This window comes from Maylandia zebra, linkage group LG7 (assembly GCF_041146795.1).
Source record: "Maylandia zebra isolate NMK-2024a linkage group LG7, Mzebra_GT3a, whole genome shotgun sequence".
Lineage (NCBI taxonomy): Eukaryota > Metazoa > Chordata > Actinopteri > Cichliformes > Cichlidae > Maylandia > Maylandia zebra.
In genome coordinates this window covers 35,323,782-35,384,729 of record NC_135173.1, presented here as the reverse complement: position 1 = coordinate 35,384,729, position 60,948 = coordinate 35,323,782, and the positions used below count along the sequence as shown (strand labels likewise).

Genomic DNA, 60,948 nt, shown 5'->3' with positions numbered 1-60,948 from the left:
AACAGCCATTCAATGTGATAGCCATATCGGAGACCTGGATAACTCCTGGAAAAGAAGAAGACTTTAAAATAAATGGATATGAATTCCTTCATGTAGACAGGATCAACAAGAAAGGAGGTGGGGTGGCACTTTACATTGATAAAAACCTAAAGTACAAAAGAATGGGAAGAATGACAACTGTTATTGATGGAGTGATGGAATGTTTATCAGTGGAAATAATTATAGAAAAAAGGAAAAACCTAATTGTCAGTTGTATATATAGAACACCAGGATCTAAGATTGAGATATTTAAGGATAATATGGAGGACTTATTTACAAATATAAATCAGAAAAGAATGTTTATTTGTGGGGACTTTAATATTGACTTATTGAATCCAAATCATAATAAGAGTACAGAAGAATTTATTGATTCCATGTACAGCATCGGTTTATTTCCACTGATAACAAGACCGACCAGAATAACATCTCATTGTGCAACTCTATTAGATAATATATTTACAAATATAATAGAAGGAAAGATAAAAAGTGGGCTGTTAATCAATGATATAAGTGACCATTTACCAGTCTTTGCATCGTATAATTGCCATTATAAAGTGAACAACGATGGACATAAGATTATTTACAAAAGAATAAGAACAGAGAAGACCTTAAATTGTCTTAGAAATGAACTTTTAAAGCAAGATTGGAATATTGTATATGAACAAACAGAAGTTAATAAAGCTTACGAAGGATTTTTAAGAACATTTAACACATTACTTGATAAAAACTGCCCAGTAATTGAAATCAATAGGAAACACAACTATGCAGGAAGACCATGGATGACAAAAGGACTACAAAATGCCAGCAAAAAAAAGAATACCTTATATCGAGAATTCATAAAAAAGAGAACAATAGAAACTGAAATGAAGTATAAAACTTACAAAAATAAATTAACTAATATAATGAGATCCTGTAAAAGAGAGTATTACATTAAAAGGTTAGAACACAATAAAGATAACACAAGAGATATATGGAATGTATTAAACAGAATAATCAAAAATGAATCAAGGAATAATGATTACCCTGGATACTTTATAGAAGGGACAAGAAGTATTAATAACATGGAAGAGATAGTAAATGGCTTTAATGAATTCTTCGTAAACATAGGGCCAAAACTGGCAGAAGAAATAAAGGTTGATGGAATAGAAAGGGACACTGGTGAAAATATTGAAAGGAATAGTAGCTCAATGTTTTTAAGAGCAGTGGAAGAGAAAGAGATTTATGACATGGTTAGAGGACTTAAGAACAAAACCAGTACAGACTGGAATGATATTGATATGGTAACGGTAAAGACAGTTATTGATGGTATTGTAAAACCATTAAAATATATATTCAACTTGTCGTTTCAAAAAGGAGTTTTTCCACAAAAAATGAAAGTTGCTAAAGTTATTCCCATTTACAAAACCTGTGAAAGACATCATTTTACAAACTATAGACCAGTGTCAATACTCTCCCAGTTCTCTAAGATACTGGAAAAACTCTTCATAAAAAGATTTGATAGTTTTGTGGAAAAATATGAATTAATGACAGATAGTCAGTATGGGTTCAGAAACAACAGATCAACAGCTTTGGCACTGATAGATTTAATGGAAAAGATAACGGAATGTATGGATAATAAGAGGTATGCGCTCGGAGTTTTCTTAGATCTAAAGAAGGCGTTTGATACTGTTAATCATGAAATTCTATTAAAAAAACTGGAAAAGTACGGGTTTAGGGGAGTGGTTTTGGAATGGTTAAAAAGCTATGTAGGGAATAGGCAACAATATGTACAAATAAATGAATATAAATCTAATTTGATGGATATAGCTTGTGGAGTACCTCAAGGTTCAGTACTGGGTCCAAAAATGTTTATTATGTACTTAAATGATATCTGCAGAGTATTGGAGATTTTAAAGTTTGTAATATTTGCAGATGACACAAATATACTGTGTGCAGGTGGGGAATTGCCACAGGTTTTGGAAATGATCACACAGGAATTAACGATATTAAAGAAGTGGTTTGATATAAATAAATTATCATTGAATCTCGATAAAACCAAATTTATGTTGTTTGGAAACCAAAAGAAAAACATCGAAGTAGAAATATGTGTTGACAATGTATATTTAGAAAGAGTAAATGAAATAAAATTTCTTGGGGTGATCATTGACCACAAGCTCTGTTGGAAGCCACACATTACTTATGTTTGGGGGAAATTGGCACGGGGCATTACCGTCCTGGGGAAAGCAAAGCATATGTTGGATCAGAAAGCACTGCACATTTTATACTGTGCTTTACTACTGCCATATATGAGCTACTGTGTAGAGGTGTGGGGAAACACATACAAAAGTAACACACAAACAATAACTATAATACAGAAAAGGGCCATTAGATTAATAAATAATGTGGGGTACAGGGACCATACAAATGCACTCTTTGTCAAAATGCAAGCTATTAAATTCCAAGACTTAGTGAAGCTTAAAACAGCGCAAATAATGTATAAAGTAAGAAATAAATTGCTTCCCAAAGAAATCTGTAAATTGTTCATAGAAAGAGAAGGTGGGTATAACTTAAGAGGGAAATGGAATTTAAAGATACAAAGTGCTAGAACAACTTTAAGAACTATGTCAATCTCAATTTCAGGAGTTAAATTATGGAACAGTCTAACAGAAGAAATAAAAGACAGTCAAAACATAAAACAGTTTAAAGTAAAATATAAAAACCTAATTTTAAATAAGTATAAGAATGAAGAAAATGGGGTTAACCCAGGATGGTAATGTTGCTGGTAATGGTGTTGCGGTTCTTTTTTGGTTGTTTTTTTGTTTTGTTTTGGTTGTTGTTTTTCCATAACTTGTGTATCTGCAAATATACACATTCTGTATTTTTCATATGAAAGAAACTATACTGTGGTGGGGCTTGCTAATTTCTTGTTTTTTATTTATGTATGTTATGTTTTGTTTTACTTCATATGTTTATATGTTTCATATGTTGTTTGTTTAATTTAAGACAAAAAAAAAATTAAATGAATGAGAGGTAAAACTTGAGGGGGTAGGGACAAATAAGTAAATACTTCAGCCTACTCCTTTTCAAACAAATAATGGAATGATATTTTGTAATGATTGTGAAGGCACATGTTTGAAATGTTTGAAATAAAAATGAACTGAACTGAACTGAACTGAAAAGCTTTCTACCACAAATTTGGTCACATAAATATTGTTTACAGTAATGGTATAAAGCTAGCTCATAGAGTTATGTTGTAATATTAATATATGAGCTCAGAAGAAGATTTTTTATTAAGATATGAAATTGCAAAAAGCACAAAAGTTGGTTGACAGGAAATGAGGGGAAAGACACAGGAAATGACATGGTGCAAGGATCAAGAACTCCTTAAGAGTCACAAATTTGAGATACTCTACCTTGATTTGAAATTCATATTTCCTGGTTTCTTTCTGGAATAAGATTTTACATTTTATAAAGGTTTTTTAAAAATAGGGTTGACCACTCAAAACCTATACATTCAATACAGCACCTTATTTACCTCACCTGCCCGGCCAGTTTAGAATCCCCAGGCTACCTAACAGGGATGTCTTTGGACTTCAGCCGGAACAAGAAGAACATAAACGTCACACAGAAAGACACCGACCAGCAGATCTGAACCCAAAACCTTGTTACTGTGAGGCGACGGTGTATGTTCTGCTATTGCAGCATCTGAAACAACCGTGTCCACGGTCTCATTTCCATCTAGGTGACCCAGTCTCTCTGCCTTTGTTTCCTTCCTGGTGTCGGTAAAGCCATCCCCCGTCTTCCTCAATAACTTCAAACACATTAAAAAACCTTTTGGGCTTTTGAGAAGAAGCCAAGTCACTTGTCACAGAGTAACTGTTACCACAGCACCGGACATCAAATATAAATGCACTTTGTTTTTGTTTAAATCTGGTCATCCAGTGGCCTTTAAAAAGTGTCCCTTGATGTCTAAATTAAATTGATAAAATTAATGAACTCAAGTGGCCTTTTCAGACTGATACCATTTTGAATTCCACCTAATTTCAACACAAGTTCATTATAACCTACTGAGCGACCCAATCATTGATTCAAAAGTGCAAATGCAAGTCTTTTTTTTTATGAAGTCAGGGGTTATTATGAAGTAGTAGTGGTTTTATCTTTGCAAAAAGAAACAGCAGGACGGACGGTCTTAGCAGCACCTTTACCTTTGTCCCACTTGATCAACACCACCACACACACAGTTGGAATGTCTTAGAGGTAGATTCAACACATTATTATAAATGTATTAAAAGGTCAAAGTGTAAGCATTCATTTTCACATGCTTTCATGTGAAAATGAAGTTCACAGGACTCTGTGCAGCCCTAAACTAAGTGCACCCTTACAGCTTCAACAGGATTGAAGAAGGTAAGTGGCAGCCCGGTTCCACTTAGCAAATGCACTTGATTAAATATTTTTCACTAAATGTACCTGTATATTGTTCACATGTTTGAAATAAATTAACAAAACAAATGAACAAAACAAACAAATTATCATTAGGAAGTGTGACCAACAGAAATTTGGGCAGTTTGTTGGTCTGCACAAATATTGCCTGTTTGGAAGGATTGTCAGGAGAAAGCCTCTTCCCGTTACAAACCACATGGCAGGACATCTTAGGACTAAACAAATTGCAAGACTTCTGGAACAATGTCATTTAGCCAGACAAGACCACATGTGTGGTCATAATGCACAGTGATACACTTGGTGAAAACCAAAAACAGCATATAAAAACACCTTATACCAAGTGTCAAACACGGTGGTGGAGGGGTTATAATTTGGGCTTGTTTTGCGGCCACAGGACCTGAGCACCTTGTGGTCATTAAGTTAAGCATGAACTCATGAGTTACTCATGAGCAACACTGAACACATGAACACTGATGTTTTCCTGTCTCAAACATAAGGTCGGCTGCTCCACAAGTAAAGCCTGGTAACAGGACCATGATCTCAAGCACACTATCAAATCTACAACAGAATGACTGAAAAATAGAAAAATACTAGTGTTGCAATGGCCTGGTCAGAATCCAGACCTAAACGGGAGTGAAATGGTGTGGGGGACATAAAGAGAGCTGTGGGTAAACTAATGTCTGCAAACTGCAATAAACTGAAGCAATGTAAAGAAGAGTGGGCTAAAATCTTCCTATAACAACATCAGAGACTGAGAAAGCTGATAAATCATGATCTGAAGTAAGTGCTGCTTTAAGTGACTCTACAAGATGCTGAATCATGGGGTATAGTATTTCACACTATGCCTTAGAGCTGTGAAAACCCAAGATAGAGGCTTTATAGAGCCAGACTTTGAGACTTCAAAATGCAGAGCCCAAAACCAATAGATGGACTTCACGGATGCTACGTCTATCATTAATTCAGTGGACGGGCCTCATGGAACATGTAGTGAAAGGCACCTAGATCCACATTGACTTTTATATTTGATGGAAGTATTTGTTGGCTTTTTGTTTGCCATGGTTCCTAATTTAACGTATCACACACTGTCAGCTGTCACAGTTAACTTGATCACAGCATGAACCAAATGAGGTGCGTTAACTTCCTGTAAAGTGCAGCATTCATACAGTACTACGACGTAAACACCATCATTTTGTATTATATACAAACTGGAAGAAAGTTGGTTTATTTATTTTTATTTTATTTATTATTAGCCTGTTTGTTTGTCCATTTTCACCAACCAGTTTGAAGTCTATTGATAGTTCTTTATTTCTGTATATGTTTAATAACCTTCCACCATTAATCATTTAATCTTTGGTGTTCAAAAGGCACCGCATCTAAGAGCCACAAACATGATGCAGTCATGAAGACGTTATTCTTGGTTAATCGCGATTGCATCAGTATCATTCTGCAGAATAAACACTCACTTCCTGTCAGTTTTTTAGCCCTTCCCCTGCCATAAACGTAGAACTGACTATGACGTTTAAATAGCCTTAGTTTTGCATAAATGTATGCATTGCTCATGTTTGCGCAATATCATATGGTCCCGGTAAGTTCCAGATGGCTTACGAGTTGCTACATGAAATTACTGAAGCTTTTTCATGCATAAAAAGATCATGTATGAATTCATGTTTCCTAAAATAAAATTTGGCTCTGAGTCAGTAGTCTCCTTATTGGATGAGGGTTAAAGTTTAAATTCATTTTAATTAAAGGTCTTTGGTGGAATAGTACCAAGAAAACGAGTAAATTTCCACCACAAAGCATTTCCTCTAACTGAGCACAGACAGGGAAGGGGAAGTTTTCTACACCCTGCCTTGTGTGTGCCTTCTCAGATACACTTTAAGGCACTGATGTCAGTGTTTCTTTCTTTAGGAGCTTCTATGTATCCTCTAGGGGGAGTAGTGGCAGCTCTGGCACATACCCTCCCATTGCCAGTAATGATAGTTATTTATCGAAGCTTTTCCTGTTGTTTGTCATATTTCTACTTGTCTCCTCCCTTTCTTTTGTTTCCTTTAATCTTGCTCCTTCCTCTTTTTTATGCTGATTTTATATTGTTATTGTTTACGCCTAAAAGCAGTTCTCCATCGCTTACTCTCCCTTTCTGTTTGTCTTCCTCTTTTCTCTCTCCAGCCCTTCCTCCATCTCCCCTTTGTCCTCTAAGTGGGCCAGAGGTCTGCTTGTCTGAAGTTTGTTTGGGAACACCATAGGGGACAGATTGCCCACTCCTTAAACATCAAAACGGTGACTAGAGGCGATCGTATATCAGCTCAGTCCACCAAGATTGAACACACAACTTTTGTCACATTTGTCTGTAGGTCAGTCATGAGGCTTCACAGCTGCTGGTTTGCTGCTGGCTTTAAGTTTGATTTGACTCCAGCAGTCGGTCATTTAATAGAGAGATTCATTCAATGCTGAATACAGGAAACTGTTGTGTCCTCTCTCTATCACCATTGTTTTTATGGTCCCTCTTTCATGAAAAATGTTTTAAATATTCATGTAAAAAATATTTGGTCTTATCTAAAAAGGAAGTCTTAAGCCTGAGGTGAAAACAAGTAAACATAAAACAAAATACAGGAAGTCTTGCTGTTTTTTATGTGGTGTAAGAATAACCACAGAAATCTGCTGAGGCCCTTTGTTTGCAGTTGAAATTGCATTTTAAGTCAGTTCTGAGAACATGTTGGCAAAACCCCCAATTCCAAGTCTGCATCGTGGGTTTGAGCAAACATGTCCAGAAAATGTCACAGTTATGTAATGGTTATGCAGTGTTGTGTAATACTATGCACAATACACTTTAAAAAACAACAAAAAGTCGCTAAAAAAGACGTGAAAGCGCTACTCTCAACAAGCAGCGGGTGCTGTAACGCAGTCAGTTCTTCTTTTACTCTTTTACTCTTATGCTGTTTTGTGGATCACAAGGTTTAAAACTACTTATAAACACACACACACAAAGTAACTCCACCAGAGTGCCTATTTTGGGTCACTTTTGCCGGTCCAAGCCCAGGTAAAGGAGCAGGGTTGGAATTGTGACATTAAAAAAAACAATAATTGCTAAAAGAAATTTAATTTGTAGTTCTAAATAAACTCTAAATGCTTTTAGGACGTTTTTTACTCACTTTATGTCTCTTCCACGATGTTATTTCTCTCTCCAACAACATAGGTTACAGTTAGATTAGCATGACCAATTATGCAAATTAGGCGATGACGTCATTTAGCGACTTCTAGCGACTTTTAGGACAACCAACAGCGATTTTCCTTACTGAGGAGTTGGCAACACTGCCCTCTCTTGGTGTGGCTGGTTAGGTGAGGCTGGCTGCAGTAATCGCTGCCAGTCTGCCGTAGCCATACGAGAGGTGAGTTGTATTGTTGCACACACAATGTAGCTAAGTAGTACAGACACGTAAAAGATGTTTGATTAACTGATGGGCACCGAGTGTAATAAGGGCGTAGTGGACACATGTCCACAACACCCGTTTTATGTACTTTTCATTTGTTTATTATTGTGTAAAACTGTATGCTAAAGCAGAATGCTAATGGGATGTTCTGCCATAGTGTGCTGTTTGGAGTGGTGTGTGGCGAGCCTTTGCACTGATAAAACATTCAGCTTCCAGTTTCCATTCAGCAAATAATGTGGCAACGATCGATCAGAGACTCCTTGTCTTCTTAAAAACACAACACAACGCAGAGTCGAGGAGTCTGTTTGGGCCGAACTGTTGCAGTGGGGTGACGCAGAAACCGGTTACACATGCATGTGAGAAAGGTGTCTACTTCCGGCCGAAGCATTTTACAATAGTTACGGGTCAGAATATCTGTTAAGATGTTAAGAATAATAAGTATCGCCAACCATATCCCAGAATTCATAGCACAGCCCAGCCAATTCCAGTTTCCAACAATGGCAGCCACTACTAAGTTTTAATATTACTCTTATTACTCTTTCTGGGTCACAAAATAAACTTTTAACATATTTTCCAGCGAGAATGTAGCTGTGTAAACTTCAAATATCTGCTTGGTTCCTCCTTGGTTTTCACACAGCTGAATAAACGTTAAACAGAAAACTGATTAAATAGAAGTGTGAGATGGTCGAGAATTTACGCCAGTGTCCTGTTATATTTTAGATAGCAGGGAGCAGGCGGCCGAGTTTATTAAACTCCACCGAGACAGCGGTGACGCTAATCAGAAAGCTAGACCGTCCAGTTTCACAGCCATTTACTTCCGGCCTACCCGACCTTCTGAGGACCCGGCCCAAGTAGACCGCGAATGACGGGTCCAGAAGGCTTAGAACCAAACGCAGATTCAATGCACATGGTTAAACTATTCATAAGAATTTGTTTAAAGAGATGGAATGGAGAACGTGGCTAGAGCTAGGAGTGTCAGCAGAGAGCAGGAACCAGAGGAAAAGCTATCGAGAGACTGATCACCTGGGTCGTGATGGGAACAGTCCAATGGGAATTCTGCATCAATCAGTCAGCGTAATGCCTAAAAGTTTATTCAGATGTAAATATATAAAAATTTTAAAATGAACAATATGAAAAAAAATCATCAGTGTTTTTAATGACACTGCATTTCATTCATGTGTCTCTATTGGACAGTGTTGTAGAAGTTACAGAAGATAGGAATCAGTTCCACCTTGGCCTGACGTTTGATCACGTTTGGTTGTACTGGCTTTGAGCCTGTTTGTGATACGCTACATCCACATGATACAGCTACTCTAGCTTTTTTTGAAGTGTCGTGAAATATTTTTGCTTAAATGTTCTGCAGAACGAATGCAGCGCACATACAGTACAGATATTATCTGAAACAGCATTACACAGTGTTACACCTACTTTACAGTTTCACCACAGTGCAACGTCTCTCAGTATTGTTGAGATGTTTTCTATTATTATGTCCAGTATCAAATTTCTGCTGTACTCAAATCTTTCTATTCTCTCTTTTTCTTCTGTGTGAGGGATTCCTGCATTAATCATGCAGCTTAGAAACTTCATATGCACACCGTGAAAACACCTCCAAATAAATTCAGTGAAAGGTTGTCAAGATAAGGTTGTCTAAAACATTTATGAATGAACTTGTATAGAAAGTGTTTCTAGGAAACATTATCTAACACTTCTACATTCTTAAAAAAAAAAGTATGCTTGGTTTAACTTTCAAATAACCAACGAACCAGTCCATCAGCTCAAAGCTATTGTACATTACTGCATTTTTGTCATAATTAGTGGTAAAATTGAATGATGATGAGATGCTCCCCACTCATATAATTACAAATATGGGAAAATATGCTCACTTTACTTTTGCTATCAATGGCTTGGCTCTATTAACAGGTTGTACCACATACGACATGGGCAAGAGTATGAGGCAACAACTCTTAACTGATATCAGCACAAAACCTGTACAACAGGAGCTTCATGTCACTGGTTTCCATTAATGTTTAATTCTTGTCAGACAGAAACAGAAAAAAAAAACAGCACATGTTATAGTATAGTGACTCTGAACTTTTTAATATAATAACATACTGTTGTTCCAAATGCTTGGTACACTGTTCACTGATACAGCAGGACGACCAGATGAAGAAACACTGTCAGACTTTAACAAATGCTAAGCAGTTAAATCATTTCATGTATAAGAGTCTATATTTAGTGGTTGATGTGATAATCGCAGGTAGATATTCTCAGAATCTGCAGCACAATCCACAGACACCAGCATTGCAGCAGCCGCAGCAAAAGCGACACTTAATGCCACGCTTCTGTCTGTGGTACGGCATCTGTGTGAAAGAGGAGAAGAGCAGAGAGTTTATCTTCAGCTGCAAGTCACTTCATTGTTTCTAATTTTATGTAAAGCTGTGAGTGCACAGTCTATTTTAAACATCTTCCTGTATTTGAGAGATCTCACAATTACTGTCTTCATTCATTCATTTATTGAATGAAACTCACCACCCATGAGTCAGCTGATATCTCCTGATGTTCAGCAGCTGGACTGTCATTGCTCACAGCCTCTTGTAGCTCTTGCAGTTCTCGTATCTGTAGAGAAAGAAAACAGATCTTAGCATCTTCACAACAAATTCATGCAGAAGAAGCACATTACATGAATTTAACACAGTCTGTAACCTCAGCAAATGTGGCAGAGCTCTGCTGAATGCAAATACACATGAGTGCAACGGCCACTGCAACTGCAACGCTGAACGTCTTCATCTTCAGGAGGTTTGAGTGGTTTAAGGTGGTCAGATCCTTTGACTCTCTCGTTGACTCTTGTCAGCTCCTTTGTGATGGTTGACTGAGGGAAAAGGTGCTGGTATTTATACTCATTTGCTCCACTGCTGCCTCGTCACTTAGAGTACAGAAACTATGAACAGGCTTGCATCAATAGGACAGGGAAAACCCATATAGTTAAACATCCGAAGAAAAGGTCAAAGTTCATGCCGACTGAGAAAAGTACAGATTTTCTCGTTCCTCAGGAATTTCCCATTCCCAGAATTTCATAGCACAGGAAAATAAGGAGTTTTGCAAAGTATTGCAAAACTCCTTATTTTTGCAATAAGGAGTTTCTGCTCCTCAGAACCGCAAACCGTGGAGTTTGCGGTTCTGAGGATTCCTGCTCCAACAACCACTCAGTATTAACAAACTGTATGTCACAGACAATGTGTGAGATTATACTGTTTTAGTAACATTGTGTCCTCAGTTACTGCATCAACTACATGCTTGTATTACACAGTTTATCACAATAAACTTTATGGTCATTTAGATATAATTTGGAATTTTGTTGTCATTTTAAATGACGTATTTTCCTTTGTTACATTTGTAAAACTGACTGCTATGCACCGTCCATCCATCAATTCATCCATCAAAGCTGCCATAAAACCTAATTTTTGGATTAACCCTCCGAAGTCTGAATCCCAGCTGTGCACATCAACATCACTGATTTGCACAAATACAGTTTATAATGAAGACATGTTAAATATTAAGCACTGAAAACAGTTTGGTTGTTGTTTGGAACGTCATTTAATGTGTTGAAATCTCCCAATTCTTTGAATCTTTGGGCTGAAGGAGGGACAATACTCGGTGTATAAATGCTCAATCAACAATCATTTATTTCCATACAATTCAACAGTCAGAGCATTACAACGTCCGGACGGGAGAGATGCTACCAGAGGGTCAGGCACATGTCTCAAAATGGTGACGGGTTGCTCAGCTTTTTATAGTCTCTAGTGGCCCCCAGCTAGTCGTAAAAGCCAAAACATCACATTTTTTCTCTGTTACAGCGCCTAAGTTATGACCTCGGCAGTTGTTTCTCTGCTTTCTGTAAGGTGGGGGTGTGGAATGTGGTCTGTCTATCTCCCCTGTCTTTAGACACAGAGTCTCCTGCTTACAACCTTCTCTTCATGATTCAACAATTAAGCATGTCAAGAAAACAGTGTAACACATTCCCAGCAGATCAAGGATACAGAGTGATGCACATTTATCTAATGAACTAATATGTGAATATGTTCTGTTAACTCAAAAGTATAATGAGAACTAAACTACATACAGCTCACACACTCTATATTAAAGGGTATAATGTGATCTACAGCAGTATTCTAATTCAACTACTTTGATTATATATATAAGGTAACATATAATAACAGAATAATCTAATAAATGCATGTTGTTTTGTTGCCATAGTGATGCCTCCAGGGGAAAATTAGGGAGCAGAGCAAGAATAAGACTGTGGATATATGTTTTGATAGCTTTGGGTTCTCTTTGTTTTTGCCTAACAATCATAAAGAAATGTATTATATTTTGTGTGTGTCCTCATTATTGAGCTTTAGTCCTGCATAAAGGCCAAGATGAATCTCTTAGAGTAGAACTTTACAGTAACTATTAGAATAAAAAAAAAAAACACACACATTGACTGCTTTAATTTTTAAGATTCACTTCTGTCTTAAGTATTTTTTGTCTCTATATAAAAGATATCAAAATCTGTGCATACAACTTGATGTAAAAAGAATCTATGTACATTCTGCAGTCTATGATGCTAGAATGGCATCACAGCATTTAAACATGTTTTGAATGAAAACATCAGTATATGAAAACAAAACTGAAGAGACACTGCAACCGTATGAAGGAAGACGACTATTTAGTGAAATTTCTACATTTCCCTGAGGATTAACTGCTCTGTCATTTACCAAGAACTAAAGTAAGCTCAAATTTCATTTTATAGACTTAAGATCATTTACTTAAATATAAAGCCTGATTTTCCTGCCTGCTAGGACAGTATTTATGTACTTTACATTGTGCAAGTCTAGACTATATTTTACATCATAGAGAGGATGATGTGGATCTATTATTCAGGAAAACAAATGAAGACTTAACTATTTGTCAGCTGTTGTAATATTTGACAAATTATACATAAATTAGAAAATGTTCTTAATCATATCTTAGAGTGACAGAAGCTCTGCTGTTAATCTTAGTATCTGCCGTTTTTACATGCTTACATGAACACACACAGTTACTGTCCCTCCATTTAGAAAGACAGGCATCAGAGTGAGCATCATTCAACACAGATGCTCTCACAACACAAATCCTGACGTCGGTTTGCAATAAATGTAATTTAAAAAATTTACATTCATGTATGCTATATGCATTTTGTCCATTCCAAAGTTGTGAGTCTATACCAGCTAAAATGCTGTCTTTAGTTATTAACATTTGAAATGATGAAGGCACTTGAAAGTAACACAACATTAGCTGCCTTTCCAGAAAAAGACAAAAACCTTTCAGAAGTACGTAAGGTTTTGTGAGGTTTTCCTCCCAGGCTTCTAGACTTCTGATTGGCCAATATTTCTACACAGTTAGGATTTGGCATGTTCCTGACTTTGTTTTTAGGGTTTACATGTGGAAGGAGATATTTTTTCAAAACTGCACATGTGGACGGGAATTTTTTTTAAACGAAAAAGGAAAATTTCCGTTTACAAAAATGCCCGTGTACGTGTGGACGTAGCCTAAAGTTATCACAAAAAAAGCAAATTCGCTGAACATTCTGAGTTTTTTAGTGATCATTGTTGTTTTCTGTTCCTTGTAGTCAAAATGAATGGAAGCGGAGATGGATCACAAAATAACCGTAATGGTAAGCACATGTACTCAGTCGTAAAATTGATGAAAAACTGATTTTCAGCAGATATTTATGAATGCTAATTAAAAGATAAAATGATCTTGCAGGCCGACAGGTTAACCCAGAAATGTTTCCAAGAGGAGATCAGGAGCCAGCTTATGAACCTGTTGGTGGATTCTGGGGTTTACTGGAAAGACTTTATGTTACTCTCTATGATATCTTTTTTTGGAGGCTGACTGAGCTACTAGATGAATTAGAGGATCGATATGATGTCTTATATATTGACTTTCACAATGTCAATGACGGCAATGTCAACAATGTAAACAATCACAATATTAATGTGAGAGACAATAATGCCAATGTTGACAACAATGAACTGCATGATGATCATAACGCTATTGTTGTTGTCGGCATTGAAAATGACGATTCTGATGAGGCATTTGAAGACTGTGAGGATGTTCACCCGTACATCCCAGAAGAGGATCCTCAGCCAGGTGTATCCAGGAAGAGGTCTAGAGAGATGGATGTGGAAGATGTGGAACCAAACAAAAGAATCAGATGGAGCAAGGAGTTTTCTGATGATGACTCTGACTCTATCTCTGCCTGTGACACTGATAGCGAGGGCTGTCCTCATCTTGGTAATATTGCTGATGAGGTACCGCTGCCTGTTGGATCCACGAAAAGGTCCAGAAAGGAAGATGGAGATGAAGAAAAGCCTAATAGCAAAAAATCCAGGCTCGCAAACTCTGATTCGGGGACCAGCTCAATTGTGTATGATCACTCTGAGAGCAGTAATGATGAACTTTTTGAAGATGCCCATGAAGAGCCTGACAACCATGAAACTGGAGGCACGAGGAAAAGGTCCCGAGAGGATTTGGAGGAAGAAGAGGAATACTTGCGCGTTTGCAAATTTCGGAGGTGTTCAAATGAGTCCACCAGCACCAGTGATGACAACTAACACTATTTCAACTGGATTTTTCTGTATCCTTTTAGTAGGCTGATGGCCTGCTCAGGTGACCCTGAATCCTCCCGTGGTTTTGCTGCAATAAGCTGGGCATACACTGTGCAATTTTTTCAGTCGTGTTATTCAGCTCCTGTTCAAACTGTACGATTGACTCGTAGGGGTTAGAAGTTCGTAGGTCACGATGCAGGGTCTCATACTATACGGCCCGCTGCTCTGTGCAACCTGAGTGCTCACACTGTGTGTCCATAGCATGAAGGTTATAACACAAAAGTTTACACTATTTTCACGGTTGTTGTGAGGCCACATCGAAAAGGCTCAGATGAGCTTGGCAGTTCTACAAGTTGTGCCTCCATCCCTTGTGTCCGGATCACACGCTGCACTGCTGTGCTGTTCTGTCTTTTCGCTTTCATCTCTGTGTTTGCGCGTGCGCAGTGTGAGACGCTGCGTTGACACCCTCACGACGGCCGACAGGATTTCAAACAGGTTTGATTTTCTTACGACCAAACGACTGATGATCGGGAGCTGGTCGTGAGGTGTTAATCACTTCTCGTTACCCCACGTATACGATGTACGACACACGATTAAGGCCAAACTCGGGTCGATCCCCAAAACGGTCGCACGACTGAAAAATCGGCTCAAAATGGGCCAAAAAATCGCACATTGTATGTCCAGCATTAGGCGTAGGCTGCCGGGGGATTCCCATGATGCACTGGGTGTTTCTTCTTCACCCACTATGTGTTAATAGACCTCTCTGCACTGAATTGTACTTGTTGTTAACCTCTGGCTCTCTTCCACAGAATGTCTTTATCCTGTTTTCCTTCCCCCTCCCCAACCGGTCGCAGCAGATGGCCGCCCCTCCCTGAGCCTGGTTCTGCTGCAGGTTTCTTCCTGTTAAAAGGGAGTTTTTCCTTCTCACTGTCGCCAAAGTGCTTGCTCATAGGGGGTCATTTGATTGTTGGGTTTTTCTTTGTAAGTATACCTTACAATATAAAGCACCTTGAGGTGACTGTTACTGTGATTTGGCACTCTATAAAAAAAAATGAATTGAATTTAAAATTGAATGGATGTCACTGTGTAGATTCCCTCCATACACAGCAAATCCAGCATGTCCAAATTAACACTGTCGGATTTGATTTCAACACTATTAAAGTGTCTATATGGGTCCACACCAGAGAGTGTTAATTTAACACTTTTTGGAGAGTTGGTACGTTAACTCTGATTTAGTGTTAAACACCAAATCTGTCTGGAGTTGATAATTTAACACTTGGTGTTAAGAGTTTATATATTAACTCTCAAAGAGTATTTTAGTTTAACTACGTAAGAGTTATCTTCTAATTCATTCTAAAAAGTGGGAATTTTACTGTTCTGAACTTCTAGAAATTTCCTTTGGAAATAAACATTTACTAAAAAGATGCAATGGTTTTTGAAAAACATTTATTCTGAACTGTGCGCCACAATTTCAAAACATTTTCTGAAAGATGTAACAGTGTACATGTTCTCACTTTCATTAGAATTTTGTTTATCAAAAGGTCTGACATGGTAAATGCAAATAACAGCATTCTCATCACTTATTTCTTCAATACAATATGCATGTCCTTCATTCATCCCTTTGTGGAACTTCAACGCACTTCTGCTCTCCCCCATATTCCATCTTCACAAGCATATCCTGTGCGGAGATTGAATAAAAATTAGTTGACACTAATTAATGGCACAAATAATCCAGTAAACAATTGCAGCACAGTAAAAAAAAAAAAAAGTAATCCTCTTTGAGCTATTACTTGTGCAAAGTATTTTCCCAAAAGACAAGGACACAGGCAACAGGTAATACTGAACTAAATGTAAAACCTCAACCTTTTTCATTTTTACCTAAACCGTGTGCACAAAACTCTGGAGGGATCTAAATGCTAAGGTACAACAACAACAACAACAATCTTTATTTATAGAGCACATTTAAAAGCCAAGGGCATGCCAAAGTGCTTTACATAAAAGAATAAAACAATAAAACAATTAACACTATAACATCAGAGTCATATAAGTGTGGAATTATGTTCACAGGTAAAAACCACTAATAAGAGTAAACTATAGCACATAGCTATAGCAAAGTAAAGCGGTACCATCAAACACAGTGATAGAGAACATAGACAACGCAAGACAACGCAAGACAAACAGAAAAATTAATAGAATAACTCACTGCAAACAAGGCCAGGATTTAACTGGTAGAAAAAGCAAGTTCAAACAGATATGTTTTAAGCCGTGATTTAAAAGATTGAATAGAATCAGACGCCCGGATGCCAATCGGGAGATTGTTCCACAGCTCAGGTGCAGCTAGAGCAAACGCTCGATCACCTCTAGACTTCAAACGAGATCTGGGCTGAACCAACAATAACTGTGAGGATGATCTTAAAGCCCTCGCAGGAGCATATGAGTTTAAGAGTTCCTTAAGATAGCTTGGTCCTGTGTTATTAGTAATTTTAAAAGTAAGCAACAGAATTTTAAATTGAATACGAAATTTCACAGGCAACCAGTGCAGATCAGCGAGGACGGGAGTGATGTGAGCAAACTTCTTAGTTTTAGTTAGAATGCGTGCAGCGGCATTCTGGACTGTCTGTAATCTATGTAGAAGGGTAGAGTGGAGACCAAAATAAAGTGAATTACAATAATCTAGCCTTGACGTTACAAAGGCATGGATGAGCTTTTCCAGGTCATTGTGCGGGATATAGTGTTTGGCCTTAGAAATAAGGCGAAGTTGGTAAAAACTGGATCTGACGACAGCAGACACTTGTTTATCAAGTTTAAATGAGCTGTCAAGTAGCACACCCAGATTCCCGACAATGTCAGAGAAGGAGCTAGTGAGAAAACCAAAGGCATCACGAAGTTTGGCACGGCGGTAGGTAGGTAGGTAGGTAGAACCCAGTCAGGACATCTGCTACTGCTGTTTGCTCGTTTTTATTTTTATTTTTATGGGAGATCGTTTTCAGGGTTCAAGTAGCACCATTATACCAACATTTCAAATTCTAGACATTGTTTTAGGTGTATTTGACCAAAGGTTTGACTGAAAATTCACATGCAAGCTTTTTTTCAAGGCTGTGGTATTTGCCCGCAAACAATACCTTTCAGCTAGCTAAAACAGAATATTATGCTATCACCGAGCAACATGGCTAATGCCTTTCACACAGCTTTGTCTCAACTCCAAAGAGCCACAGAAGTAAAAGCTCATAATAATAATTGAAACAATCTTTGAAAAAAATGCCTTACCAAGCATCGCAAACAACTCAGATATGTAGAGCAAAATGTTCTGAAACGGCTTCACTTCAGCTTTGATTGGAGCCTGTGGTGCTGGGGGCGGAGTCTGTGAATTTACTCTGTTGGTGTCATAGCCCCTGTAGGAGTTCAGAGTTAAGAGGTCAAGAGTTAATGTTTCCATTGTAACACCTCCAGATTTGAAATAGAAACACTAATTTTTAACACTCGATTTTAACTACTATCATTTTACACCTCAGAGTTACATTAAAATAATGTGACTCTGCTTAGAGTAAAATTAACTCTACTTTTGCAAGAAGACTACTAACACCAAAACATTTAACACTTTTGAATTTGCTGTGCAGGAGGATGCAGCCCATGAATTTGGACACCCTTAAAGACTTAAACATACAAATTTGATGCAGCAAGACAACCATAGAGACAGGACTGAAGGAACAGAATGGCATCATCAAAGGGAGCTCACACATCTATAGCCTTACTAAGCAACAAACTAAAGGCACAAATGACAAAAAGACACAAAAATAGCAAAATAACTGAAGACCGTAAACAATATGAAACTAAAACAAAAAATCATGAACCCACAAAATTTAAAACTCTGAGTTTATAACTGCAGTTTGATGGTTGACCACTATCACAGGTTTTAATAATGCTTCGGACAGTTCTTAACCTAGTTTCAGCAGCTTCAGTAATCTCAACTGTTTTCTTGATTTACCTGTTTGCTTAGTTAAATCCAGCTGGAGGCTTTTTCTTTTTCTTCTTCTTCTTCTTCTTCTTCTTTAAGCCAGACAGTATACAGTATGTCCATTACGTAACTGAGATCAAAAATCTCATTTTCAAGAATGACCAAGCCACAACACAAACACATAAGACCAACATCCAGATCATCTGTAATGTAGGATCAAGGTCAAAACACGAACAATTACTAACAAATTTCTGGCCAGCGACATCAAAATGACAAACACTGTTTTCTCTGTTACTCATAAAGGAGCAGTGCGATAGTTGCTGGATCTCAGAATATAGTCTTAGTTCAATATTCTAGCACAGTCGTTTAATTTCTGTGTTCTTTCGTGTAACTTGTTAGTTAAATAATGTCTGACCAAGTCTAACTTTGCCTTTTCAGTTTTTAGTTCTTAAAAATTTCAGTGTGACTCAACTGGATGATTTGTTTCATCGGTGGGTGTGCTGAACAACTGTCTCACTACGCTCGTGTTTATTTCAGTGAGTGTGACAAACTATCTTCGTGAGTCGTTTCATCATCACCACAACAATGTGAAAGCCAGAGCCACAACGTGATGACTCAGGAACAAGTCAAGTAGTGTTTTCAAACCTTTAGAAACAGGCAGCTCGTACTGAGGACAGAACACTTCCACAACATATTTGACACAGACGAACTCTAAATAACATAGAAAAATGCTCTATTAGAAGTAAAAGCCCTGCCTTAAAGCACTCTGAATAACACAAGAAACTCCCGTAAAGTAAAAGAAGTTTCACAAAACAGACACGGTGTTATTGTTTTAATTACATGAACTATAGTTAGCTAGTTTCCTCACTGGTGCCCAGCTTGAGAGTCCAGCCTATCTAAGAGGCCACCATATAAATCTGAGGAGTGGTGAGATGATTTTGATTTATAAATACTAGATGAGGAATCCAAACAGCTTTTTGCATTAGGTTTATTGAAATTGAGATGTTTTATTATGTTTTGGGTAAAAATATTTGCTTTATGCTGTAAAAAAAAATACATCCTTGTGAGATGCAGATGGCACACACGTTTAAAAAGGCACTGACGTCTCACATGGCTGACTGTCAGAGCTGTTTGCCTTGTCAGTTTTGCAGCATCAGTCTCAGCCTGTAAGTTGGTCAGAGTCACAGTGTTGATGCAGCTGTGCTCATCGGTCACAGGCTGGGTGAACCTCTACCCTCTGCGCTGCTGGGAGGCTTTTAGGCATCTAAAACAAACACACAAAGACACACCGGAGAGGAAGACAAACTCCTGAGCATTTTTAATGAACAACACAGCACAGCCAGTGCAGGGCTTTCACAGTTATTTGCACTAGACAGAGAGGACAAGAGCAGGTAGAAAGCAAACCCAAGTAATTACCAGAGAAAAGAAAATACAGAGACACATTTAGAGTGACAGACAAGATAGTCAGCCATGCTACACTGCTGAGCTCAAATTATCCAGTAAGCACCAATCATAAAGTACATCTGCAGCCAAAAGTTAAAAAAAAAACATGCTCATCTGTGTCACATTATTCAGCAATCGATGCAGTGGTTGTGGAAATATTCAGTAGTTTGGTGATCAAAAGTCTGTACAAGATTTTGAGGCTATTTATCAAGTATATTTAGAGATATTTAATGTAATTTTTGGCAAATTAGATAATGGGTAAAAACTGTGTTTTTAAAAAAGAAACTAATGAGAAGTTTCATACTGGGTCAACCAGCAGGCCTGACTTTGCCCTCCTTTGTGACATACACAAGACAGGTAAAATATTTAGTTATAAAGGTAGAAAAGACAGAATCAAAAACATGATATGAAAAAAGTATAAAATGTTAGCATTAAACCTGAAGACAGCTGTTTCTCCAGATGTTCGATGTACTGCTGGCGTCTGTCAATCATTCTCTCCCACGCAGAGACCTCAGAGGTCAGGTTGGCAAGTCGTCGGGCCTGTTTATCAATGAGAACCTGCAACACAGCAACAATGTTAAAGTGTAAGAAGATCTCTGAACTTCATTGATAAATCCATCGAAGCAACTGCTGAAGCTTTCTTCTTTGTAAGGTTCAATCAGCATGCTCCTGATCCAGGACAGCTCCAGTGCTAATGGTACAGCAGCTGTTGATATTTATGCAGCATTTGGAAAGTTTGTCATGTTTTTAACACCCTCACAATTGACTTCCTTGCCTCAGTAGCTCTGTTAATGTTGGTAAGGTAATGTTGGCTGAAACCTGCCCACATATAAAGAGATCGCTTGGTAGTGGCCATTTCCAGCTCCAGTTGCTTAAGTAATGTGCTAATTTATTTACCACCCCCTCATATGCGAGTCATCAATATACTTTGCAAAACATTTTTTTGCAGCAAACGTGAGTGTGACTGATGACTTGGTCTCTTCATGATTCCTGATAATTTATTGGTTAACTTCCTGGTTTTTGCTCACCTTCATGGAGCTGATGCCAGTGCAAGCCCCACCCCCTGACCTTGCCTCAGTCAGGCTCCTCATACTCTGGAGGATCCGGTTCATGCGGCGTTGCATGCCTGCCTGTTCAGTCTCCAGATCCTCCGACTCCTTCTGCAGGTCTCTGACTGTCCTCCATTGTCTGTCCCTCCTGGCAGACGATGTCTGCAGGACCTTCCTCACCTGGAGAGAAACACATTTAAATCAGCCAAACCACCAAGGAAGATGCAGAGCTATGGGCTTAAAATCTAATATTTTATGCCATTTTAGTTGATTTTGATTAATAAAAAGTAGAAGATGGTTACCTGTAATTTTATCAATACTTTCAGCTTAACAAAGCTGCCATATTCAATGTTATATTTTACCCATCTTACAAAGGACAGCACAAATATATAATAAAATAATAATATAACAATCAGTTATTAGGTAATTAATCAATTACTGGATTTAAATGACAATAAATTAGTAGCTAGTGTGTTAGAGTAGTGTTATTTTTAATCAAATAACACTACACTAACACACTAGTGTAGACTCCAAAATTTTAGACTCCAAAATGAACTGTTTTCTTCAAAGTTGTTAGTTGTAGCTTTAAAAAACATCCAAAATATATAATCTGAAGCATATGCTGGAGATTTTGGGGCAAAGATTGCACACTAGGTTGTCTGATTTGCTGTGAAAAGTAATTTGCAGAGCTCTCACTCACCTGTTTGTGAGTCCGTCCCACTTGTATATTTTTCTTACGAAGGCTCTCCAAACGCTTTGTTGCCCCGTCCATCTCTCTTCCCATCATTTGCCCGTGCTGCTCCAGTCGCTCCACGTTCTCAGTCACCTCTTCCAGCAGGTGAGCCAGACCCAGCGAGAGCATCTTCACCTGAGACACAGGGACCTGACCTAGTGCAGGTGAACACCAGACATGGTGAAGTCCTACCAGTAAAGTGGACAACTGCAACACTTGGCTCACCCTCATGCTCCAAAACGTCACCAGTTAGCGGCTTTAAATCCCTCTATTCAAATCTACTGACAACTCAGAAGCACATCTGATTAAATACCAGAGTACCAGCAGCTGTTGAGCTGTTGAGAGGTGATTAAACGTCTGCAGAGTCTGTAGTGTACTGATATGTCTCGGATGTTCCCAGAGGAGGTCTGGATCTCTGTATGGTGAAGGATAGAGGGATGAGGAGAGGGTGGAGAGCCACATGGAGGCAAGAAGGGGTGTCCCCAGTCTGACGTATGAATTATAAAATAGGAGAATTTAACCAAAAGTTTGAATATTATATTTAACATCACAGGCTGGCTTGTAATATATATTCACTGTATGAATTTTAAGTGATCAATATACTAATACCTTTCACATGTGCACATCACACATTGTTTGCACATGGAAAATTATTTAATAACTCCTTAAAGAAAGACGAACAATAACAAACGTTTGCAATGTTTAATAATTTAAACTAAAGCCAACACTTTGCTGAACTTTGAACACATTTTTCCCTATGTGAAAGAGTCTGTGTTGCATTTATACATGAAAGAAAGAGAGAAAGAGAGACGCCTGCTGGTTGTTTCAGGAGCTTCGATGAGCTCTGTACTTCTACAAAGTGAACTGGATATACAGGATATTTATTTCTTCCTCCAAGCCAAGTCTGTGGTTGGTTAGAGGGAACACTATGTTTAAATCATATGCAAAAATAACATCAACGACAACAATATTGTTACTAATGAGGTAAAGTGCAACTCCAAGAGCAGCCACACTGATCAGGAGTAATATTTTCTGACTCTCACACAGTACCAGCTCTAACAGTTTCAGATCCTCATGTTGGGGAAACATAGGCACCATATTTAATTGTTGCCCATATTCTCTTCTGACTCTGGGGACAAACGATGGTAAAATACTGACCCAAGGCCATAGCGATGATGGTTTTCGCATATGTATGTGCAGAGATCAGAATGAGCTTAAGGAGAGATTTTTATTTAAAAACAAAAAAATACATCTAATGGGAAACTCTACAGATGTACAAGGATATCTACTTAACAGGTGTTCATGATCCTCTCAGCCAGTAATAAGACAAAAAGATCAACTGCATGCACTATCTAACGTTTTTGGGTTCGGGTCAGGGTAATGCTTTATAATACAGCATGTAAATAAGGGTGTAATACTCCTGTATTTAATTGGACTTTCAAGGTATTTTATTTTAAATTACAGTGTAATTATATTTTATATACAAATACTTAAAGGCACACTAGAATAACGTACATTGTAAATATGCTGTACTTTCAGGATTCAGGGTTTATATTTGAATATTTTGTCTTTACACCTTTATGTTTTTACATCTTTATTTAATAGTCACTATGTTCATGTACATGAAGGATGTTCTTTTATTCAACTGTCCTTTTATTTTATCAAGATAATTATAATAACTTATAAGAAAAAGATAAATACCATTAAAATCTGCAGGCCATTGTGTCCTTATAATAATGGATCCATGTCTAACGTCTAACTTTTTTTTCTGTCACAATGACTGTTCAAACAACTGTCAAAAGGAGTGTACAGAAAGCACTTTCCTGTAAAATACCAGGAAGTTAGGTAAGGTTAAACTACTCTGTAATATGGTCCACATGCTGAAAAGTACAGTGTACTTACAGTGTGAGATGAAGAAATATTGTTTGTTTTTTCTGTAAAATTACCAAGAAATTATGCAGTACTTAAAATTACTTACAGAATAATTTGTGTCTCCTTTTCTGCAAAATACCTGAAGTTATCTGATTCTTAAAATTACTAAAATTACTTATGCATTACTTAAAATTTACTTAGAGTATAAGAGTATATTGCCATTCTAAAAAATAACATGATTTTTGATTTATCTGCATTTAATAACAACTTACACTTACACCATGACACTTTTAAAACATTGACTTTCTACAAAAACAAAGAAAGAAAGAAAGCGTATACTACCTACCTAGGTTACATACAGACCAAGTATGGACATAAAGAACATACTGGAGCATTTACCTGCTAAACAGCCAGATATCCTCCATATCAAGTCAAAGTCAAAGTCAAAGTCAAAGTCAACTTTATTGTCAATTCTGCCACATGTACAGGACATACAGAGAATAGAAACTTCGTTACTCTCAATCCCTAGATAAAATAGAAAATGAACATTTAAATATAAGAGTGATTAAAAATGCAAGTAAAATATTTTAAAGTAAAAAAAATTAAATAATATAATACAATTTTACATATAACAAGAAAGCTATACAATATACAATATAAGGGTAAATGACATTGAGTGCAAACCAGGCAGAGTAGTGCAAATAGGCAAATAGTGCAAATGGAGATTTGGTAATGTACGGTATGAGATAGTGTAACACAAAGTCTTATGAGGTAATGTCAGTCCAATGCTCCACAAAATGACTGGTAACTGGTGCAGGCCAGTGAGTGAGTCAGAGAGTGTGTGTGTGTGAGTGTGTGTGACAGAGTTCAGTGAGACCGTGGAGGAGAGAGGGGAGAGGGGGCAGAATCGGGAGGGAGTTAAGCTTCCTGACAGCCTGATGGATGAAGCTGTCCTTCAGCCTGCTGGTCCTGGCCTGGAGACTCCGCAGTCTCCTCCCCGACGGCAGCAGCTTGAAGAAGCTTTGCATTGGGTGCGTGGGATCAGCCGCTATGCAAAGGGCTTTTTTAGTGAGACGGGTGCTGTAAATGTCCTGGAGGGAGGGGAGAGAGACACCAATGATCCTCTCTGCAGCTCTCACTATGCGTTGGAGGGTTCTGTGACAGGACGCATTGCAGGCTCCAAACCACACAGTGATGCAGCTCGACAGGATGCTCTCGATGGTGCCTCTGTAGAAAGTGTGCAAGATGGGGGCTGGTGCTCCTGCTCTTCTTAGTTTGCGGAGAAAGAAGAGACGCTGCTGTGATTTCTTGGCCAGTGCTGTGGTGTTGTACGTCCAGGAGAGATCCTCTGTGATGTGCACACCCAAGAACTTGGTGCTGCTCACTCTCTCCACAGACGCTCCGTCAATGGTCAGAGGAGCATGTTGGGTGTGCATTCTCCTGAAGTCCACAACAATCTCCTTCGTCTTCTCCACATTCAGAGAGAGATTGTTGTCAGCACACCACGTGGCCAGGCGTCTCACCTCACTTCTGTAGTCGGTCTCATCCCTGTTGCTAATGAGACCCACCACCGTTGTGTCGTCCGCAAACTTGATGAAGAGGTTGGAGCTGTATGATGGAGTGCAGTCATGGGTCAGCAGAGTGAAGAGGAGGGGGCTCAGCACACATCCCTGCGGGGCCCCCGTGTTTAAAATGATGGTGCTGGATGTGTTACTGCTGACCCATACTGCTTGAGGTCTTCCGGTGAGGAAATCCAACAGCCAGTTGCACAGTGAGGTGTTGAGCCCCAGCTGGACCAGTATATGGGGGTAAAGACCGAAAACAGAGCAAATATTGGAGATACGGTGTTCAGCTGGACAGAAATATAACACACAGCTGAATGATAATGTTTCCTCGTGCTGGACGTGGGTGCTAGTGATGTGATCAAGTACACTCACACAGGCTTGTTTTGATTTCATGTTATAAAACACAAAAGATGAAACCTGCACTAAAATGTTTTATTTTATTGGATAAAAAGAGACAGGAAAAAGAATGAAACTGATTTACTCCGATGTGGGTTGTTAATGCCAGAAAGCTGATGAAAATATTATTTTCAAACCTTCTTGTTTGGCCTCTTTGTGCCAGTTAAGGTTTTCTGCAGTGAACTGAATTAAGAGAATAAGACTTCCTGCACTCAGACGCATATGGAACGCCAGGACTGCCATAATGAATTAATTAAATACACCATTAAATAATTAATTAAATGTGGCAATAATTAATTAAAATTGGAATTAATTAATTAAATAAATAGTTATGACACATGTAATTAATTAATTATTGACACATTTAATTAATTATTTATGTATTTCACATTTTAATTAATTAATTGACACATTTAATTAATTAATTGACACATTTAATTAATTATTTATGTATTTCACATTTTAATTAATTATTGACACATTTAATTAATTATTTAATGATATATTTATTTATTTCATTTTGGCAGTCCTGGCGCCTGGCTCTCATCATGAAATAATTTTATCTGTCAGCCTCACCCATCAAACTCAGGGGGCGGGGTTAACGCTGCCCATGCAGCTTCTCTAACATTTGATTGGTTGCCGTGCAAAGTAAGTCAAAACAGGTCGATCCTAGAAAATCGATTGCTTGTGTAGACTTGGGGCAGCCAGGTATCCCAGAATGCAGATCAAATCACAAGCAGCAATGGTGGTGGTGTAGTTTTAAAATACCCCGTTTTTCTGTCACCAGCTACACTTTTAACAGTGTTTTAGCCGCGAATGTCGCGACGTATGTCTGGTCAGGTTGTCAACATAGAACATGTTTGCAAAAGTGCTCAGATGTTTTCAGAGATTTCACTAGCTCTGCTAACAATTAGCATGCAGAGCGCACCGAGGGGGTTACGTTAACCGGTTTGTTTACATATTCCACTCTCCGTGTTCCACATGTTGCATTCGCAGATTCTCATTTTCACCGAACGATCGTCTCTTTCCGTCTGGTCTTGTGTCTCTGTGCTTCTGTAACATAAAGAACGAGCTGACATTTTTCTCACGAAACCAGCGATCAGCTTAACAGACCCTCAGTTTACCTGCATGCATCCTCCTCCTCATCTGTCAGCTGTTTAACACCTGCTGCTAATTCAAGAAACACGCCTAGTTACCTGGTGATAGTCACAGTTTAACTGGGCAGCCGGTGCTCGATATAACGCAATGTCAGCGCATTTTTCTGCACAAGTAAATATAGTGTTTTCCCCGAGCGCAGAGCTGCTGGAGCTTGTTTCCTTACAGAGCACTTTATAGGCGAACCAGCTTCATCAGCGGCTGATGTCCAATCACCGGCACACAGCTTTGAAACATCACCTTAGTTTTAGCTCTCAGTGGTTAAACGCTGGACTTCATTCACTCAGGTTCTGTCTGTCGGGTCACGTTTACTTCGCTGTTTTATTTACAACTGAGCAAATCGGTTTGGCTGAGGTTAAAGTTACGTTTCATAACTGCATAGTTTCACAGACGTTTAATGGTTCACTGGCACATGTGTTAGACTGAACTATCATCTAAATATCATCTGTTTTTTAATAGTTATTCAACTGTATTCTAAGCACCAGCTGTCTGTTAGAATGTGATTTTTTTTCTCTCTCTGTTGGCAGAGGTATAAAAATGCGCAGGAAAATCTGACGTGCATGGCGAACTTCACCGACGATATTTAGGGAGGAATAAACACACATCAAACATAAATGAACCATTTGCCTGTCTCCATAATTGAGAGCATTTTCTCTTCTTACGTCAACACTCTCTCTCTCTCTCTCTCTTTTTTTTTTTGCTTGCTTTTTCGGTCATGTTATGTTTACCTGTCAAAGGCTTGTTACAAACTATGAAACACATCGTGCAGACTTCTGGATGTTAGAAGAAAACGAATACTGCTCATGAATGAGACTAAAGGCAGGAAGGTGTCCTTTAAGACTAAACATGTTAATAGGACCTCCCTATTTATATCATAGTTTATGATATAGCCCGTGTATTTCAGTAATAGCCTGCTGAGGCCACTATACGTGCTGGCCTCATATCAAATGTGAAGGCAGACTGAGTCTATGTTTGACATTTTTTATACAGTGGGGCAAAAAAGTATTTAGTCAGCCTCCGATTGTGCAAGTTCCCCCACTTAAAATGATGACAGAGCTCAGTAATTTGCACCAGAGGTACACTTCAACTGTGAGAGACAGAATGTGGAAAAAAAAATCCATGAATCCACATGGTAGGATTTGTAAAGAATTTATTCGTAAATTAGGGTGGAAAATAAGTATTTGGTCATCTCAAACAAGGAAAATCTCTGGCTCTCACAGACCTGTAACGTCTTCTGTAAGAAGCTTTTCTGTCCCCCACTCGTTACCTGTATGAATGGCACCTGTTTAAACTCATCATCTGTATAAAAGACACCTGTCCACAGCCTCAAACAGTCAGACTCCAAACTCCGCCATGGCCAAGACCAAAGAGCTTTCGAAGGACACCAGGAAAAGTATTGTAGACCTGCACCAGACTGGGAAGAGTGAATCTACAATAGGCAAGAAGCTTGGTGTGAAAAAATCAACTGTGGGAGCAATCATCAGAAAATGGAAGACATACAAGACCACTGATAATCTCCCTCGATCTGGGGCTCCACGCAAGATCTCATCCCGTGGGGTCAAAATGATCATGAGAACGGTGAGCAAAGATCCCAGAACCACACGGGGGGACCTGGTGAATGACCTGCAGAGAGCTGGGACCAAAGTAACAAAGGTCACCATCAGTAACACACTACAACGGCAGGGAATCAAATCCCGCAGTGCCAGACGTGTTCCGCTGCTGAAGCCAGTGCATGTCCAGGCCCGTCTGAAGTTTGCCAGAGAGCACATGGATGATACAGCAGAGGATTGGGAGAATGTCATGTGGTCAGATGAAACCAAAGTAGAACTTTTTGGTATAAACTCAACTCATCGTGTTTGGAGGGAGAAGAATACTGAGTTGCATCCCAAGAACACCATACCTACTGTGAAGCATGGGGGTGGAAACATCATGCTATGGGGCTGTTTTTCTGCCAAGGGGACAGGACGACTGATCTGTGTTAAGGACAGAATGAATGGGGCCATGTATCGTGAGATTTTGAGCCAAAATCTCCTTCCATCAGTGAGAACTTTGAAGATGAAACGAGGCTGGGTCTTCCAACATGACAATGATCCAAAACACACCGCCCGGGCAACAAAGGAGTGGCTCCGTAAGAAGCATTTGAAAGTCCTGGAGTGGCCTAGCCAGTCTCCAGACCTCAACCCCATAGAAAATCTGTGGCGGGAGTTGAAAGTCCGTGTTGCTCGGCGACAGCCCCAAGACATCACTGCTCTCGAGAAGATCTGCATGGAGGAATGGGCCAAAATACCAGCTACTGTGTGTGCAAACCTGGTAAAGACCTATAGTAAACGTTTGACCTCTGTTATTGCCAACAAAGGTTATGTTACAAAGTATTGAGTTGTATTTTTGTTATTGACCAAATACTTATTTTCCACCCTGATTTACGAATAAATTCTTTACAAATCCTACCATGTGGATTCATGGATTTTTTTTTTTCACATTCTGTCTCTCACAGTTGAAGTGTACCTCTGGTGCAAATTACTGACCTCTGTCATCATTTTAGGTGGGGGAACTTGCACAATCGGTGGCTGACTAAATACTTTTTTGCCCCACTGTATCTAATCTTCCTTTTCAAACATTTAAACAGCAGCGAGTCTGCAGCTGAGGGAATACAAATTCAAATTGTCGGAACAGGTTTGCTCGTTTCTTGGATTCATTTGGTGATTTATTAAATGTATAACTGTTATTCTAATCTGCTGCTGAGTCTCTTACACTTTTCTTTATGCTGTATATTTTCACGTCTCTGGAATAGTTGGCAGTTAGATAGTCAGCTGGGAAACTTTGTGTTAACTCATGGAGCTGAGGATATCGTGGATATGCTGACCTCGCTGCGTGGTGTACAGAGCGAGGTCAGCATGATTAATATTCACAATAAAAATATTAGCCGAACATCATGAAGTCTGTATGTGTTTCATAGTGTCGAACAACCTTTGTACAGTTAAAGCCAGCAGTTACTACATGACGGAAACACCAACGTTATCTCTTTTATGTGTTTATACACAGGTCACGCTGATTACTGAACAAAAACCCAAAGATCAGATGTTAAACAGATTTATTTGCTCTCTCTCCTCCTTAAACATGTTTTTAATGTTAGTTATAATTCAGAATTGGCGACTGAAACACGTAGGACACATAAGAACATCAGGAAATAAAACACCGATAAATATAACCTCAGTAAAAGAAGTCAGCGGTGCGCTTTGTCGGTGGGATTGCTTGCGAGGCGAGCGGGTCTATCCCACGCTTTGCCGTGAGACTGGGCAGACATCTCCGAAATCATTGAAACACTTTTGCAAAGAGGCTGTATCTTGACAAACCGACCAGACACATGAAGATTAAACCACTACATTCTCGGCTAAAAAAATATTAAAACGGTATTTGGTAACACACAAACAGGGTTTTTCAAAGCTCAGTTCTGTTAGCTTCCACATGCCGGATGTTGTGTGCTAGAAACAATGGCCACCAGGCCAAAGCAATGGTTTTGACTCGATCAGCGTTAACCCCGCCCCCTGAGTTTGATGGGTGAGGCTGACAGATAAAATTATTTCATGATGAGAGCCAGGCGCCATGACTGCCAAAATGAAATAAATAAATATATCATTAAATAATTAATTAAATGTGTCAATAATTAATTAAATGTGTCAATAATTAATTAAAATGTGAAATACATAAATAATTAATTAAATGTGTCAATAATTAATTAATTAAATGTGTCAATAATTAATTAAAATGTGAAATACATAAATAATTAATTAAATGTGTCAATAATTAATTAATTACATATATCATAACTATTTATTTAATTAATTAATTCCAATTTTAATTAATTATTGCCACATTTAATTAATTATTTAATGGTGTATTTAATTAATTCATTATGGCAGTCCTGGCGTTCCATAGACGCAGGCTGAAAGAGTGGCTTTGTCAAAAAGAGGCAGACCAACAAACTCTTTGAATTGTTTTGGAGCAGGGACAGGCCTCATGCACAAATGGCACTATGTAAGCTCATAAAGCCCGATTTATAAAAGGAGAGAAAAGAGTCAGCCTCAGCCCACTGCTTCCTCCTGGCATTGTGCAGAAAAAAGCTGCAGGGCAGCAGAGTCACCGGGTCACTACATGAGCAAGAGGACAGGCTACAAAGTAAGGCAGCGTGTCTTTGTTATTAATGATTTCTGTGAATAATATACAATAAATAATGCTTTGATCCTCAATGATAATAAAGCTCTATATGTCAATATTTAAAAGGTGAGGTTGTCTTATAGGAGAGATTTTAGTAAACCAAAGCTTCATAGAAAATTATTATATCTTGTATTGCCTTGTCAATCTAATGAAAGACTTAACTGAGGGCTCTTTAAAATAAAATTATGAAAAGTGACATGGAGATCAGAAGTGTTTTTAAGCTGTAAATCTTAAGTTGCTCTCAGAATGCTTTTTGTAGCCTCATTAGCTTGTTGTTCTCGGACCCAGAAGCTACTGTAGTCTACCCTCCTGTCCAGAGTGTGGTTACATATCCTTCCTTCATAGGGAGTCAGAAACAACATTTAACTGGTGTTTATTGATAAATAAATGCATTAATAAAATATTAATATTTAGTTTATCTCATTTGTTTTGGGTGGGTCAGCAGTATTTAACTGTTAAGTGCACTAATTACTTGATTCAAAACGTATGATGTGTTCACCTGTGTTCAGCTGGACTGGCACTTTTAAATGGAATTAATTATTAATCATATAATACCAGATCAAACATAAAGCCTGTGGGCCAGAATCAGCCCGGCAAAGACTCCAATCCGGCCCACTTGAAAGCTTTGGAAAATGCCAAGAAATGCACAGATGTTGAACTTTAAGCTGTGTTTTTATAATGTGTACAGGTTTTCCTACTGATAAAGCCCTCCCTCAATTCCCATTCATGCTATCCTACTACAACAAATTAGTTAAGTAATAGATAAACAACTTAATGACAGAAAAGTTTTTCACTCCCCGTCACCACTACTACTACTATTGCTATGTTTTTTTTTTAAAAATCTGTGAATTAAGAAAAACTTTATGTTTTATAAATACAGGACAGTGCGAGCAATGAGCTACCAGAACATTCTCTGTAATTTCACACATTCATCATGTAACTAAGACAGTGTTTAACATGCACTTCTTTTTCTTATATTAAGAAATCTCAGGGGCTAAATGTTTAGGAAATGTCATTCACTGCTCCATTCAAGATCAAAGTGAGCTGTCAAATGAGTTTGATATTCCTGATATAAACTCTTCTATAGTGGCTTTTTACTTAAACACCATTAGAAGTGTAAGGGTGAGGAGCCAAGAGCATGTGTCAGGGGTGTGTGTGTCTGTGTTTGTCTGAGGAGGCTGGACTATAACTCCATAGCTTGTCAGAGAGTCTGTAAGAAAGAAGCTATGAAGAGTATGAAGACGTGCATCTGGAGCATCTGTGACTGACACTTTGCAGTAAGTGAAAAAGATTTTTTGAGAAAAATAGATTCTCTTTTTCCCCCCTTTGTTTCTGCATGTTTTATTTTTGGATTTACATGGTGAAATGATCATATAGTCTGCAGCTCTATACAATATTTGATCATGTTATAGGTTTCAGTTCTTGTTCTATGTGCTTCAGCTACAATCTAAAATAATCTATGCTTAAATTAACCTCTGTCTGCAAAATAGGTCCGTGCATATGAGAGCTAAAACAAATCTATTTTAGTATCTACAAATGCAAGTTTCACAACTTTTTGGGCTGCTGGGCAGACTGTGTTTCCCCTGAGACTTTCACACTAAAAAAAGGAATGTTATGTGCGATGGGGGACTGAGAAGACTGTACAGATAAGCCTGTCAAACAGGCTTTGGCAAACATAACTGAAAGGAGAAACAGGCAGGCAAGAAGCTGTAAATATTAAGAACTGTTGCAGTACAAGAAAAGGAACAGCCCTTTTGACTTGTCCAAGCACAGCCACCACTTATAACTGTGTTGTATCAAGACTTGTGAGAAAGAAAGAGAGAGAGAACAGAAAAATACATTTCAGGCATAATGAAGTCATTACACCTGCACTTTCCCCACTGAGGCACATCAAATTACCTCTTGTTAAACAAAAAGCCTTTGGCAAGTTGTGAAATTACACAAGACACTGGTGACAACAGGGTGTGTGCACAAAGGTATTTCACAGCACAAAGCTGCTAGTGTAATCTACTGCAGAAGAGACTATCCCTGCTGTTTAAGAAAGGAACAGTTAGATCCTTACTGGGATAAGGGGGCTAATTGTTAACTGCCAGTGACTTTTGGTTATTTGTGTAACCACAGTTCTCAGAATAGCATCTGTGTTTTTGGTAGGTCTTAAGAGCTTGAAAAGAAGGTGTAACGTGGTAGACTAACGTGCGTGTTACAGAAGGCAAAACACCTTTAACCTTTTAAAAGACATTTCAACTCTTATCCCAAAGGTTTCTTTAGTTCTCAAACAAAAAGGTGGAGATTCCCAGGTATTTAAAACCTAGTGGGTGTTGTCACTTAGGGGGTGGTCAGTGACCCACTATCATCATGCATCATCATCTGTGTGAAAAAGGCGTGGGTCATTACCACCGAAGGTTTTGGGTTAAACCACTGTGATACTTTCCCCTGCTACATGTGACCTACTGAAGTGTTGTTGTTGTTATGCAAATAACCTTTAAGTAGGTGTGTAATATTTTTCCCTCTATTGTGGAAAACAGTTGTTCAGTACAAAATGCCTGTGAAGTGCAGCTGTTCAAACGTTGCCATATGTAAAAGCTACAGTGCAAAATATTGAAACATTTCCAGGACAGTACTTTTAATGCATTATTTTTATGATGCAGCTTTATAATCCCCGCCCCCCTCAACTTAAGAACTACCCCCAAGTGGCTCTTAATGTTACTGGAGTTCAAAGAAAGGGTGCCTGAACAGCTGGCAGGACCACATCCCAAGATCATCAAATATGTAAAAAACTAAATCCAGCAGGGAGGCTCAAACGACTTATTGTAGTTACTGAAATTGTTATTCACACTGCTAACTGCTCAACTTATTCCAGCATACTGTTAAAGTTTGGCATGAACCTGAGCACATTGTGTTCACTTTTGAAAGTGAATGAGTGCAATTGAGTAAGAGCGGAGAATTTATAGCAAAAATGGTTTACGTGACATGAGAAAGTGGGATGAGTGACGGGTTTAAGATGGAGCTGTGGAGTGCGGCCACAAGTTGTAAATCATTGCTAAATGGCTGAGGAGATTATTTAGTCACTGTTGGCACTGCGTGTCAAGCATCCTAACAGTCATACATACGCAGTTTTACTTTGTCTTCAAAGAAAGAAGAGAGGGCTTAACAAGATTCTGAGCACAAGCCTGTTCATGTGATATGCATGTAGTGTTTGATGTTTACCTTGAGGCTCAGACCAATATTAGAGTCAATGAATTTATTAACTTACCAGCAGGAAGTTGTGTTCACATAACCTGTGAACACAATGCATATGTTTCTACTTATTGGTCTCTGTATGAGTCATTTAATTATTAAAATAGAAAAACAAACAAACAAAACACAAAAAAACCCAGGCAGCATAATGCTAGCATGACTTTAAAATGTCAAAATGTATAAAAATGCTTGAAATGCTGTAATCCAGTGTATTATTTGTAGTAATTAAACTAAATACAATTAAATTCCTTACAATTTAAGCATTAAATTGAAAAAGCAAACATCCACAAAATTTTAAGTTGTTCGAATATTCTTTGGTTTCAAACATTTTCAGTGTAAAGGAAATGCCCTTTGTATATTCAGCTTTTACAGCTGGTTAAATCAAATAACTCCACCCTATAGGAGACCTTTGTATGAATTTTTCCTGCACAGAAAAAGTTTCGATTGATCTGTCCACCCATCATCTTTGCTCATCTGTTATCAGAATCATCAGAATCAGAATACTTTATTAATCCCGAAGGAAATTATAGGTTACAGCAGGCAGCACGCTAAATGGCCCATGCGCACTTACAAAGGAACCCTCTGACCAAACATACTTTACACAAACATTACATTGGGGAGACATGTCAGAGAGATAGGCTGATAGGAAAAAAGAACAACGAAAATACATAACATGAGGTGAGAGGAGCAGAAAAAAAAAACTCCACTCAGACTGAGCTCCTAATGGGAGAACAGTTTGAGAACAAAAATTATCAGCTGGGTCATGGCAGCACCACCACTATATTTTAGATGCCACACTTCCCACGGGTATAATCTCTCAAACAGGTTCTCGGTCTACTGTTGGGTGTGCCCATTTCTGGGTATTCCCGGGTACCCCTCAGGGGCCCTGGAGCTCATGTGGGACCTCAAGCAGTTACTAAGCAGCAACTTTGAAGAGGCTGAGGTGAGACTTGCCTTTCAAACAGCAACCAGCTGCAGCTGCCTGTGGAGACACACCTGTCTATCAAACTGACCACACCCCGAAATTTAAGTCTTAAAAATCCAAACAGTTGGAAAAAAATAATCACCCTGAGGGGACTGGGCGACTAAACCTCTTCACTACACCTTACTTGAATCCTGCAGGTGTGGGTGTGATACTGAAACAGGTGGGGCCCTGTGATTGGTCCATTCAAAGAATTGCTGCCTGTTTATTGGATAAAAAGATGACAGCAACTTCTTCAAACTCAACACCAACCTCTCCTTTCCCCTTCCTTCAACAATTGCACCTCCTCCTTCAACAATTAGGCTGCTTGGTCTGTAGGTAGACAAAACCTCAGTTTGCAGTTTAGTTTATCCTTAGTGAAAATTACACTTTAACTGGTGAGTGAACATTTTTGCCTTATTGCTGTGAATGTGGATGGTTGATTAGGTGGCTTTTTTTCAAGTTTTCGTGCTGTGCGAGTGGCCTTTCTTGGAAGTGGGAAGAGTCAGGGAGTCACACGGGACTGAAAGAAAGTTTTACAGTCTTTCAACTGCAAAAGACACATTTATTGTGTAACAGGTATGCTGGGCAGATTTATGCTTGCACAATTTTCTTTTCCTTTTGTTTCCTTGTAATTAATTTTTTGTAAACTTGTTAGTTTTATGAATTCTGAATACAGAATGTTTATTTTAATTTTAAATCTACAGTTTTTATTGTCAAGTGTGTTTTATTTAGTTTTTTTTAAAAACATTAAGAGTCTGTTCTTTTGACTTGCTCTATAATAATTGTGGTTTTCTAATCATTTTAATGCCAGAAAGAGTTAATCTGAATTATTTCTGTCAGGTTAGGTGTTTAGTGTCTGCCTAGGGCAGGGGTCGGCAACCTGCGGCTCCGGAGCCGCATGCGTCTCTTTAGTCCTTATAGTGCGGCTCCGCGTGGTTTTAGAAAATAAATTAGAAGTATTTAGCTGAAGTGTATTTTATTTATGTTAGTTCTTTTTAAACTTGTAGTTCTAAATTGGAATATTATTGTTATATTGAAATCTAAAAATAAAATTATATTCTATTATTTTTTTCATCGCTCAAAATAAGCCGGTATACCCGCCCAAACGCCGTGCATTTATCGAGACTTTCAACCCAATTATGGATCTTCGGATCCACATTATATCAGCAGCTGTTCTCCACCGTGAACTATGTTTAAAAACAAACACCGCTCACGCCTCACAGATGACAGCTTACAGTCCTGCGTAAAGATGAAAGTGACTTCGTACAGCCCCAATTTGCAGACGCTGTGCGCAGAGGTTCAGGAGCAGAAGTCCCATTGTAAAAATATCACGGCAGACCCGACAATGTTTGCATGAACATGCTTTATAGCATCTCTTTATTGACCACTTTTCACACACGGTTGCTGTACGCATACAGCCGGCTGTAGCTTTTCAGCTCACAGCTTGACACACACCAACACAACAGCAGAGATAGCATAGACGTAAAGGCGGCGAGGCGTGATTTCGGGTGCTGCTCTGGTGCGTCCGCCTCCAATGCAGCGGCGTTGCAGACCACACCCCGCCACACACATTAAGCAGGTAAAATACATATTTAGGCAGAATTTTGCAAATATCTATTTTTCATTTTGTAGCAGCATAGTGCTTTTTTTCCAATTATTTTTTAAAAGTCAGGCTTCAAAAGCCCAAAGGAGATATAAGGGTGGTGGCTCACAACAGTTTTTGTTTGCTACATGGATCATTTTAGTTCCGCTGGGTGTCTTTCCTTTTGTTATATTTCTTTAAGAGTTCAAAATGTGTTAATTACATAAATAAAATGTAATTTTCTCTGTAGCACTTTATGGATTTAAGCAACACACCTTAGTTGTTCACACAAAGCATAAAGGTAGAAAACAATATATACAGTGTTATTTTAGATGTCAAAAAGTATTTGCGGCTCCCAGTGTTTTCTTTTGCGTGGAAACCGGGTCCAAATGGCTCTTTCGGTGTTAAAGGTTGCTGACCCCTGGCCTAGGGGTTTTCTGCAGGAAGAAATCCTGCTGGTCTGGTGCAGTGCAAAGCACTAAATGTACAACTTTTTTGTAAGTGGAAAATTGCAATAAAATCAAAGCCTGTAATACTCAAGTGTATATTAAAGATCTGCTATAACTCATTCACTTGGCCTTGCAAACTGGTCAATCTCCAGGAAGACACATCGCTGGATTTGTCTCCATGTGGAGTTTTTTTGCTTATTTGCAAGAGCCCATTTTCTGCAAGACATCTCATCATGGCCAGATTAATGTGTACAGAATTTAACAGAAATGAATACTTTAAAGAAAAAAAGGAAAAAAGTTAAGACTGTTTTGGGTCTACTGCATTTTTTGGGCTATAAGGCGCACTATAAATCCTTTTAATTTTCTCAACATTGACAGTGCATCTTATAATCCTGTGTGCCTTATGTATAGGGATGGGTACCGGTATCATGACAACGGTTCTGACATAAACGGTAGTAACCAGACCGAAAAGCAGCGCACATTTCGGTGCTTTATTTCGGTGCTTTTTTTTCCTGAGCTGTGATACACTTCTAGCCAATCATTTTACGTTTCTGAGGATAGTAGGCGGGTCCAGGTACGTACGTTCTTTTAGAGCAGAGCTACAGATTAAAAATGCCCAAGGCGAAGCGGTCAAAAGTCTGGCTGTACTTCACAGCAAAATATGCAAACTCAGCAGCCTGCAACAAGTGCTTTATTAAGCTGATACTGTGATACTGTCAAAGGAGGTAACACCTCAAATCCGATGAAACACCTGGCGACGCATAGCGTTTTTTTTTAAAAGCCAAGAAATGCGCTGTATTTGATAGCTTGCTGGGAGACCTCACACCGAGCGCATCTACTGCGGGTGTGGTGCCTGTTATCGGACCCGGAGTTAGCAACATCCCCAAAAACACGAAGAGGAGACTCCTGGTCCCTAGCCCTGCCAGTGTAGCAGAAATGATGATGGATGATGATGGCAGCAGCAGCCGTTCTTCTCTGCGTGAGTAGCTTAATGTTGTTCGTGTGTAATTCACGTTGAGTAGGCTAACCATGTTATTACATTAATGCAGGTAAGGTTTTTGGATAAAGTTTGTGTTTTTTCCATTGTCTAAGCACTGCTTCCAGCCAAGAGTGATACCATATATGCCCCATAGCTGCAGAAAAGGCTAACATTGTTATCTTTTTACAAAAACCAGCTGAACATGAGAGGTTTTTGGACCAAAAATGTGTTCTCCATTCTTTAAGCACCGGTTTGAGCACCGGCACCGTTTCAAAAGTACCGATTTGGCACCGGTATCGGATAAAACCTAAACGATACCCATCCCTACTTATGTATGAATTCCAGTTGTGTTTACTGACCTCGAACTGATTTTATCTGTCAAAAAATGTTGTGGTACGACTTTGGTAAGCTACGAAGCTGCACTGCTTGATGGATTGTTGGAGCCTCGCGGAGTAATCTGTGTCCAAAACTCCGTCTGCTTCAGGTCCCAAAGTCAAACGAACACTGAAGCATTACTGTCTGAATTCTTTCACCTTTAATAAAATGATCAGCATTGCTGCTTTACCAGATGTAACAAGGCAAGGCAAATTTATTTGTATAGCACAATTCAACAACAAGGTGATTCAAAGATCTTTACAGAGACATTAGAAACAAAAACAAATAAAAAGCATGATTTAAAATTGATTAAAACAAGCAAACAAACAAACTAACTAACTAACTAACTACACACATTTCACACTTGTTCGCGCGATCTGAACCCTTATCGTAAGGGGAGCTACCAGTCCTTCTGTGGACGAGCTACTTTCTATTTTAAATTCCCTGAATTTAAAATACTCTCTAGACCCAGTCTAGACCCAGTTGGGGAGCTACCCAGAGCTCTAATCCCACACCTGTTCGCGCGATCTGAACCCTTATCGTAAGGGGAGCTACCAGTCCTTCTGTGGACGAGCTACTTTCTATTTTAAATTCCCTGAATTTAAAATACTCTCTAGACCCAGTCGGGGAGCTACCCAGAGCTCTAAACCCACTTAACAAACAAACAAACAAACAAACAAACAAACAAAACAGTATATAAAATCAAAACAGATAAAATCAGAAATAGATAAGATCAGTAGTTAGTGTAAGTTTTGAAATTTAAGCTTAAAAGTGTGGATTTGGTGCTTTATTCAAATGCAGCTGAGAATAGGTGAGTCTTCAACCTGGATTTAAATAAACTGAGTGTTTCAGCTGATCTGAGGCTTTCTGGGAGTTTGTTCCAGATATAAGGAGCATAAAAGCTGAATGCAGCTTCTCCGTGTCTGGTTCTGACTCTGGGAACTGATAAAAGACCGGATCCAGATGACCTGAGGCATCTGGAAGGTTCATACTCAGTCAGGAGGTCACTGATGTATTTTGGTCCTAAACCATTCAGAGCTTTATAGACCAGCATCAGAACTTTAAAGTCTATCCTCTGACGGACAGGCAGCCAGTGTAAAGACCTCAGAGCTGGACTGATGTGGTCCACTTTTTTGGTCTTAGTGAGGACTCGAGCAGCAGAGTTCTGAATGAGCTGTAGTTGTCTGACTGATGTTTTAGGTAGACCTGTAAAGATGCTACAGTAATCAAGCCTACTAAAGATGAATGCATGGACTAGTTTTTCCAGGTCCTGTTGAGACATCAGATCTTTTATCCTTGAAATATTCTTGAGGTGATAGTAACAAGTCTAACATCCAGGCATCCATGAAAACAAAATTTACTAAATTTAATGGAGTTAGAAGTTAGCAGGAAGTTAGCTCGCTAGTTTCCACCTAAACATGATACAGCATGTTCTGACTGAGGGATTTCTGAAAAAATTCAAACGTACAGCTCTGCTATCACTTCCAACATAAACAAAGACAGAAAACTAAACAGCAGTGACGCTTGTAGGGTTACTGAAGTTGGACTAGCTAGTATATAATGCTGTACACCAACAGCGCACACAGGGCTTATATACACAGGGAAGTAATCAGGGAATGAGAAACAGGAGGAAGACACAGCTGGGAGAAATTAGGCTAATGAGACAAGGGAGAAGTAAAACACGCTGACATGAGACATGAACTTTCAAAGTAAAACAGGAAACCAGAAACAATTCACAAAGATGCGGACTGAGAAACATGGACTTTACACAGAGGGACACACGAGCAGAGAAGACTAAGCACAGAACTAAACCTATACTAAACATGAGGGCAAGAGAACAAAACCTAAACCAGAATAATTAAAATAATCAACACAGGATAGCTAAAGAATCAGAACATAAATATAATGAACATAATCTAGAAAAACACCAAAATACAAGAAACCGAAAAAGCTGGTTCAAAATGACCCAGAACCGTGACACCTTGTGTATGAAAACAGACCCATTCATCGACGGTGCACCTTATGATCCGAAAAATACAGAAAAATTCTTGCTGTGTAGACATGGTGAACAAAAGAGTTGCACCTCCTGACTTCAGGTTGAATGCAGGGGACATGCTATCCCTAATATTTAGACTGTGCCTTTGTCCCTCTAGTAATATATAAAAGGAGCAAATCGGTCACTAGAGACTGATTTCTTTACTTGAAGGCAGGAATTTCCATCATGAATGTTGCAGAAAACCCACTAAATCCACCAGGAAAAATTGAGGCTGACACTTGTCTTTTCCTGGGGGAGGATACCCAAACCATCGGATTAATGTGCCACCAAAGCCCTCACACCTGCTCACCTTAAGACACAAAGGGGCAATCGGTTACTGTCAGAGGAACACACTGTCATGTTAGGAATTCCTCAGGCCTCTGGAGTCACTGTTAATCAGGGAAATGCCCCAAGTTAAATAGAGCATGGAAGCCTGTCAGGGGAAGGTGGACTGGAGTATCAGGAGAAAGACTACTAACCACACAGGGAGGCAGAGCAGTGGGGGATTTCTCCGGAGAAACGACTGATTTTCTGTGGCTGTGTGTGTCTCTGGCAAGATGATTTGGGCCACAAAGTTGAAATCACATTGCCAGAGATTACTGCACTGCTACGGAGTCTCCGACTGTTCCTGGAGGGCAACGCTTACCTGTGTACTGGAGGTTCTTCAAGCAACCAGTCTGAAAGAGCTTATCCGAGGCACGGTCAGTGGATTGGTGCTAGCTGTGTCATGTGTACAGTGTCTGATTGGGTGCAGAACTTAGTTGACTGCTGACCAGGGAGTCTTGAATATTTGTTCACAGTGGCTAAGTTCGTCACTCATACAGAGACGATCGGCATTTTTTTTTTTAACTTGGCGACTGGCTCTATTGAAGACTGTTTTATGAGGACATTACACTCCTGCCATGTTTTGTTCATTATGTAGAATTTCACCTTGTGACTATCAGGGGTCACATGTGGAGTCTCTTTACCATCTTCACGATCCCCTGAGAAAACATCTGGCCTCCCCCTCGTGCTTTCTGAGCTGACAGCAGTTTGATCAAATACACTGGCTCAGTTCAGCAGGAACGAGAGTTTAGTCAGCGGGCATCATCTTAATGCCAGATGAGCAAATTTATCCACAAAGAATTGGAAGTGTTTGTTTTTCCAAATCTTCAGTTTGACATTTTGGTGTTTACCCTTTTCCTGAAAGGAGTCAATTTCCTTTTAACGACTTTTCTTTTCCCATGTCTGCAATTTGCCAGATTTTCTCTACCTGTGCCTTGTTCCCACCCGAAGTCTGGCCTGTCCCTCTAATGCCCTCATACATTGTGTGTGTGTGTGTGTGTGGGGGGGGGCTGTGAGTACAGCAACTTTTGGTCATCAGTAAGTGCCAACAAATATCTTTATTCTTCTACCTGCCAGCCCTCTGTCTGCATTTTGGGTCACAAACAAGACATTTTTCCTGTACAAGTCACAAAATGACAATTTTAAAAGCTGCTGGAAGGTCATGATGGAGCGATGGAGGACCTGCCGATTGCTTCACGACAGCGGAAATTTCAGTTGGAAGACCTGTGAAGTACCTCAACAAATGAAGCCACGAACATCCATAAAACAGCATGTTTTAAAGTATTAAGGCTATTTTTTTTTTCCATTTTTGAAGATCTGATTTCTTGTCTATACTTCCTGGATTTGGAGGGGAAAATGTCATTTAAAAACATATTTCCCCATCAGAGGTACATTTGTAATGTGTACCACACTTAGTCTGGTGGGAAGGTTTGGTCAAATGGTGAAAAAACAAACACCTTGTATCTTTTCATGGCTTTTCTGGAAACAGTCCCCAGCTAAATCAGGTGAAGGTGTCTTAAACAGTGCAAAGTCATTTATGGTTTATGCCCTTTATGACCAGATTCTATTAAATGTAAAATTTCACTTTGTACTTGTGTAAGCACATTTAAAATTAAGGTTGTTTTTCATTTTTGTACATAACTTTATAAACAGATTTTGCACAACTGCATAGTGTTAGGTTTATAGACTTATGGATTCTGGTCTAATCTGGGAAATTTAAAGACACATGACCTACTTGTTTTGTCAGTTTTGCTGTTTGTCTGTTTGGATTGGGATGATGTTATTTTGTTCGTTTTATAAAGCATGAGCCAGTATATCCTCTGCAAAACGAGGTAATGAAACACCTTTTCTTAGTATTTAGAGGCTCGACCAGTTTAACACAAAAATCTAGTCTGTAAAGAAGTAGTACCGCTTTGTGGCCCATAGAGGGCAGCAGCGAAATACATTTACTGTCTCTGGGAAATCAGTCGAAGAAGTAAAGAGAGGAAACAAACATGAGCTGCTGAACTTCAGCAGCAGAGGATGTCTGGTTTTATGAGTACTACAAACAAAATCACAGTCAGACATGTTCAGGCTGGAAACATTTGAGAGTCAGTTGTCGTCTGTGATGGAGACTCTGGTGGAGGCGGCCGTGACAGAGCTCGGGAGACTTCTGGAGAGGAGCTCGGCTCCGGTTGTGGCCGCTCAGCAGCGCTCAAATGCGGCTTCCGTAGTCGCCGTGAAGCGCGAGGATGAGGAGAGGGAGGTGACGCTACGCAGGCAACTCCTTCACGAGGATGTCACGGTAACCCCGCGGTCACGCGCGCACGGGAAATGTGTGCGGTTTCACTGATGACAGGAAATTTACTTTCCACTAGTTCCACTTACCCTTCTTAGCTTAAGTGTACGGTGTCCTAAAATGTATACCGTATAAGTGGCACAAATGAGCACTACGTCACCCAAAAGTCCAATCGTTTGTTTCCATGGCGACCACTCCAACCGAAATCCCATCTTAGAAGCTAATCATGAGTTAGCTTCTTCAGCCTGTCAGGGCAGATGAATGAATGAAACTTTGCTGCACATTTTGTTAAACTACAACGAACTACAAGCTCATGTTCACTCCATGGACAATTTATTAGTTACAGCTTACTAATAGTGGGTTGTAACCCATTTTCCCTGTAAAAATATCTTAATTCCTCATCTCATAGCTTCATGAAGTTGCTGGAAAAATCCCTTAGAGTTTTTGGTCCGTGGTAACATGATGGCACATCATGATGGCACAACCTTTGGAAGGTGGTGGAATGGGAGACTCGCATGTCTCCCATTCCACCACCTTACAAAGGTTCTCGATTGGATTGAGAGGTGGTGAATGTTGAGGCCATTTGAGTAAATGGTAAATGGCCTGTATTTATATAGCGCTTTACTAGTCCCTAAGGACCCCAAAGCGCTTTACATACCCAGTCATCCACCCATTCACACACACACATTCACACACTGGTGATGGCAAGCTACATTGTAGCCACAGCCACCCTGGGGCGCACTGACAGTGTACTGACAGTACAGTGAACTCATGCTCAGAGATGCTCTTCTGCACACATTAGTTGTAAAAAGTGGTTATTTGAGCAACGGTTACCATCCTATCCTGCCCATCCTCCTAGAGATGGTCATGTGCAAAACCCCAGTAGATTAGCATTTTCTTAAGTACTCAGGCCAGCCTGTGTGGCACCAACAACCTTGCAGCTCTGCTTAAATCACCTTTCTTCCTAATTCTGCTGATCTGTTTGAACTTCAGCAGATCGTATTCATCATATCTAAATCCCTAACTTTAATGCAATACTGTTATGTGATTGGCTGACTATACATTTGCAATATCATTCTGTCTTTCCTGTGATTGTACAGAACCAGTTTGCTTCCCTGATGAAAAAGTGGGCTGAAGTTGCTGTGGAGAAAATCTCCTTAATTTTCAGTGTGTCCATGAGTGACGCCAGAGATGCTCCTGCTGCAGAGAAACCCAGAGCAGGGCAGATCGATACTGGGGGCAGAAAAAGTAAATAAGCTGATGGTTTATGAGGCTTTTAATGTTCTCACTCTGGGATTTCTTTGTATATTAAACTAGGCTTTTAACTTTTGTTGTGTAAAAACAGAATCTGTGTCCAGAAAGAGAAATAACATGCAAGGATCGCAACCAGCAACAAGACAGATGAGTGATCACTTATACTGTAGAGGTATTCAGCCAGTAACCAATAAAAAAAAAACAACACTTTTTCTAAATTAAATTTTGAAAACAGTTTGGAATTTTTTGTGTGTTTTCAGAGGAGGAACAGATCGAACAGTCAACAGATGAAGCTGACCCAGAATCTGTGCCAGAACCTGGTAACTATGTTTTCTTTACAAGTTACTGCAGCTGTTTTTATACACTCTTTACTATTTTAGGGCTCAAATAAAATTAAAAGAATATAAAATAATTTTAAAAATGTACATTTTTAATATTTTGTGGACAATCCTGAAATCTGGAGCCCTCGGACATCATCAGATAATGAGTTTCCTCCTTTGCGAGGCTTTATCAGGCCTCTACTTGAGCAGTCTTCAGGTGTCAGTCGTTGGTGTTTTTTTTCTGCTCTTTAGTTTTCAGCAAGTGGAAAAAGCCACTGGGCTCAGAGAAGGTTGAATCACTTAGCCACTGCAAAATATTCCGCATCTTTACATTTCAATAGGTTCCGTCTTGTTCTCACAATGTTTTGGGCTATTTTCCATCTGCTTTGTGAAGCAATATCCAGTTAGTTTTGCTGTGCTCAGCTGAATCTGGCGTATGATTTTTGATATTCATACTTTCATTTACCTTCTTTATTTATGAAGCTTTAATGAAGAACTGCTCATGCTTGACCGTAAAACAACTGACTGAATTATGACTTTGTATTTGAGTCCCTGAAAACAGGACTGTGCAGTAATTATGGCTTTATTTTTCCAATATTTACGTTATAAAAATGCAAGCATTATCAGAACTTTAAGCACATAATCATGATGTAACTGCGATCTAACATATGTGTAGCACACAACTGTAATAGCAAAACTAGCTGCAGTGTCCAGATAAATGAATCAGGTTATACATTTAAACACAGTGGGATCCTCTGTTTAGGAGTTTGACTTTTTATAACAGCAGTATTACTAAAGTAGCATGTTTGCAGTGTGGCATTAAAGTCTTTGAAATGGATAGGTTGGTGTTACTCTCTTGTTAGTTCTAGTGTTGTTTTTGTTTCAGCTGATCCAGCATCACATGAGGAAAATAGCTCTGAAGTCCTCTCTGAACCTGAAGTCACAATAGCAGATCCTGAACCAGCCTCCAGTGTCATTGAGGAAAATGGCGTCCAAAAAGACGCTGAGCATGAATGCACTGCTGTGAAAATCGGAAGGAAGCAGCCCACCAAGGACTTCACATGTCCTACATGTGGCAAAGCATTTGCTCTGAAGTGTTTGATGAACAGACACTGCCTGACTCACTCCAAGCCTCACCTTTGCTCTGAGTGCGGCAAGCGCTTTGCTGGACTCCGTGGGCTCATTGCACATTCGAGAAAGCACACCGAGAAAGTGCGGAACGGAATTTGCGTACAAATCAACCTTCCACAGGCACATGCGTCAGCACAACCTAAACAAACTGATCACCCACACGTGCTCGCTGTGCGAGGAGCAGTTCACGGGGAAACAGGCGTTTCAGCGACACATTTGTTGCGCGTTGAAGAAGACATTTGTTTGCTCACTTTGCCCAGAGACCTTCGAGTGCAGGCAGAGCTTGGACGATCATGAGAATCTTCATTCAGGAAACAGAGATTTTGTCTGCAAAATGTGCGGCAAGACCTTCTTCTCGTCCGCATCTTTGGCCGCTCACCGAGTTACCCACACACAAAAGGAAAACTGCGAGGTGCTCAGCCTCAGTTTCAGTGACACAAGCAAAAACGCCGGAGAAAAGCTTTTCACCTGCGAGGTGTGTGGCAAAGGATGCAGTCACAGGAGCGCCCTGAAGCATCACATGCTGATCCACATGGGCGAGAGGCCATACGTCTGCGAGACCTGCGGCAAACGCTGTGGACACGCCAGTGCACTTCAGAACCACATGAGGATCCATACGGGCAAGAAACCAGGAGAGAAGCCCGTCTGCAACGTGTGCGGCAAGAAATTCCGCTGCATGGTCAATCTCAAGTATCACACGAGTGTGCACACGGGGGAAAGGCCGTACGCCTGCGATCAGTGCGACAAGAGATTCAGCAACCCGAGCAATCTGAAGATGCACATGATGACGCACTCAGAGGAAAAGATGCACAGCTGCAGCATCTGTGGCAGGAAGTTCACGCAGCTCTACAGCCTGAAGCTGCACAGGCAGGTGCACGCGGGAGAACGGCCATATCACTGCGTCGTCTGTGGGAAAACTTTCATAACCAACAGCGTGTTCAGGACCCATCAGAAGGTTCACCTGCAGGAGGCAGGACAGGGGCAGACTGGAAAAACTGCAGTGAAAATCTAAAACACTCTGTGAGGTCACTTCTTGTACTGGTTATTGGTTTAAACTCTTTCTAATGGCCAGCAGGGGGCAACTCCTCTGGTTGTAGGAAGCCATCCAGTTTAATAGGAGTTTAATAGTTTCAGGTCATACTGAATAAAGCATGAACCTACTTCTGTTAAATACGGTCATTATTAGAGTTAGAAAGGATGATAATCTAGGACATGTTCTTGAGATGATGTTCCGAAAAGGACGAAGGAAAGAATTGCAATGACTGACCAGCTCAGAGACAGTTGGCACAAAGGTCACCTGATCAGAGTAGTAACGATAAAAGTGAGAATGAGGAGAGTTTGACGGTATCGAAGTGGCAAACAACCTAAACAGAAGAGAGCAGGTAAATGAGAGATCAAGTCCAAGTTTCATCACTGATTGACGACACAGATGCTTCACCAGAAGGACTGTGTTAGAGAACCTAACAAAGGTTGGTGGGGTTAAAGTTAACTCTTAAACTTGGGCATGACGATTTTGGTGAAAATACTTTTACTGTATAATTAAATGAAAGCTTATATTCACAAATGAAGCAATTTGATTTCTGTCTGCCTACAGAGAATCATTAAAGTACCCACTTTGTTCAAATTAACTTCTTCAAAGTTAAACATTTTTTAACGAGTGGTACGTCTTCATTAGCAGCTGCTGACTCTAAGTTTCCTTTTAAAGCAGAGCTCGCTCTCAGTTTAATATATTTTTTTCACTCGATCGGTTTTACTGGAATTACACGAATTACTTACATGTTGGTAATTTCCTTTGTCATTAAACAAAGGAGGAAGTAAATAGGGAAAATGGGGAAAATAAAGAAAGCAGATAACTGAAGCGAATTAGCACTTCTTCATTGTGCCTGAAACCTTATAAAAAAACTATCAGGAAGATACACGCCTGAGGGGGAGTCTTGACATTTGGTGGCTTTTAACTCAATAATAGTTACACTTCAGTTTTTTAGTTTCAGTTTTTTGTGCTGTTGTGAAATTTTCCTCACAGTCCACTGTTAGTGGTATTATAATAAGTGGAAGTGATCCAAGCGTTCCATCACCAAAACCAAATGCAAAGCGTTGGATAAAGTGGTTGCAGTGGAGTAAACCACGCTGCCACTGGACTGTAGGGCAATGGAGATGTGTTCTTTGGAGTAACAAATCACGCCTCTCCATCTGACAATCTGATGGACATGTCTGGGTTCGGTCGTTGCCAGGAGACCGTACATGTCTAACTGCATTGTGCCAAGTGTAAAGTTTGGTGGAGGGGTGATTATGTTGTGGGGCTGTTTTTCAGGAGTTGGGCTCGGCCCCTTAGCTCCAACTCATTTTAGACAATTTAATTTTCCTAACTTTCTGGAACAGTCTGGGGATCGCCCCTTCCTCCTCTACCATGACTGCAGATCGATGCACAAAGCGAGGTCCATAAAGACATAGATGAGCGAGTTTGGTGGGGAAGAACTTGACTGGCCTGCACAGAGTTCTACCTCAAGCTGACACCTTTGAACACCTTTGGGCTGAGTTACAGTGGAGACTGCGAGCCAGGTCTTCTGTCCAGCATCAATGTCTGACCTCATAAATGCACTTCTAGAAGAACAGTGAGAAATTCCCATAAACACTCCTAAACTGTGTGGAAAGGCTTCAAAGAAGAGTTGAAGCTTCTTTAGGTCTTGTGAAGGTGGCAAACATACTGCAGGTGGTCCAGAGCAGCATAGCTTTGGATGAAGAGGATGGCTTCCTGGTGGAGATGAAGTTAAATACGTATGATGCTTAAGCCATAGACTGTATAAAAGATACATCGGAACCACTTTTTTGTTTTTGGAGCAAGAAGTGAGCATACTTATCTACAAGAGGTCAAAGTGCTGAAGTTATTTGCTAACTCCAGCAACCTGGATTCATAATGCACAGACTGCTGTTGGATAATCCACACAATGTGGACTCTTTACCTTCATCTGAATGGAAAATGTCATAAGGTCAAAGAAAGCCATGAAGGAGGATTAATGAAGATATAGGAAAAGAGAATCAACTGCACTTCACTAGGTTACTAGTATAGCTAGCTCGGTTACGAACAATTTAAATATTCCCCTTTTTGTTTAATCTTCAAGTGTGAATCTCTATAATGGCTAAAAAAATCATCATATAATACAATCTAACAGTGACAAAATTCCTCAAGCCACATATTTGTGTAGTTATAGATGCATTTTTGAAGAAATACATTGAAAAATAATGTAAATATGTGACCTTCCCTAATATTTACATCTTCATATTTAATATTTTTGTGATCATTGCTGATTACACGGAGCTAAGAAAAGTAATTATGTTGTTTAGAAATATTTAAATGAGTGTCACTGAATCCAGACCTATTAAAGTGAGTCACTGTGCTCTGTTATGTCATCCACTAGATGGAGGTAGAGGCTCAACACAAGAAGCTACAGCAGTAACATTCAGCTCCACTAAGGTGCAACATGATGCTCCTTCAGAGACTGTATGATTATCTGTTGATACTGTCTAACATATTGCTACACAGTGACCTTTAGCAGCTTTACCTTGGCAATGGATCTATTAGAAATCTATGAAACCTGTCCAGCTGTAAAATCTGTGTTTGAGTTAAAGAACTTGGGACTTTCTAGTTATTTATTATTATTGTTTTCTTCTTGCAGCTATTTTAACATTTATCACTTTTGTTTATGTCTTTTCTTTCAAATATTTCAAGGTAAAGGCAAAAACACAGAAATTCAAAACTTTTTCTTTTTAGGTCAATTGAAGATTAAGCAAAGTCTGAAAGGTTGCTGCCAGAAGAAACTTTATTTCTTGAAAACATGAAAAATAGTGCAGAATTCTGGTTTCTCGTGGCTGGAACAGCGCTGAGTATTTCCCTGTGTGAGTCCTGCACTAAGCGGGTCACACGCTTCTAATACCAGTTTATTGCATTTAGTCTAACCTTTCTGAGAGCTCTGCTTAATGCGGCTAAGAATTCAGTGTTTTCACAGAGATTAAACTCCCACTGGCTCAGAGGTGAAGTTCTCTTAGCAGGACGTGTGTTTAAAGGAAATGTAAGACACACAGTGTTCCTCATTTAGTTTATTATCTGAACAACTGAATATTGATTATGCAAAAAAATATATATACGTATGTAAGTTATGGATATTATATATATTAAAGACCAACTACTGTCTGACAGCTGCTGGACAGTGGTGACTATGGCGGTAGTACTTTTGATTCAGCGCATTTAGTAAAGTTAAATGTGAAGGAATTCATTCATATGCTCAAAAAAGTGTTTTAGTTCAAACACGCCCAGCTAACTATCCAATAGTTACTAGAGATGGACCGATCCGATATTACGTATCGGTATCGGTCCGATACTGACCTAAATGACTGGATCGGATATCGGAGAAAAATAAAAAATGTAATCCGATCCATTAAATATCACGAAAGCACCTCACAAAACTTGCAACGCGCCGTAACTCGCCTCAGAACGTTAACACGTCGGAGCAGTAGGCATCACGTGATAGAGCGGCTGTGGCATGCAGGACCTGTCGGTGGTCTGGATAGCATGTGGAGCTTCGCTAGCAACCCGGCATTTCATCTCCGACAAAGTTATCCCGAGAGAAGTAAAGCAAGTGTGTAAGTCCATCTCTGAATGTTTGTAAAGCATTCCTGCGTTAAGCTTAACAAGCGATATATGGAGCGACTGCCTCCTCTTGCTGCTACTTCAATCATGAAACTGCTTAACGATCAGCTGATCGGCTTTTCTGTCGCGAGTCCGTCTCTCTTCTTTGTTTTTGGCCCACTTTGCACCAGAAAGAGGAAACCAGCGGCTGAACAGCAGCAGCACGTTTAAGCTTGATAAGCTGTTGTTAGAATTTATTTAATATTACTTTCTACACCAGGATCTTTTTCTACGCAGCTGACGGCTGTAACTGTGCAGGGGCGGATCTAGCAAAGTTTAGCCAGGGGGGCCGATAGGGCATGAACAGGGAAAAGGGGCACAAAGACACACTTTTCTTTATTCTCATTTAAAATGTCGAGCTTTTAATAAATAATTATCCGAATCTTACACCCAAAGTTTTAATTTGATGTAAAAGGAATAGAAGTCCATTACTGTATATAGTAACTATTAAGTCTACGGTAATATATATACCCTAGTAAGCTATAGTACTTTTTCCTTTGGGAAGGTACCATCTGTGCAGTCTGCAATTTTGTTGAAGAAAGATGTTGAATCTATTTAATATTTCTTGAAAAATAATTGATTTCTGTGCATTTTTTTTCACACTGCATCAAATTAAGGTTGATTACGTCGATTAAGCATCATGAGGTGGAGCGTGAGGGGTGGTTTTGTTGTCAACAGTTTTGTTGATTAAAAAACACTATATCAGATTCATATCGGTATCGGCAGATATCCAAATTTATGATATCGGTATCGGTATCGGACATAAAAAAGTGGTATCGTGCCATCTCTAATAGTTACTAATTTTAAAGTATTACTTTGCTGTTTGTGCCGCACATTTTAATCTTTTAGGATAAATTTCATGTGGTGGATTTAGTGTTAAACAGTGGCTGTAATCAGTGTTTTTATGCTGACAACAAAATGTATGAACACATTTGTTTTTGGGTTAGTGGCATTGCTTCAAATAAATGTGTCAAATTCTTTGACTACCAAAAATATATCACTTATACTACTGAAAGGTTCTGTTTTTTCACTATAACTATATAAATTTCGTTTTTTGTGGGTTTTTTTTCCACATTATAGACCCACAGTTGAAAAAGAAAAGTTAAAAAAGGAAAAAAGAAACAAACCCCAATGTGAATAACAAGAACTTTGTGCTTTATAATATACGACAGTTTGGTAAAAAAGCTTACAGAACTTTTTTCGTACTTTTATACATTTATTTCTCCTTTTATTTACTACAGCTGTCACGGTTCTGGGTCATTTTGACCCAGTATTTTGAGTTCTCGTGTTTTGGTTTAATTTTGTATTTTGTGTATATTCTGACTGTTGTGCCTTGTTGATTATTATTAGAATTCTATGTTTCAGTTTATTCTGTTTTAGGGTTTAGTTCTTAGGTGTTGTTCTTATGCCCTCATGTTTAGTTTAGGTTTAGTTCTGTGCTTAGTCTTCTCTGCCTGTGTGTTCCCTCTGTGTAAAGTCTGTGTTTCTTATTCTGCGTCCTTGTGAATTGTTTCCTGTTTTATCTTGAAGGGTTATGTCAGTGTTTCTAGCTTCGCTCCCCCTGTCTCGTTAGGTCTTATTTCTCCCAGCTGTGTTCCCCTTCTGTGTCTCGTTCCCTCGTCCCTTGTGTATTTAAGCCTTGCGTTTCCCTCTGTTGGTGGCTGGTTCATCTGCGTGTCTACCCCTGTATTTCTGTTGTGTCTTTCTCCATGTTCCACGTCTCAGGTTTTCATATTTCAGGTTTCTCGTTGCAGGTTTTTGATCCTTTCATTATTATTTTGTAGCTGTTCCCTGTTTAGGTTTTTGTTAGCGTAGTTCCCTGCAGTGCTCTGCTTTGGTTTATATTTTGCCTTTCATTGTTAATAAACTTTCTCACAGCTACGCTGTTGTCCATGCTTGTGTTTGGGTCCAAATCCTCCTTCTTTACACTCGATGTAAAATGAGTTAGAAATCCCTGGATTAAACGATTAAGCCATTATTCTTATTGTATTAATGTAAAACTGTAACAGTGTCTAAGACATTTCAAATCATACTGCAAAAACAGCGTCACCTACAGTGACAAGTGGCAAGATTGGATTTATTCCCCATTAAACACAATTTAGATGAGATGGTTGACCTGGTCAGTTATTAGTCAAGACTAGCACTGGCTAGCTAGTTTGGTTACCAAGTTACTAGGGAAAAATCTGTATTGTGTGGCCAGTTGTTGAGTTGTTTCTGGCTGTTAGTGGGTGAAACAAAAGTGACATTACAAATGTGTGATTGCTTTAGTCACTAGCAGATTGTCTGGTCACCTGTAGTTTGCATGGAGATGCCAACTCCTCCCTGAACGCTCGCCAACTAACCACCTAGCTACTACCAAAACCAAAACCTTTTGAAAACCCAAAGCTTTTACCTTGAAGGAAAATATGCTGCATTTCCAGTTTGCATCAGACTGCTTCAGATTTCACTGGAACTCAGAAAGTAAATGGCAAATGTTTGGAGAGAAGTCAGCATCTTCCATGCCGACTACTCAGTCAGTAACCAGGTTCTGGGCCTTTTTGGCCATGAACAGTCATACAAGTTATAGTAATATACGCAGTTGTCATGAATAGAAAATTAATTGTTTATTTATACTGTAAAGTTGTGCATTTTAACATGGGAGTCAGTGGAAATTCACTCTGTTTTGTAGTCGGCCTCAAGTGGCCATTTGGGGAACTGCAGTTTTCTTAAGCGGTTTCATTAATTAAAGTAATTTAAAATGTTTACTTACATGCCTAGCTGTGTATTTGATTTGGTAAGACTTGTAAATACCACTGTAAATAACCTTATCTTTTAGCCTTGAAAAAGAAGTACAAAGTCACTGTGATTTCACACACTGATTTGTGGAATACTGTTTTGAAGATTGAGGTTTGTCAGTAGCAATGTGCAAGTGATTTAAAACTAGTGACAGAGACCATAAAATTACTAGCACAATTTTTACTGAAGAGATAAATCAAACAATAAGTAGGCTAACTTTCTATAACCATTATCTTTTGTTTTGGTTTCTTTCTGCTCCAGCTGGTCAGGAGAAATAATGCAGGTTTCAGGCACTTCTAGACTGTCATCTTGGTTTAGACTCAGGGTCTATGTTCATCTTTTATATACAGTCCAATATACAGCAATAACCGATAATTTGAAATGATGCTGTCTGCCAGATTGACCTCCAGCAACCTTCATTTCTTGCCCACTGTGGCTCCCTATGTGCTGTCTAACTGTGATTAATGGTAGGCGGTTTCAGGGGTCACTACCCTGACAGTTAGCTGAAGCCATGTGGTTGTGCCACTGACTTCAGAGTGATGAACTGTTGGGACAGAACAGGCCATCAGCATGCAGGGAGAGGTGCTTTCCTCCCGATCATTTGATCCAAGTTCCAGATTTAGTAGCAGGTTATCATACCTTCACTATCAGAGCAGCATTTTGGAGGGACCCATCTACAGATAAGAAGAGAGAAAAGGTGGTTTCTTCGTTTGAGCTTAATTTAAAAACTCAGTCATGGATGAAGGGTTGAGTAAGTGATTGACTGGATACATAAACAAATGACTGGGTAAATAAAAAGTCTGTGTGTGTGGATGGATGTAAGGGTGTGTGACAGATGGACAGTTGGATGGAAAATTAATTTAAGATGGGGAAAAACTGAACTGGTAATTGAGAGACTTAGTAGTGTAGACAAAAGAATAATAGATGGTTGGAAGAATTCATTTGAGTTTAACAGATGGATGGTTTTATACATTTAGAAATGCACTGCATGATGGGTAAAAGGATGGATGGATGACTTTAGGATAAAAGATAGAAAAGATAGATAAAGGTAGGATAATGTAGGATGTATCAAAAGGATGGTTGGATCTCTGAGAGATAAATTGTAGGCTCTGTTATAGAATTATTGAGGGTTGAATAAATTTATAAAGGACTGATGAAAGGTTTTAAGTAAATGGTAGGATGGCTAATAAGGGTGGATAGATAATAGTAGGATGAGCATGAATTTAGGATAAGATAGTTTAAGGGACTGATGGGTCATTGAGAGATAAGTCTTAGGATCTGCACAGAATAGAAGCTGATAAATTTTGGATGGTTTAAAAAAAGATGACGATTCACAGATATAAATATGGTAGAATGGGTAAAAGTTTGGCTGAGTCACTGAGAGATAAATGGTAGGCTGGATAAAACAATTAAAATTTAGAAGGATTTAAAGGAGGAATGGAAGGTTCATAGATTTTAAAATTGTGCTAAGGGCAAATGGGTAAATGGAGGATGGCGGTTAAAAGAAACAATGGGGTAATGCAATGGATGGTTGGACACATTTTGAATAGTTTAATGCAGCGGTCCTCAACCTTTTTTGCACCACGGATAGGTTTATGCCTGACAATATTTTCACAGACTGGCCTTTAAGGTGTCGCAGATAAATACAACAAAATAAAACCAGTAGTGGTACCAAAAAAAAGAAGATTTATTCATAACACACGGAAAAAGGCCCAGGGAAACAGAGTTGACTATAAAAATGATTAAAAAAAAAAAAAAAAAGATTAAAAACCCTGAAAACCATAAATTTCACACCTGAGCCTCAACTCTCACAACCCGGTACCAAACGACTCATGGCCCGGTACCGGTCCATGGCCCACGGGTTGGGGACCGCTGGTTTAATGGATCCATAGAAGGATGGAAGGGTGGATGTACAGTTAGATGGAAAAAGGAATGTAGGATGGTTTGAAGTATGCACAGATCATTGAGACCTACAGTGGGGCAAAAAAGTATTTAGTCAGCCACCGATTGTGCAAGTTCCCCCACCTAAAATGATGACAGAGGTCAGTAATTTGCACCAGAGGTACACTTCAACTGTGAGAGACAGAATGTGAAAAAAAAATCCATGAATCCACATGGTAGGATTTGTAAAGAATTTATTCGTAAATCAGGGTGGAAAATAAGTATTTGGTCACCTCAAACAAGGAAAATCTCTGGCTCTCACAGACCTGTAACGTCTTCTGTAAGAAGCTTTTCTGTCCCCCACTCGTTACCTGTATGAATGGCACCTGTTTGAACTCATCATCTGTATAAAAGACACCTGTCCACAGCCTCAAACAGTCAGACTCCAAACTCCACCATGGCCAAGACCAAAGAGCTTTCGAAGGACACCAGGAAAAGTATTGTAGACCTGCACCAGACTGGGAAGAGTGAATCTACAATAGGCAAGCAGCTTGGTGTGAAAAAATCAACTGTGGGAGCAATCATCAGAAAATGGAAGACATACAAGACCACTGATAATCTCCCTCGATCAGGAGCTCCACGCAAGATCTCATCCCGTGGGGTCAAAATGATCATGAGAACGGTGAGCAAAGATCCCAGAACCACACGGGGGGACCTGGTGAATGACCTGCAGAGAGCTGGGACCAAAGTAACAAAGGTCACCATCAGTAACACACTACAACGGCAGGGAATCAAATCCCGCAGTGCCAGACGTGTTCCGCTGCTGAAGCCAGTGCATGTCCAGGCCCGTCTGAAGTTTGCCAGAGAGCACATGGATGATACAGCAGAGGATTGGGAGAATGTCATGTGGTCAGATGAAACCAAAGTAGAACTTTTTGGTATAAACTCAACTCGTCGTGTTTGGAGGAAGAAGAATACTGAGTTGCATCCCAAGAACACTATACCTACTGTGAAGCATGGGGGTGGAAACATCATGCTATGGGGCTGTTTTTCTGCCAAGGGGACAGGACGACTGATCCGTGTTAAGGACAGAATGAATGGGGCCATGTATCGTGAGATTTTGAGCCAAAACCTCCTTCCATCAGTGAGAACTTTGAAGATGAAACGAGGCTGGGTCTTCCAACATGACAATGATCCAAAACACACCGCCCGGGCAACAAAGGAGTGGCTTCGTAAGAAGCATTTGAAAGTCCTGGAGTAGCCTAGCCAGTCTCCAGACCTCAACCCCATAGAAAATCTGTGGCGGGAGTTGGAAGTCCGTGTTGCTCGGCGACAGCCCCAAAACATCACTGCTCTCGAGAAGATCTGCATGGAGGAATGGGCCAAAATACCAGCTACTGTGTGTGCAAACCTGGTAAAGACCTATAGTAAACGTTTGACCTCTGTTATTGCCAACAAAGGTTATGTTACAAAGTATTGAGTTGTATTTTTGTTATTGACCAAATACTTATTTTCCACCCTGATTTACGAATAAATTCTTTACAAATCCTACCATGTGGATTCATGTTTTTTTTTTTTTTTTTTTCACATTCTGTCTCTCACAGTTGAAGTGTACCTCTGGTGCAAATTACTGACCTCTGTCATCATTTTAGGTGGGGGAACTTGCACAATTGGTGGCTGACTAAATACTTTTTTGCCCCACTTTAAATGGTAGGATGAGTAAAGCAATAAAGAATGGATGAAATGTGGATAGTTCAATGAATGAAAGGTTTGTAGATTTATAAATGGTTGGACGGTAAAGTGGTAGGTGGTTGATGAATGATTCCAGATAGATAGATAGATAGATAGATAGATCGTGGATGAGTATATGGTCAGATGGGTAAAGGGTGTATGGTTCAACGTTTGTCTATAGATGCATGTAAGATTGGGCTGGTTGATGGTTTGTAGCTGGATAAATGCTAGGATAGGTAAAAAGATCAGAGGAAGCATTGGTTGGATGAATAAAGGATATGTAAAAGGATGAATTTATGGGTAGATGTTGTATTTGGAGTACTGGAACAGACCACAGAGCCAGATCAATGTTTGTCACCTGACTGCTTTAGAGCAGAATGTGATCAATCAAATCTGGGGCCACAGCTCACTGACGTGATGACTCTGACCTTGGCTAGACACCATTAATTAAAACTCTGTTGAGCTCTTTATCACTCACCGCTCCCCCTCACGTGGATGGCCCATCAGTCAGAAGCAGCCGGCGGTTGTCAGTAGTGAGTAGGATAATGTGAGCATTCAGCATGCTTACACCACTGAGTAATGCTGCATTAGCAAACATATGTGGCTTAAATTGTAAACATCAGAGTGAGGTCGGGGCTGTCAATGATGATGTGGACTCCCTGCTCCCACACTTTAAATCAATGCTGAGCCTTCAGGAAGTGAGACAATCAATCAAATGGGAGGTTGGACCTATAAAGCATGTAGTCTAAAAAAAGGTATGCACATAGTACTTCTCTTTAGGCACTATTATATGGGAAAACACAGCTCTACTGGACTAGCAGTCTTCCAGAGAGTAGACATATTCTAATTCTAGTAATAAACAAATCAGAGATCAAAATAGAAGGAAATAAGGCTGAATAAAGGAAAGACCTCTTCTAGCTGCAACAAAGGGTTTTCCTGCAATGTTTCTCACCGGCTTCAAATACTGTAATCATCACTGAATGGATGTTATCAGTTGTAATCACTGCCATAAGGCCAGCAGGTGCTCTCCTATTCCTAAATCCATTCTAATCAGTGACAAACCAAAACAAATTATATTTTGTAGGATACCTTAAAATTCTCAGGGGTCTTCACCCTGGTAACCTAGAAACCTGAGCTTTTATAATTTGTACATGTTGTAAAAAGATGTTTTTTCCTACTGTCGTTCAAGTAATTTTAGTGTCTAAAGTTACCCAAACAACATGTGAAAAGGGAAGAAAAAGCACAAATTTATAAAACAGTAAAAACAAGTTTCAAGTCTTATATGTGAAAGCTGTATAACGTGAACTTCGAAGTGGTTTGTGGTGGGCAAATCTTCCCTACCCCTAGGAAGTAGTGGAACCTTTTGTCCTATCATAAACATCAAATGGATGATCCATTCGGGGGGACTCTCCACTCCAGTAACTTAGAGCTTTCTAACTTTTTCTGTTTGTTCTGTTTGTTTTTTTGGGGGGGCTTTCAAAATTAAAATGTGTACATTTCATTTCAGGAATACTTACGTGGATTGTTTAGGACAGCTGGAACAAATGAGCAGTGAGATTCTTTTAGAGGATTTCTTGACCATTACATGATGCAATAACTGTGTATTGACCAACCCTAGTTGCTGTAGTAGGTCACGTAGTGCCAGTAATGTTGGTGGTGACACCAACTTTTCAAGTGGCTGACAACATTTTGAATGGGTGCCTTTGTTCACATTTTCAAAATTAGCATTCCACATTAAACGTGTAAACTGTGAACATGTTCACCTGGTGGTGCTGATGTGGGTGGAGCAAATACTCAAACATCAACAACTGAAAAAGGCCAAAATGGAGAGCAGTTTAGTTGAGAGTGTAAAATCTGTAAATCCAGAGCAGAGCTAACATTGGAGACATTAAAGTGAAACCTCAAAGAAAAAAGCAGTGAGAAACAGCAGTTTAGCGCACAGTTTATAAGCAATAACTAGTAACTAGTAGTAACTTTATTTAAGTGGCCCACAATCATTGGCTTGATGGCAAATATGCAGTAGCAAATGATGTATTAATTTTTCCTGTCGGGTCTCCGGATGAAAGGAGGGTTGCTTTTATTGATTGACAGGTAAAGGTCAGAGTGGGGGAACACCACCGCCCTATGGGCTTTTAAAGATGGAGTGATATTTCATGTGAAGAAATCAAAACATGCCTCTAACTGGAACCTATTGGGAACGGAGACCCAGCTGCACATTTGACAGGAGAAGAGGAGAAAAAAAAAAAGAAGGATTTCACTTAGAAACGAGAGCCGGATCAAATCTGACATTCTCACTGTCATTTAGCTGAATTCCCAGTTGGCTTATATTCCCTCCTACCTGTGGAAGACATCTCATCTACTATGCACGCAAATACGCTATTAATGATTGAAGAAAGGCCTCATTACAGAAAAAATAATGCTGGGTTATTTTTAAATCTTGGCTCATGAAATATTTATAATGGACAAATACATAGCCAATGCAAATTGTAATAAATGGCATTAAAAGCCTGATTGATTAAAAAAAAATTACATAAAAAACAAGATATTTCATTTATAACATATCATGAAATTTGGAGATGGAAGAGTCAACAATACAAAAAGATTACAACCACGCTAGAAGCTCTTCAAAGCTGCATAGATGCTAGGAATCTGTATTTCAAGCAAAAACACTACTCTCTGCCCAATCCTGATTTGCTTTGACTTTAAGAAAAAAAATCTTACACATATACACTGTGTGACTGCTATACGCAAACCTTTAAACAGGACTGTGTCAAAGCAATTTACAATAGATTCTAGAACTAAAACAAATTATTTTATCTTTGATTTTAATAGTTAAGGCTCAGTCACACTAGAGTAAAAATAGGACTGCAACTTCTTGGAACTAGTAAAAATCAGTGGTTTCCTAGTCATTGGAATACATTTTTTCAGATTCACAATTACAAATAACTATGGTAACTGGTTGCCCAGAGGTTAAGGGTGTTGCAAGTTCTACCTCTGGGCGATACTTTTCAATCACAAAGTGATTGCACTGGTTGCCTGGTGGGAAGCAATCTGTCTCCAAACAGTTGCATCCCAGTTCAGAGTCACTATAATCACTTTCAGACAGAACGTTTGCAAATAACTGCCGTCTAATTTATAAACACAGAGACTGGCAAAACGTTGCAATCGGCTAAAGCACTTCTGGATGGATGCAAACTGCATTTCGTTGCCCTGTGCATGTGCAATGACAATAAAGTTGAATTCTATTCTAATTCAATCAATCTTCCTCAGTCTGTGACACACCTCTTTGCAACAGAGGACTTGAATCAGCTGGTTCAATTGGTTGTATTCTGCATGCAATTCCCAACGTGGCTCCATTCATTTGCAAACTGGTAACAGACTGTCTCCATCGTATTGCCGTTTTATCACCATGTTTACACGCCAGAAAACTGAATTCATTCTCTCAAATGGTTTGCATTGTTTATTTGGTCTGAATAAACAAACTAAGTGATTTATTGTGATGTAAAGAGTAAATTGTAAAAAATACCCATGAAAAATAAAAATTAATATAGTGAGCACTGACAACATATTTGCTTTAACAGATCAAGATCCAGAATGATAAAATATTTGCTCTTAAATACTTAAACAGTGATGCTTGTTGACAACATCAAATTTAATGTTTAGTCAAAAGAATTCTTACAGCACATACAACAAATTGCAGCATTTTGTGATATCTTTTTTTAAATCCATAATATGAGCTAAAATAAGAGCCATGGCTGCCACATTCAGGCATCCACAGAAATGTCCAAACACTTTTTCTTACATCTGCTTACTGACCATGATAGACATTTGATGGCTCTCATAATCCTTTATAATGTCCTGAAATGGTTTTCAGAGGCCAGGGGAAGCCAGTCTTTGACCCATAAAAGTATTCCAGTTACAGCATTACAATCATACCTTTCATGTTCGTTGGTGTTTCACACAAAAACAGGTCTGTACATTTCATCAGTTCTAAAAATAGAGAGTAAATGAAAGCACGTTTGGCTTTTGGCCCCTTCCTGAGCATGCT

General features: G+C 39.3%; 5 protein-coding genes across 6 annotated transcripts; 3 read left to right on the top strand and 2 right to left on the bottom strand.

Annotated features, from left to right (window-relative positions):
* Nucleotides 1–9,962: 9,962 nt before the first annotated feature.
* LOC101486443 (hepcidin-like) lies at nt 9,963–10,761 on the bottom strand. The gene is made up of 3 exons (XM_004538481.6): nt 10,590–10,761; nt 10,416–10,502; nt 9,963–10,246 (listed from the first exon to the last, which is right to left on the bottom strand). The coding sequence occupies exons 1-3, from the start codon at nt 10,671–10,673 to the stop codon at nt 10,154–10,156; spliced, it is 264 nt and encodes an 87-aa protein (XP_004538538.2). The 5' UTR covers nt 10,674–10,761; the 3' UTR covers nt 9,963–10,153.
* A 1,823-nt stretch (nt 10,762–12,584) lies between these two features.
* On the top strand, nt 12,585–15,135 carry LOC143419683 (uncharacterized). Its single transcript, XM_076887071.1, has 3 exons — nt 12,585–12,654; nt 13,537–13,581; nt 13,674–15,135. The coding sequence occupies exons 2-3, from the start codon at nt 13,542–13,544 to the stop codon at nt 14,522–14,524; spliced, it is 891 nt and encodes a 296-aa protein (XP_076743186.1). The 5' UTR covers nt 12,585–12,654; nt 13,537–13,541; the 3' UTR covers nt 14,525–15,135.
* Nucleotides 15,136–19,157: 4,022 nt separating this feature from the next.
* LOC143419682 (uncharacterized) lies at nt 19,158–22,102 on the bottom strand. The gene is made up of 4 exons (XM_076887070.1): nt 21,666–22,102; nt 20,945–21,145; nt 20,354–20,474; nt 19,158–19,737 (listed from the first exon to the last, which is right to left on the bottom strand). The coding sequence occupies exons 1-4, from the start codon at nt 21,927–21,929 to the stop codon at nt 19,730–19,732; spliced, it is 594 nt and encodes a 197-aa protein (XP_076743185.1). The 5' UTR covers nt 21,930–22,102; the 3' UTR covers nt 19,158–19,729.
* Nucleotides 22,103–41,607: 19,505 nt separating this feature from the next.
* Nucleotides 41,608–52,394, top strand: LOC101487007 (uncharacterized). 2 transcript variants are annotated; one of them, XM_004538483.3, is made up of 5 exons: nt 41,608–43,130; nt 44,231–44,372; nt 44,470–44,550; nt 44,639–44,698; nt 45,585–52,394. In XM_004538483.3, exons 1-5 carry the CDS (start codon nt 42,912–42,914, stop codon nt 46,124–46,126), a joined length of 1,044 nt encoding a protein of 347 aa, XP_004538540.1. In that variant the 5' UTR covers nt 41,608–42,911; the 3' UTR covers nt 46,127–52,394. The 2 variants fall into 2 exon arrangements, with proteins under 2 accessions (XP_004538540.1, XP_004538539.1); XM_004538482.3 differs by having other exon boundaries at nt 44,225–44,372.
* LOC143419478 (uncharacterized) lies at nt 46,164–52,394 on the top strand. Its single transcript, XM_076886290.1, has 2 exons — nt 46,164–46,849; nt 49,246–52,394. The coding sequence occupies exon 1, from the start codon at nt 46,164–46,166 to the stop codon at nt 46,839–46,841; it is 678 nt and encodes a 225-aa protein (XP_076742405.1). The 3' UTR covers nt 46,842–46,849; nt 49,246–52,394.
* Nucleotides 52,395–60,948: the final 8,554 nt, after the last annotated feature.

What these genes read in the sequence shown, in the direction of transcription:
- LOC143419478 (XM_076886290.1), top strand. Translation starts at nt 46,164, where the DNA reads ATGTGCGGCAAGACCTTCTTCTCGTCCGCATCTTTGGCCGCTCACCGA.
- LOC143419683 (XM_076887071.1), top strand. Translation starts at nt 13,542, where the DNA reads ATGAATGGAAGCGGAGATGGATCACAAAATAACCGTAATG. An exon ending in ATCACAAAATAACCGTAATG is followed by an intron (nt 13,582 to 13,673) that starts GTAAGCACATGT and finishes ATGATCTTGCAG; the next exon opens with GCCGACAGGTTAACCCAGAA.
- LOC101486443 (XM_004538481.6), bottom strand. Translation starts at nt 10,673, where the DNA reads ATGAAGACGTTCAGCGTTGCAGTTGCAGTGGCCGTTGCACTCATGTGT. An exon ending in GCTCTGCCACATTTGCTGAG is followed by an intron (nt 10,503 to 10,589) that starts GTTACAGACTGT and finishes CTTTCTCTACAG; the next exon opens with ATACGAGAACTGCAAGAGCT. An exon ending in TATCAGCTGACTCATGGGTG is followed by an intron (nt 10,247 to 10,415) that starts GTGAGTTTCATT and finishes TCTTTCACACAG; the next exon opens with ATGCCGTACCACAGACAGAA.
- LOC143419682 (XM_076887070.1), bottom strand. Translation starts at nt 21,929, where the DNA reads ATGAGGGTGAGCCAAGTGTTGCAGTTGTCCACTTTACTGGTAGGACTT. An exon ending in TGGGACGGACTCACAAACAG is followed by an intron (nt 21,146 to 21,665) that starts GTGAGTGAGAGC and finishes GTTTCTCTCCAG; the next exon opens with GTGAGGAAGGTCCTGCAGAC. An exon ending in CTGGCATCAGCTCCATGAAG is followed by an intron (nt 20,475 to 20,944) that starts GTGAGCAAAAAC and finishes GCTGTGTTGCAG; the next exon opens with GTTCTCATTGATAAACAGGC.
- LOC101487007 (XM_004538482.3), top strand. Translation starts at nt 42,912, where the DNA reads ATGTTCAGGCTGGAAACATTTGAGAGTCAGTTGTCGTCTGTGATGGAG. An exon ending in TGATCACTTATACTGTAGAG is followed by an intron (nt 44,551 to 44,638) that starts GTATTCAGCCAG and finishes GTGTGTTTTCAG; the next exon opens with AGGAGGAACAGATCGAACAG. An exon ending in AGAATCTGTGCCAGAACCTG is followed by an intron (nt 44,699 to 45,584) that starts GTAACTATGTTT and finishes TTTTTGTTTCAG; the next exon opens with CTGATCCAGCATCACATGAG.